General features: G+C 34.7%; 3 protein-coding genes across 3 annotated transcripts; 2 read left to right on the plus strand and 1 right to left on the minus strand.

The window, feature by feature from the left end:
* Window positions 1-5,453: 5,453 nt before the first annotated feature.
* Window positions 5,454-7,016, plus strand: LOC101889068 (uncharacterized). The gene has a single exon (XM_005183634.2). The coding sequence runs from the start codon at window positions 5,454-5,456 to the stop codon at window positions 7,014-7,016; it is 1,563 nt and encodes a 520-aa protein (XP_005183691.2).
* Window positions 7,017-9,727: 2,711 nt separating this feature from the next.
* Window positions 9,728-11,566, minus strand: LOC101889243 (neprilysin-like). The gene is made up of 2 exons (XM_005183635.2): window positions 9,801-11,566; window positions 9,728-9,737 (listed from the first exon to the last, which is right to left on the minus strand). Exons 1-2 carry the CDS (start codon window positions 11,564-11,566, stop codon window positions 9,728-9,730), a joined length of 1,776 nt encoding a protein of 591 aa, XP_005183692.2.
* Window positions 11,567-15,304: 3,738 nt separating this feature from the next.
* Window positions 15,305-25,245, plus strand: LOC101889416 (uncharacterized). Its single transcript, XM_059119002.1, has 2 exons — window positions 15,305-17,123; window positions 25,223-25,245. The coding sequence occupies exons 1-2, from the start codon at window positions 15,305-15,307 to the stop codon at window positions 25,243-25,245; spliced, it is 1,842 nt and encodes a 613-aa protein (XP_058974985.1).
* Window positions 25,246-60,600: the final 35,355 nt, after the last annotated feature.

Consider the following 60,600-nt stretch of genomic DNA (forward strand, 5'->3'; position numbering starts at 1 on the left):
AATAGCTAAAAACGCTGAAAACTCAATACTTAAGGAGTTATGGCCATTTTAATGTTTTCGATAATTCATGCTTAAATAACTGATCACAAATAATAGCTAAAAACGCCGAAAATTTAATATTTAAGGAGTTATGGCAATTTTAAGGTTTTCGATAATTCATGCGTAAATAACTGATCACAAATAATAGCTAAAAACGCCGAAAACTCAATATTTAAGGAGTTATGGCCATTTTAAAGTTTTCTATAATTTGTGCGTAAATAACTGATCACAAATAATTGCTAAAAGCGCCGAAAACTCAATATTTAAGGAGTTATGGCCATTTTAAAGTTTTCGATAATTCATGCTTAAAAAAGTGATCACAAATAATAGCTAAAAACGCCGAAAACTCAATATTTAAGGAGTTATGGCCATTTTAAGGTTTTCGATAATTCATGCGTAAATAACTGATCACAAATAATAGCTAAAAACGCCGAAAACTCAATATTTAAGGAGTTATGGCAATTTTAAAGTTTTCGATAATTCATGCGTAACTAACTGATCACAAATAATAGCTAAAAACGCCGAAAACTTAATATTTAAGGAGTTATGGGCATTTTAAAGGTTTCGATAATTCATGCTTAAAAAAGTGATCACAAATAATAGCTAAAAGCGCCGAAAACTCAATATTTAAGTAGTTATGGCCATTTTAAAGTTTTCGATAATTCATGCTTAAAAAAGTGATCACAAATAATAGCTAAAAACGCCGAAAACTCAATATTTAAGGAGTTATGGCCATTTTAAGGTTTTCGATAATTCATGCGTAAATAACTGATCACAAATAATAGCTAAAAACGCCGAAAACTCAATATTTAAGGAGTTATGGCCATTTTAAAGTTTTCTATAATTTGTGCGTAAATAACTGATCACAAATAATTGCTAAAAGCGCCGAAAACTCAATATTTAAAGAGTTATGGCCATTTTGATGTTTTCGATAATTCATGCGTAAATAACTGGTCACAAATAATAGCTAAAAGCGCCGAAAACTCAATATTTAAGGAGTTATGGCCATTTTAAAGTTTTCGATAATTCATGCTTAAAAAAGTGATCACTAATAATAGCTAAAAACGCCGAAAACTCAATATTTAAAGAGTTATGGCCATTTTAAAGTTTTCGATAATTCATGCGAAAATAACTGATCACAAATAATAGCTAAAAACGCCGAAAACTCAATATTTAAGGAGTTATGGCCATTTTAAAGTTTTCGATAACTCATGCGTAAATAACTGATCACAAATAATAGCTAAAAACCCCGAAAACTCCATATTTAAGGAGTTATGGGCATTTTAAAGGTTTCGATAATTCATGCTTAAAAAAGTGATCACAAATAATAGCTAAAAACGCCGAAAACTCAATATTTAAGGAGTTATGGCCATTTTAAAGTTTTCGATAATTCATGCTTAAAAAAGTGATCACAAATAATAGCTAAAAACGCTGAAAACTCAATATTGAAGGAGTTATGGCCATTTTAAAGTTTTCAATAATTCATGCGTAAATAACTGATCACAAATAATAGCTAAAAACGCTGAAAACTCAATATTTAAGGAGTTATGGCCATTTTAATGTTTTCGATAAATTATGCGTAAATAACTGATCACAAATAATAGCTAAAAACGCCGAAAACCCAATACTTAAGGAGTTATGGCCATTTTAAAGATTTCGATTATTCATGCTTAAAAAAGTGATCACAAATAATATCTAAAAACGCCGAAAACTCAATATTTAAGGAGTTATGGCCATTTTAAAGTTTTCGATAATTCATGCTTAAAAAAGTGATCACAAATAATAGCTAAAAACGCCGAAAACTCAATATTTAAGGAGTTATGGCCATTTTAAAGTTTTCTATAATTTGTGCGTAAATAACTGATCAAAAATAATAGCTAAAAACCCCGAAAACTCCATATTTAAAGAGTTATGGCCATTTTGATGTTTTCGATAATTCATGCGTAAATAACTGGTCACAAATAATAGCTAAAAGCGCCGAAAACTCAATATTTAAGGAGTTATGGCCATTTTAAAGTTTTCGATAATTCATGCTTAAAAAAGTGATCACTAATAATAGCTAAAAACGCCGAAAACTCAATATTTAAAGAGTTATGGCCATTTTAAAGTTTTCGATAATTCATGCGAAAATAACTGATCACAAATAATAGCTAAAAACGCCGAAAACTCAATATTTAAGGAGTTATGGCCATTTTAAGGTTTTCGATAATTCATGCGTAAATAACTGATCACAAATAATAGCTAAAAACGCCGAAAACTCAATATTTAAGGAGTTATGGCCATTTTAAAGTTTTCTATAATTTGTGCGTAAATAACTGATCAAAAATAATAGCTAAAAACCCCGAAAACTCCATATTTAAAGAGTTATGGCCATTTTGATGTTTTCGATAATTCATGCGTAAATAACTGGTCACAAATAATAGCTAAAAGCGCCGAAAACTCAATATTTAAGGAGTTATGGCCATTTTAAAGTTTTCGATAATTCATGCTTAAAAAAGTGATCACTAATAATAGCTAAAAACGCCGAAAACTCAATATTTAAAGAGTTATGGCCATTTTAAAGTTTTCGATAATTCATGCGAAAATAACTGATCACAAATAATAGCTAAAAACCCCGAAAAATCAGTATTTAAGGAGTTATGGCCATTTTAAAGTTTTCGATAATTCATGCTTAAAAAAGTGATCACAAATAATAGCTAAAAACGCCGAAAACTCAATATTTAAGGAGTTGTGGCCATTTTAAAGTTTTCGATAATTCATGCGAAAATAACTGATCACAAATAATAGCTAAAAACGCCGAAAACTCAATATTTAAGGAGTTATGGCCATTTTAAAGTTTTCTATAATTTGTGCGTAAATAACTGATCACAAATAATAGCTAAAAACGCCGAAAACTCAATATTTAAGGAGTTATGGCCATTTTAAAGTTTTCGATAATTCATGCGTAAATAACTGATCACAAATAATAGCTAAAATCGCCGAAAACTCAATATTTAAGGAGTTATGGCCATTTTAAAGTTTTCGATAATTCATGCGAAAATAACTGACCACAAATAATAGCTAAAAACCCCGAAAACTCAATATTTAAGGCTTTATGGCCATTTTAAAGTTTTCGATAATTCGTGCGTAAATAACTGATCACAAATAATAGCTAAAAACGCCGAAAACTCAATATTTAAGGAGTTATGGCCATTTTAAAGTTTTCGATGATTCATGCGTAAACTACTGATCACAAATAATAGCTAAAAACGCCGAAAACTCAATATTTAAGGAGTTATGGCCATTTTAAAGTTTTCGATAATTCATGCTTAAACACGTGATCAAAAATAATAGCTAAAAACCCTGAAAACTCAATAACTAAGGAGTTATGGCCATTTTGATCACAAATAATAGCTAAAAACGCCGAAAACTCAATGTTTAAGGAGTTATGGCCATTTTAAAGTTTTCGATAATTCATGCTTAAAAAAATGATAACAAATAATAGCTAACAACGCTGAAAACTCAATATTTAGGGAGTTATGGCCATTTTAAAGTTTTCAATAATTCATGCTTAAAAAAGTGATCACAAATAATAGCTAACAACGCTGAAAGCTCAATATTTATGGAGTTATGGCTATTTTAAAGTTTTCAGTAATTCATGCGTAAATAACTGATGACAAACAATAGCTAAGAACGCCGAAAACTCAATATTTAAGGAGTTATGGCCATTTCAAAGTTTTCGATAATTCATGCTTAAATAACTGACCACAAATAATAGCTAAAAACACCGAAAACTTAATATTTAAGGAGTTATGGCCATTTGACAGTTGACAGCTGGCATATGACAGGTGACAGCTGACATTTGACAGGTCACAGCTGACATTTGACAGGTAACAGCTGACATTTGACAGGTCACAGCTGACATTTGACAGGTGACAGCTGACATTTGACAGGTCACAGCTGATATTTGACAGGTCGAAGCTGACATTTGACAGGTGACAGTTGATATTTGACAGGTCACAGCTGATATGTGACAGATGACAGCTGACATTTGACAGGTCAAAGCTGACAGGTGACAGCTGACATTTGACAGGTCACAGCTGATATGTGACAGATGACAGCTGACATTTGATAGGTCAAAGCTGACAGGTGACAGCTGACATTTGACAGGTCACAGCTGATATTTGACAGGTGACAACTGACATTTGACAGGTCACAGCTGACATGTGACAGATGACAGCTGACAGGTCACAGCTGACATTTGACAGGTCACAGCTGACATTTGACAGGTCACAGCTGACATTTGACAGGTCACAGCTGACATTTGACAGATCACAGGTGACAGCTGACATTTGACAGGTGACGTACAGTACAGTTCAGTTCGTACACTAACATACACATTTTCCAAAACCCCTTTCATATATCAAACTACATTTCCAACCGTGATTCTCATGCCAAAACTTTAATGTTTTTAGCTTTATCCTTTTTAGAATTTGCAATCCATCAGTCACTCTCATTGCAAATTTCAGAATTCTAGTTCATTCCGTTTGCCCAATACAAAGTGTTAAGTTTCTAGAACATTTTAGTACTTTTCGTACCCTTTCAGTACGAATTTCCAAAAACCCAGTCTACTCACCAAGACGTCAGTTCAGTTCCTGATCAGTTATTTCACTGCACTTTTATTTAATTACGTTTATTATCCTGAATAAAATTTAGATACACTTGATATGAATCCTTAAAAATAACTAGTGATCATTTGAAAGTTAATTTAATGTGATAGTGAGACTGGGACACTTTCAGTACCAATCAACCAAGGAGTAATAATAAAAATTTAAAAAATCATTGCTTCATTAATTTACGTTTTTTACGATCTTACCCCACTGTGCGACGAGTCTTTTTAGCAGTTTATATTGAATAAAAAGGCATGTGAGTATGAACAACATTTTTAGTAAAAGTATTCTGAATCTAGAAAAACATTTGGTGTTTTTCAAATGTTATTTGCAAAAATATTGATAATGATGATGATTAAATAATGACCCAGAATGCATGGCCCCTAATTTGGACTATCTGCAAATTTTTTATATATTTTCGCGAATTACTTGCAAGTCTTCTCAGTCTTAGTTATTTAGTATTAGAAAGTGGAGCCAAGAATACGAAAACCAAAAAAAAAATCAAAGTGGAACAAGAAAATTAGAACAAACATGAAATTATTGCAAATTTTATTTGCTTTTGCTATGGCCATATCCAGCCACCTATGTATGGCTCATCCTACAGCAGAGGTCATCAATATGGAGCAACAGAAATTTCTTGCGAAATTCGTGAAAATGGATATTGAACCCTGTAAAGACTTCAATGAATATAGTTGTGGTAATTGGGGGTTACATCAAGAAAAAAATTACCTCCACTTTTCGGAGATGTTGGAGTACAATATCACCATGGCTGTGAGGGCAGAGTTGGAAAACCCCATTGCAATGCAAAATAAACCAAAATTCGCCAAAAAGTTTCTAGATCTATACAAGTCCTGTGTTGCTTCCCAGCCATTTGCTGCCAAAGATTACATGGATTTTTTGAACCAGATGGAGGGAATAAATTGGCTATTGCCAGCCAATAATGAAACGGAACCGACAGATTATGATTGGTTGCAAATATTTGCCATGTCCTCTAAATATAGAATGAATGATATTTTGGTGGAAGAATATATGGCAGCCAACGAAAAGGATCCACCCCACTTGGCCATACATTTGAGGAAATATTCTCGGGAGTATGGTTTTAAAAAAATAGCACCCCGGGATGTGATTCATTTAAATAAAACCATGGATTCGGCCAAATATCCCAAGAATTTCTATAATGATATTCGAAAGTTTGAAAGGAAGCTAATACGTATTGAAAATCTCGAATATCCAGCCGGTTCCAAGGAAACAATACAATTACGAAATTTACCATTCGAATGGTTGAGAAAATATCTAAAATACCTGTTGGAACCGGAACTCACACTAGATCCCCAGATGCACGTGATAGTGAGTGATGTGGAATATTTAAAAGCTTTAGATGAGCTTTTAATGACTAGCGATGGGAGATTTTTACGTCGATATATGGAAATGCGTTTCCTTAACAACTTGCGAAAAAGTGGCCGGCACCTGGGAGAAGAAATGCATTGCGTGGGGGTGGCAGGGGACCATATGCCATTAGCAATGCATTGGATCTATGAAGATATACACCCATTGGACGCTAGAACAGAAGACGAAATCCAGCAAATGTTCTCAAAGATATTGCAACAAGTCATCAGCGCCACACGTCATGTTCATCACTCGAATGTTGTGGATCCGGCAACTTTGGAAAATTTGAACAAGATCCGTTTGATGATTGGAAATCTACCCAGACCAAACACCACTGAAATTCTAGAGGAATACTATTTTGACTTTACTGTTCAGCCCGAATTCCATAAAAACCTATTAACCCTAAAACAACGTCATGCCAAACAAATGCTGCAAGCTCTCGCCATGCCCGTGCCCAACTCTCAATCTGCCGGCTTTAATGATATACTTGAAAAATTACACCCAATGGCTGTTCATGAGCCGATCTATTTTCCAAGCTATAATCTAATGCTCTTACCCAGCTATTTGCTAAGGGTGCCAGTGTATCATCCGGAATTTGAAGACATTTTTAAGTACAGCTTTCTGGGTACGACACTGGCCTCAGCAGTATATTCGTCACTTAGCTTTAGCGGTCTCGATGAAGAGCATAGGGAAATGCTCATAACTATGGGTGGCATACACACGGCCTATGCCCTATTTTTCGCTAACAATACTGAGGAGGAGCATTTGAGGTTTAAGGGCGATCTTAAGGAATTGTCGTTGAAAAAAGTGTTCTTTATCAATGCCATGCAGCTGCATTGTGGCGATGTTGCCGAATTTGACTTTAACGAAGTTTTTCTATATTTGCCAGATTTCGTAAGGGTTTTTGATTGTAAATTCCAAAAACTTATGAACATTTTTTGAGAATGATTCCGGAAGTCAAATAAATGTTGGTGCTTTTCTCTAAAAAAAAAGACGAGTGTGTGAACTTTTATCTATAACTTATTCCATTTAAATATTGTTACATGGGTAGGGATTTGTGTACCTGGAACAAAAAACAATTTCAGAGAGCTATTTCCAAGGCTCGAGACCCATTAATCTATCTGATCATTTTATATTTTGACATTTGTTTTTTATTAAATTTCAAATAAGCAAGCTCTTAGAAAAACACCCTTTGTAAAAGCGTAGTGAACGTAACTGACTGGCCGAGAATTAACGCCCAGGCGAAACGGCTGAAGATAGAATCTGGAAAATTTGCACGAGGGTCAGTGTTGGTGCTGGGTTTTTGGAAATCCGTACTAAATGGGGTATGAAAAGTACTAAAATGTACTAGAAATTAAATAATTTGTATTAGATAAACGACATGCGATACAATTCTATAATGAAAGTCACTGAAGGAGTGTAGGATAGTTCTAAAATGGTTCTTAAGTTCTAAATTTGTACCATTTGGTGTAATGTGAATGAATAGAGCTAAAAACCTTGAAATTTTGGCATCACAATCAAGGTTATAAAGGAAGTTTCAAATATGAAAGTGGTTCTCGTAAATGTCTTCTTAATGTACGACCGGTACTAAATGGTACAAAATTTGAAACAGTTCGGTTCAGGGTGAACGGAGCGAAAGCTGGAATTTTGAAATTTTGTACTGGGTTCTGTGTTGGCGGTAGATTTTCAATAAAGAGGTAGTTTTGAAAATGTGAACTACATGTGGACATAAGGAGGTGGCTTCAAAAATGTGTACTGTACGAAAAGTACTAAATGGTATTAAATTTGGTATAGGGTAAAGGAATAGAAATTAAATTCTGAAATTTGATATTTAGATTACTTATGGTATCTGTGATTTGATATTTATACGAAAAATACTAAATGGTACTATATTCGGAATTGGATGAAGGAATAGGGTTGGAATCCTGAAATTTGATACGGATGTCACTGTTGGGTCGGGAATTGAAATATGAAGGGGGATTTCGAAATTTCAACTGTAATTGAACAAACAGTACTAAATAGTACTATGTTTGTTATTGGGTAAAGGAATAGAGCTCAAATTCTGAAATTTGATATACATGTCACTGTTGGTGTCTATCGTCAAGACATGGGGGTGGTTTTGAAAATGTATGCTATTATTGTACAAAGAGTAATAAATGGTATCACATTTTATGAAGGGATAGGGCTGCAATCCTCAAGTTTGATATTGAAGTCTTTGTTGTTATCAGGGATTGAGATATAGATGTGGTTTTGAACATGTGTACTATAACTGTATGAAAAGTTCTAAATAGCAATAAATTTGGTATGGGGGAAGGAATAGAGCTGAAATTCTGATATTTGATATAAATGTCACCGTTGGTGTCTAATAGTTTTAGATCCAAGGTTTCTTTGGACCAAATCTGTTACAGGATATTTGGAGTCGATCTAGGGGTGTCCGTCCATCCGTATGTCTTGTTGGGAGCAAACGATAGCTGTCTATGGGAGTATTCGAATTGTCAAACTTAGATCAAGTTCGGAGATGGGCTGCATCGTTCCACTCCTTCTGGTACCTTCCCCACAAAAGGGCTACATTTTCACATAAAATAATTTACCATATGGAACAAGAAAGAATCATTTGATTTTGCTCAAACTTGGCAAATCCTAAAATGGACGATATTGACCCACTCCATAAGGTACCTCCCCCACAAAGGGTCAAATTTTTTAATAATTATAACTCTTACAAAATGCGAACGAAGCATTCAATTCCTTTCAAACTCAGGAGATCCCAATACTTTTTCCCCAAACAGGATAGGGCGTTAATATGGAATATATCGGACAACTTTATCTCGTACCTCCCCCACAGCGGGGTTAAAATTTTGAATAGTTATGACTGGCATAAAAAGAGGAATGAATAAGCATTCGATTCCCTTCACAATTTCCCACATCCCAAGATATCTTCCAACAAAAGATGAGGTGTGAGGATGAAATATGTCGGTAGACTCCTTCTGACCCCACAGAGGGTCAACATTTTGAATAACCATGAAGTTCATAACACGTGAAATGAGCATCTGATTTTTTTCAAACTTGTCACATCCCAATATTTTTTAGAGACAAGACAAGATCACATGTGAAGACATAATATGTAGGACCACCTCTTCTGGTACCTTCCTCAAAATGGGTCAAAATTTTGAATAGTTATAACTCGTATAAAATGCGAACGAAGCACCCGATTCCTTTGATACTCAGCAGATCCCAATACTTCTTCCAACACAAAATATGGCGTGAGTATGGAACATATCTGACCACTTCTTTTCGTACCTCCCCCACAGCGGATCAATATTTTGATTAAGTATGACTTGAAATAAGCATTCGATTCCCTTTAAATTTCACATATCCCCATATTTATTCCAACCCAAGATATGCTTTGAAGATGGAATATATCGGATCACTCCTACTGGTACCTCCCCCACAATGGGTCAAAAATTTGAATAACCGAAAGATTATAACACTTGAAATTAGCATCCGAATATTTTTAAACTAGACACATTCCAATATTTCTATCAGAACCAGAACAGATGTGAAGTCAGATTATTTCTTCTGCTACCTCCCCCACAACTGATTAAAATTTTGAATATTTATATTTCTAATAAAATGCGACATAAGCCTCAGATAAATTAATCCACACTACAATTTTATTTAATTATTGTTTTTTACTTATTCCTAAATGTTTTAATTATTTTATGGAACTTGCAATCGAAGACCTCGCCGAAATCGCGTAAATATGTAACAATAGCATTCAAGGCATACTCATTGACAAACGTGCCACAATACTTTTGCATGACATTGATGAGGAACAATTGTCGCAAGGATAGGTCTTTAGCGTCGCCCTTGACTTCCAAATGCTCGTGAGAATTGTGGGCGAAAAACACGTCATAAGAGGCCTGTATGCCCCCCACAGTTTTGACCATTTGCAATTGGTTGTAATCAAATGTCCTAAATGTAAGGGTAGAATAAACAGCTGAGGCCAGTGTTGAACCCAAGAAACTGTATTTGAAAATGTCCTCAAATTCCGGATGATATTCGGATGTCCTTGGCAAATAGCTCGGCAGGAGCATTACATTATGGGCGGGGTAGTATTTCGGCTTATTGACAGCAACATAGGGTAGATTTTCAAATTTATCATAGAATTCGGTGGCAGCTGGTGTCGGATTGAAGAGAGCCTCAAGCATTCGCTTTGCATTTTGCTGTTGTATGGTCAGAAAGTTTTTATAAAATTGCGATTTCACCGTAATTGAGGCGTAATGCTGCTCCAGAAATTCAATGGTATTTGACCGGGGTAAATTTCCAATTACCAACTGCATGGTGTTTAATTTGTGCAAGGATTCAGGATCAATGGCGCTATAACGATCCTGGTGTACAGTATTGTTAATTTCTTGCAATATCCTTGAGAACATGTGCTGGATTTCATTGTGTGCCCCAACATTTAGAGGGTGCATATCCTCATAGATCCAATGCATTGCCAGTGGCATGATCCACTGCACGGACTTCAAACATGGCCTTTTTCGGAGCTCAAGCACATTGTTATCGAAATAACTTAGAAAACGCAATTCCATGTAAATTCGTAAAAATTTCGGATCACTTTTCATTAAAAATTCATCCAGAGCCTTTAAATATTCCAAATCGCTGACCACCACCCGCATATGAGGATCCAGGCTGTGAACCGGTTCCACTAAATATTTCAAATATTTTTTCAACCACTCATAGGGTATATCTTGCACCTGCCATATTTTCTTGGATCTGGTGGGATGTTTAAACTTTTCAAGTTCCTTAAGTTTTGACTCAAAATTCTCAATGTCTTTGTAGTAACCATTCACATCCACCTCGGTGTCCATGGTATCACGCAAATTTCGAAAATCTTGGTCTGACATTCTATCGAAGCCATAGCGATTGGCATATTTTCTTAGGTGTATGGCCATCTGTGTTGGCTCGCCCTCCATGGGTGCAATGTATTCATCCAGCAGAATATCCTTCATGCCATATCGGGAGGCCACAGCAAATATCTGCAACCAATCGTAATCCAACTGTCTGGTTTCATTTTTGGCCAAGAGCATCCAATCGATGCCCTCCAATTGCTTTAGGACAATCATGTAATAGTGGGCAACAAATGTGCGCGAGTTCATACAGGAGTTGTATAAGGTCTGTACCGTCTTGGCGAATTTTGGTTTATTTTCCATGACATTGGGTTTCTCCAAATGTCCTATCAGCTCCATGGTCACATTGTATTCCAAATACTCCAAATGATCATTGTAATAGTTTTGATTCCTGTTGTGATCCCGCCACCAGTTGCCACAACTGTATCTAAGGAAATCACTGCAGGGTTCGGAATCCAGGTTCATGGATTTGACAATGGTTTTTTGTTTTTCCAAATTGACGGTCTCATGCGTATGTTCGCCCAGGCATTGATGGCTCACTAGGGTTACAGCAAATATCAACCATATTTGCCATAGCTTCATTTTTGTTGAAATTGTTTTCCTCTTTTTTTTTTTTGGCTTTAAATTTTCCCCAGCTTCACAGTTTCACTTTCTAAAACTATGTTATTTGAACTGGCAAAGTTGTTTGTCATGCCTCAACATTTATAGCAAATTTGTTGATAGCCTCTGAAACGATTGAATGCATTATTGGCAGCAGTGCGGAAGGTCATGAACTAGCCACCGCCGTCATCATTATCAGCATTTTGGTGAATATATAAATTGTTGTGGCAATTAATTTTTATTTTATATTTGGGAAGAATAGGGTATTCTAATTAAAATTGAAAAACATAATTTGCTTCTCAAATAACATAAACAATTATAAAAAATTTCTAAACCCTACTGGGAGTGGATGGTTCGGACTGAGTGCGATACCTTACGTGAGGGAATTTTGGGGATGAGATATGGCCGATTTAGTTTTATAGATTGAATTATCGGACCTATAGTTAGGATTGTTTAAGGACCTAATGACAATTTTTCCAGGGATATCGGATACATAGGCGTAATTTTAATTTCCAATGTATTCAAAGACAAACATGCAAAAAAGCGGCCGGGCCGAACTTTGAATACCCTCCACCATTTGGAATATTCAAAAAAAAAAATCCATTTTAAATTCTGTCAAAATCTTTAAAATACCTAATAACGGAAGATGCCGATATATGGGGGGATATACGATATTGTGGACCTATATAGACAAATCTATGTCTGGGGGTAAAGTACTCACAAGGAACTCCTTGTGTCGATTTTCAGATAATTCCATTGGGAAATGTGGCTAAAATCATCAAAATACCGAATATCGGAGGGTACCGTTATATGGGGGCTATACGATATCGTTAACCTATAAAGAGAACTCTATGTCCGGGGTTAAAGTGCTCACAAGAAACCCCTTGTGTGGAATTTCAGACAATTCCATTGAAAAATGTGGCTGAAATCATCAAAATACCGAATATCGGAGGGTACCGTTATATGGGGGATATACGATATCGTGGACCTATATAGACAAATACCTTTCAGGGGTTAATGTGCTCACAAAGAACTCCTTGTTTGGATTTTCAGACAATACCATTGGAAAATATAGCTAAAATTATCAAAATACCGAATATCGGGGGTAACGTTATATGGGGGATATACGATATCGTGGACCTATATGGACTATTCTCTTTCAGGGGGTAAAGTGCTCAAAAAGAACTCCTTGTGTGGAATTTCAGACAATTCCGTTGAAAAATGTGACTAAAATCATCAAAATACCGAATATCGGGGGTACCGTTGTATGGGGGCTATACGATATCGTGGACCTATATATACAATTCTCTCTCAGGGGTGAAATACTCATAAGGGACTCCTTGTGTGGAATTTCAGACAATTCCGTTGAAAATGTGACTAAAATCATCAAAATACCGAATATCGGGGGTACCGTTGTATGGGGGCTATTCGATATCGTCGACCTATATAGATAATTCTCCTCCGAGGTATAAAGTACCCACAAGGAACTCCTTGTGCGTATGTGGGTAAAATCATTAAAATACCGAATATTGGGGGGTACCGTGATATGGGGGCTATAGGATATCGTGGACCGATATAGCCCATCTTCGAACTTGACCTGCCTGCAGACAAAAGAGAGATCTGTGCAAAATTTTAGCTTCCTATCTTAATTCGTTTAGACTGTAGCGTGATTACAACAGACGGACGGACAGGGCTAAATCGTCCTAGAATTTTACGCTGTTGGGTCTAAAATGATTATTACGATGAGTTACAAACGGAATGACGAACCTAATATACCCTCCATACTGTGCTTGGTGGAGGGTATAAAAAAGGATTTTTCGACGCCTTTTTTTTTCTAATTTTAAAAGAAACAAAGTTTTGGATTATTCCGAACCGAAAGTGTGGACTGTTTAAGGCTATTTGTGTCAGGAGGAAAGGAGAAATTTTTCAAGGACAAATAACAGGTTTTTCATGACATTCACACAGGCCAACAGAGGTGCTTGTTAAGACAATTTTCAGGGACAATCGTATACTATCCTAAGGACTATCAAAACACATTGGCCTGTACTACTTACGACGATTTTCAAGAGCTAATGGAAAAGTTTTTCAGTATAATCAGAACCGCGAAAATTTTTGTGACACAAATTTAGATTACTTCAAAAATCCTTTGACTTAGCCTCTATATAAAGCTATACCCCGATTTCAAGTTTCTTTCTACATTTGAGTTCTAAGTAAGCCCTCAGTGCAAAATATTATCAATACTACTATAAAGTGACCGCTACTTTGCCGGCGAAAAGTTCACCTTAAAATTTTGGATTCGTTACAAAATTTCGTGTAACGCCTTACTATACCCTCAACCATATCGCTTCAGAGGGTATGTACGTATCACTTGATACGGCCAAAACGTGCCTCATCGAAATAACAGTTTAAGACCCTATGTCGCTTTGGATGGATTCAGTCCAGGAGTGGACATTTGGAGTGGATCTAGAGGTGTCCGTCCGTCTATCTGTTTGGCTGGTGCGTACTCTCTCGAGGGGGGATATCCGATTTGATCCAAACTTGCTTCATTCTCATATTATTGTCAAACTTAGATCGTTCGGAGATGGGCGATATCGGTCCACTCCTTCTGGTACCTCCCCCTCAGCGGGTCAACATTTTGAATAATTATAACCGTAAAAACATGCGATATAAGGATTAATTTTCCGACAAAATATATGGTATGAATATGAAATATATCGGACCACTTCTTCTGGTAGCTCCCATATAACGGGTTGAAATTTTGAATAATTACATCTCTCATAAATTGAGAAATAAACATTTGATGCGTTCTAAACTTCACAAATTCTAATATTTCTACTAACACAAGATCTGGTGTGAAGATGATAGATACCGGTCCATCCCTTTCTGGTATTTGATATTAAGATCTCCGTTTGTACTATAATCTCCGAAATGTGTACTATAAATGTACAAAAATACTAAATGGTACAACATTGGGTATTGGATGAGGGAGCGGGGCTGGAATCCTCAAATCTGATACTGACCTATCTGTTGGTATCTGAAATTGAGATATGGAGGTGTTTTGGAAATGTGTACTATAATCGTACGAAAAGTACCAAATGGTACTAAATTTGATATTGAGAGAAAGGATAAGGCTGGAATCCTCTAACTTTGATGTTGAGGTCTCTGTTGGTATCTGGAATAGAGATATGGAAGTGGTTTGGAAATGTCTTCTATAATTGTACGAAAAGTACTAAAATGTACTAAATTTGGTATTGGGTGAAGGAATAGAGCTGAAGTCCATAAATTAGATATTGAGATCCCTGTGGATTTCTAGGGCTTAGATGTTGATATGGTTTTGAAATAGTCTCCTTACCAGTTTACAATGTCCAATAGAAGAAAATAGTAAAGTAGCGTATCGCCCAAGTTCCCCCAAAATCCAAGAATCAGCATTTTTTTACTTCATTCCTTTTTAATCAATACAACCTTGACACTGACGAAATTCTATGCTGACCTTTGTACTGAATTTGTTTTCATTCAGATTTCAAAACGAAAATCTCTTCTGCCCCCGATTATCAATAATTGTGAGGAATTCCATTCAAATGCAACATAGCATCTCCCTGTCTCTTATCTACAAAACGTAGATTATATAAATTGAATGGCGATATGGTGGGTAGGCACAGTTTAGATTTTACGCCATACGCGGATAGTAAAACGGAGATTTTGAAGTTTGTTTGAAAGAAAATGAAATCTGTGCAAATATTTTTTGCGATATTTGCAATTGCTGGCGGAAATTGGTTGTGTCATGCTGAGGACTCTTTGCGGGAGAGGGTAAATCACGAATATGAAAAACAGCTTGCCGAAGCCTTAGATACAGAACGAGATCCTTGCCTGGAATTCCATTCGTATAGCTGTGCCGGTTGGTGGCCAAAACAGCCACAGGATCAATTCGATTATATGTCCGTGAGGGACAAAATCAAATATGTGGCCAATCGAGAATTTCAGGACTATTTCAGCAATGAAAAATTGCTGAAAAGTAAACCGAGATTTGTGAGGCAGGCCAATAATTTCTATAAATCCTGTCAGGCGAATCCCGAGCTGAATGTCATGCACTATATCAAATGGTTGAAAAAATATGAGCACATCAAGTGGGCATTGTTGGCTCCACAGAAACCGGTCTTCATTGCTGACTACAATTATGAGGAGGAAGGTGGGGATGGTGGAGATAATGCTGATGATGATGATGATGATGACTATGATACCGAGGAATATGATTGGCTCCATGTCCTGGCTGTGGCCAGGAAATATGGAATGAATGACATTTTCATAGAAGAATCTCTGGCCAGCACAGGCCCCAATAAGGAGTTTTTGATAATGCATTTGAGTCGCAACACCCAGAAATATGGTTTCCAACGTCTTATGAACGGCAATGTCTATCAGATAAACAAAACCATTGAAATACCCCCGGGTAAGAAGGATATGATCGATTATTATAATGAAGTAATGGACTTTGAGACCCGCCTGAAAGATATTGAAATCAAGGAGACCAATCATACCGAAGAAGTTCTGCAACTCAAAGATTTACCTTTCGAGTGGTTAAGGCGTTACGTCAAATTGATATTGGACAACGACAAACTAAACGAAGAAATGTTGGTGACACTAAGTCACAGGTCCTATTTCGAGGCCGTCGATAAGCTAATTAAAGAATATCGTCCGGCACGACTAAGTCGCCTGGTGGAAATGCGTTTCCTGGTCTATTTATATCAACAACATAACATACCCTGCATCGAGCTGACCCGAAGTCTACTTCCCATGGCCATGTCCTGGATATTTGAAGACTTACATCCCCTATCACAGGATGAACACAATGAAATCCAACAGATATTTAATCAAACTTTAAAATATCTAAATCAAACCCTTGTTGAGGTGGAGCCGAAACACACCGTTCCGGCAGAGACTCTTAGGAAACTCGGTGAAATAAAACTCAAAATAGGCAACCTACCGCGACAGGATACCGTGAAAATCCTGGAAGCCTATTACAGCAACATCAACCTAAATCCCTATCACTATTTCAGTAACCATCTACAGCTACTTAATCTCTATACCGAATTCAATCAAAAAACCACCCTGGCGTCGGAATGGAACAAAAATCCTGAAATATTTTTTGATATCTCCGAAGGTATGCCGAAATTTGATGAATTGTATACCCGCTATCTACCATCCATTAATGTCCTGCTACTGCCCAGCTATTATCTGATACCACCAATTTATCACCCATACTATGAAAATATTTACAAATACAGTTCCCTAGGCACCATACTGGCATCGGGCATTCTATCATCTCTGGAAATTCCAGGTATAAATGAAAAGGATCAAAATATGCTAGCCCATGTTGGCAGTCTGAAGGCTGCATATCATGCCCTGTTCTCGCCAGACCATGGATCACCCATTTCAGAGGATCGTACAATTATCGAAACTCAATTGCAAAATCTCACACAACAACAATTGTTCTTTGTCAATTCACTTTATCGCGATTGTAGCTGGAGCTCTGGATCGTTCTATGGTAATGGATGGCCAAAATATATGCCTGAATTTGTAACGGCTTTTAATTGTACATTTTATGGTTTTATGCAAGTTTTTCAATAAAAAAAGGAATTGAAATAGAGTAGAAAATATCTAATGTTCAGCAATATTATTTTTTTCACTGTCTGTCCTTCTGAGTAGGTACAAAAACAATATTGAAATAGATCCAAGTCCAAGACAATTGCATGCATCTAGATTCTTACATTTTTCCAACAGCGACTTTCATATCCAATTTCGGCCCTATTCCTTTATCAAATACCAAATTGTGTGCTATGTAGTACTTTTCGTATAATTTAACTACACATTTCCAAAACCACTTCCACATCTCAATTCCAGAAAGCAACAGAGACCTCAAGATCAAATTTTGGGATGTCAGTACTATCCCTTCACCCAATACCAAATTAAGTACCATTTAATACTTTTCGAACAATTATAGTACATATTTCTAAGACCACTTCCATATCTCGATTTCAGAAATCAATAGACATCTCAATATCAAATTTAAGGTTTCCAGCTCTATTGACTCAATCCCAAATTTAGTACTTTTTCGTACAAACATAGTTTGCATTTCCAAAACCATCTCCATATTTCATTTTCAGATACCAACAGGGAGATCTATATCAACATTGAAGATAAAAGCTCTATCACTTCACCCAATACCAAATTTAGTACCATTTAGAACTTTTCGTACAAAGATAGGACTAGGATAGGATTTCCAAACCACCGCCAAATCTCAATCCCAGATACCATCAGCAATGTACATATCAAATTTCCGAATTTCATCCCTATCCCTTCACCCTATATTAAATTTAGTACCATTTAGTAATTTTCGTGCCATTAAAGTACACATTTCCAAAACCACTTCTATATCTCAATTCCAGATAAAAACAGAGAACTCAATATCGAATTTCGGGATTCTAGCTCTATCTCTTCACCCTATATGAAATTTAGTACCATTCAGTACTTTTCGTACAATTATAGTACAAATATCCAAAACTACCTCCATATCTCTATTACAGATAATAACAAAGGCCCCAATACCAAATCTGCTGATTCTAGCTCTATCCTTTCATCCACATCCATATCTTAACCAGAGATGCCAACAGTCTTTTTAATATCAAATTTCAGAATTTCAGCTCCATTCCTTAAGCCAATACCAAATTTAGTACTATTGGTAATTTTCGTAGAAATGTAGGATGCATTTCGAAACCACCATCAAATCTCAAACATTGATACCATCAGTAATCTAAATATCAAAATTCAGAATGTTATCTCTTGTTCTCCAGCAAATACCAAAATAAGTACCATTTAGTACTTTTCGATTTCGATTATTTTAATCACAGATACCATTAGAAATCCGAATATCGAATTTCAGAATTGTATCTCCTCTATGCCTTTACCCAATACTAAATTTAGTCTCATTTAGTACTTTTTGTACAAATATTGAACCCATTTCTGAAACCACCTCCATATGTCCAGGCTACGCATGAATAGCGACCCTAAGATAAATTTTCAGTTTTCCAAAGCCACCATGTAAGTGGTGCATATCAAACTTACTCTATCCGTTCACATCATTCCAAATAGTAGCAATTTAAAATTTTAGAACCATTTCAAAACTTTTCACAACCTTCAAGTTCGAATTTCTAAAAACCCTTTGTTACATCTATCCTGCACCCCATCGGTGACTCTCATTCTAAACTATAGCTTAATTGTTTGTCCAATACAATTATTAAATTGTTAGTACATTTTAGTACTTTTTGTACTCTACGACGAATTTCCAAAAAACCCAGGCCTACACACCAAGACTGGTCCTCGTGCAAAGTTTCAATATTCTAGATTCAGTTGTTTCGTTATTTCACTACTCTTTCGTTTTTCTATAAAGATTGCCATCATAACCTTAAAGCATAACTCACAGTTACAGAATTATTCAGGGCTGTCACAGAAACCATGTCGGTTTTGCTTATTGTCGTTTTTGTAAACCAATGTTGGTTTAATTTGGTGTCATGAAACCAAGTTGGTTTTGTCAATTTCGAATGTAAATAAAACCAATGTTCGAAACATCTGTTGTTGCTTACACGTGTTGTTTGTTTATTTGTCATTGAAATATCAGTAAAAGTAAAGTAAATAAAAAAGGAATAAGTCGCTATAAATATATCCTTTAAAAAATCCACGTTTATAGTCCTTTAAATATCCTTTCAAAAATCTTTAAAAAATCCACGTTTATAGTCCTTTAAATATCCTTTAAAAAATCCACGTTTATAGTCCTTTAAATATCCTTTAAAAAATCCACGTTTATAGTCCTTTAAATATCCTTTAAAAAATCCACGTTTATAGTCCTTTAAATATCCTTTAAAAAATCCACTTTTATAGTCCTTTAAATATCCTTTAAAAAATCCACGTTTATAGTCCTTTAAATATCCTTTAAAAAATCCACGTGTATAGCCCTTTAAATATCCTTTAAAAAATCCACGTTTATAGTCCTTTAAATATCCTTTAAAAAATCTTTAAAAAATCCACGTTTATAGTCCTTTAAATATCCTTTTAAAAATCTTTAAAAAATCCACGTTTATAGTCCTTTAAATATCCTTAAAAAAAATATTTAAAAAATCCACGTTTATAGTCCTTTAAAAATTCTCTAAAAAAATCCACGTTTATGGTCCTTTAAATATCCTTTAAAAATTCTTTAAAAAATCCACATTTTTATTCCTTTGAATATCCTTTAAAATTGTTAAAAAAATCCACATTTTTAGTCCTTTGAATATCCTTTAAAAATTGTTTTAAAAATCCAAAGCAAATGAAAAGTGACAGCTCTAAGCAACTTGGTTTATTTCCAATAACAAAACCAATAACATTGGCTTCTATGACAACCAAAACCGATAAAATTCTAATTCCAAAATAAAACCGATAACATTGATTTTCATGACATCAAATAATTTTTTCTTGTCGTTTTTAAAACCAATAGTGACAAAATTGATTTCTATGACAGCTCTGATTATAAATGTCCTATTTATAAATGAGATACTTAATTTAAGTGCATAATATTTAAATTCCATAATTAGTTGGAAGAGACTAGTTTAATGTGCTTAAAATAAGACTTTTACTTGTCTCCCTGCATATCCTTTTGCTGATGCCATCGGAATGTATTCAACTTCGATAAACGGAAATTAAAACAGTTTAATGGAAACTTTTTTCTTTTTTTCTACAATTTAACTACAGGAGAGCTAAGCAATGGATTATACACTGAAAAAATTTATTATTATTTATTACTTATTATTATTTATTTTAGGAGTTATTTGTTAAAAAAAAGTTCTCAATTTGCTGAAAATAAAAAAGTTCTGTTTGTAGACCAATTTTGGTGATACATGTTAGGTTTACACTTTTCTTTTGTTCCGAGACCTACAAGAAAATTGTATATAGAATGTTTCTTCCTTTGGCACTTTCCCCAGAGATTCAAGTATTAACGGAGATTTTGACCTTGAATAGAAATATCTTAAATTTGCAGTAAAACAATGTAAACCAGTTAAATAAGTCCTAAAGTCGTGCTTTACTAATTTAGTAGACCTCCACATAACAATTAAAAGTTTTTATGGGAGAATTCAATCATACACGCTATGATTATAATTCTTATTTAAAGTTCAAAGGACTAAATATGCCGAAGCATTTGTATCTTTTAAATTCGGACTTGTATTGCCCATTTGGTGCACAATTAATTTGAAATTGGATAAAGATATATATGGGAGCTACATCCAAATCGGAACCGATCTTGATAAAATTTGGCAAAGGTATTTCTGAGCTGTATTTGATATATTTCCCTGAATATCGTTGTTACGGAATGCATACTACGGCTGTGGGTAAAAATACAACAAATCGGATGAGCTATAGCTATATCTGAACCGATCTCCACCAAATTTTGCATGCCAGCTTCTAGACTCAATTTGGTCGTAAGTGCCAAATCCCATCCCATTTGGGCAAATATTAGACGTTTGGTGTACAATAAAAGGTAAATCGGACAAAGTTATATATGGGAGCTATATACAAATCTGAACCGATCTCGAAAAAAATTAGCAAAGGTATTTTTGAGCTATATCTGATAAATCTCCCCAAATAATGTTGTTACAGAGTGCATATTACGGCTGCGGAGGACAAAAATAACAAATCGGATGAATAATATATATGGGAGCTATAGCTATATCTGAACCGATTTCGATCAAATTTGGCATACTTTTTTTCAAGTCCAATCTGATCGCACGTGCAAAATTCCATACTATTCGGGCTGATATTACAAGTTTGGTGCACATTAAAATGAAAATCGGACCAAGATATATATGGGAACTATATCTAAATTTTTACCGATTATCTCCAATTTCAATAGGGTTCGTCAAATGTTGTTTGGAAAATTTCATCATAATCGGATAATAAATGCGACCTGCATTTTGTTCACAAGAATAACATGGACAGACAGACGGACAGATGGACAGACGGACTGGCATGTATAAATCAACTCAGAAAGTGATTCTATGGAGATCCTTAAAAATAACTATGGGTCTATCTCGTTTCCTTTTGCCTGTTACAAACAAATGCACAAAGACTTAATACCCTGACTACCTTGTGGTGTAGGGTATCAAAATATCTGTCGGTTTTGTCGGCAGATGTATACCCTCAGCCAATGTTCGATTATTTAAATATATTTTGAATTTTGTTATGATTCTCCACCGAAATATTCCATTTTCATATTTCGTCTAATACAGAAAATTATTGGTATGAGAAAAATTACAAAATATTCGAACATTTATATCGAATTTTATGCGAAATCACAAATTCCATATTCATCTCAGGTTTCGGGTTGAGAGAAATATTTAAATATAACAAGTTGTAAAAGATCGCTGACTTGTTTGGCAAGTAATGACAAATAAAGGTATTGAAACGTATGACCTTTAGTTGGTGAGGTGCCGGAAGGGGTTCGCAAATATATATAATCTTCACAACAGATCTTGTGTTAGCAAAAATGTTGTTGGTATGTATGCAATTTGGAGAGAGTTGTGTGTTAATTTCGCTTTCTTTGAGCGTTTTGTTTTTCCAATCTTGAACTCTATGTGGGGGAGGTACCAAAAGAAATGGTCCAAATCTCTACCGTCTTCATAACAGATCTTGTGATGATAGAATGTTGAGATGTACCAAATCTAAATAGAATCGGATGTTAATTTCGCGTTTTATGAGCTTCATGGATATTTAAAGTTTTGATCCTTTGTGTCGGAGGTACCAGAAGGAGTGGTACATTTCCGGTGAATAATGTCGCTAAAATCATCAACATACCGAATATCGGGAGGTACCGTTATATGGGGGCTATATGATAACTTGGACCTACGTATTTTCGAACTTAACATGCCTACTGGCAAAATATACATGTGTGCAAAATTTTAGCCTTCTATCTCAATTTGTTCGAAATATAGCATGATTACAACAGACAGACACACAGACAGACAGACGGACATGGCTAAATCGTCTTAGAATTTTGCGCTGATAAAGAATATATATACTTTGTTGGGTCTGACATGAGTATTTCGAGGAGTTACAAACGGAATGACAAAATTAATATACCCTCCATAGTATGGTGGAGTATATAAAAATATTGGGATGTCCGAAATTTGAATTTTGAATCGGGCTCTTATTTCACATTTTATAAGAGTTATAATTATTGAAAATGTTGACCCTTTGTGGGGGAGGTACCAGATGGAGTGGACCGATATATCCCATCGTCACACAAGATTTTGTGTTCACAAAAATTAATTATTAAAATTAATTATTCAAAATGTTGACCCTATGTGAGGGAGGTGCCAGATGTAGTCGGCCGATATATCCCATCGTCACACCAAATCTTGTATTCATAAAAATATTGGTATTTGTTAAATTCAGACAATCAGACTCCAATTTAAATTCTATAAGGGTTATAATAATTCAAAGTTTTGACCCTTCGTGGGGGAGGTTCTTGATGTAACTGGTCGATATTGTCCATTTTCGCACCTGACCTTGCACTGATAAAATATTTAGGATCTACAAAGTTTGCACAAAATTGGAAAATTCTTTCTATTTTTCTAAGTCAAATTATTTTTTTTTAATTTTTGGCTTTTTTGAAGGAGTGCACCGATATTGCTTATCTCCGAACAAGATCTAAATTTAATTGAAAAAAAAACAGGACACTACATTCAAGACTTATAGTGCATACCAATCAAAGATAAGGACACCCCTAGATCGACTGCAAATGTCCTGAAACGGATTTGGTCTAAAGAGTACTAGGTTCTAAAACCGATATTTCGTTACAGCACATTTTGACCATATCAAATGATATATACCGTCTATAGCCATATGACTGAGGGTATAAAAAGTAAAATTCTTATCCAAGATGTCCGTGAAAGGCATTTTCTTAATATTTAAAATCTGTTTCTATTTAGCATCCGATCAAAGTTTGGCAGGCATGTTAAGATGCAGACAAATTCAAGTAAAACGGAAATCTCTTTTGCCTTTCGACCTTTTGTAGGGGGAGTTGACAAAAAAAATATAAGACCCATGTTTCTTATTTGAGAAAAAACTAAAAAAAAAAATAGACAGTCTCTTCTTGTACGACTCGTACTCTTCGATTACTCCTTTTCGCGAGTTTTTTTTTTCATTCGTGAGTAAAATCCAGCAAACCAGAGCTCTGTCAATATCACATCTAGAATTTATTTATAATCCCTTTTTTCTCTTTGTAGACATTGATTGTCAGATTTTGCTCCGCGTAGTCATTAAATCAGCTCTTCCAGCAACAAAGTTTTATAGTTTAGTATATACCTAAACTGACACTCTCCTCGCCATCGCCCTGCCTCACCAACACATATACGTGTGCACATATACAATTTCAGTAAAGTGCAAATCCAAACTTTATTGGCGACAGACGCAAACACAGCAACTGCGCAACCATGGCTAACAGACGATCAAACAAGCTACGAATTGATTGAAATAAAACTAGAAATAGTTAATAAACTTTAATACGGTAAACTGTAAAAATATTTACAAGCAACATTTCGAAACAAAGTTTATCTTTTTGAGGGGGGCATGAGGGAGAAGATGAGAGAATGGGGGAAAATGAGATTAAATTCAATTGTAACATGAGTAAAATGAAATTAACAGGAAAGACCAGTGAGAATTTTATCGAGGATGACTCTAAAACATGGATGGGAATAATAACAATGGGCAATACAAAAAATAATTACAGAAAAATTTTGTAGACTATGAAAGTAGAGCTAAAAATTTAAGACACATGTATCGGCGTTTTGAAAGTTAACATCGCAAAGTAACCGAAATGGGAGAAGCAAGTTATCCCCTTTTTTACAGTTTTTGAATTTTTTTGGTAGAAATGTTTAACCCTTAAGCGAGTCAGCAAAGGAATTCTTTTGGTCCTTTTTTCAAAATATGGGTAGAAACTCAAACGGTATCGTAGCAAGTCAAAATATTCCACAATTTTTTTTCATAAAATTCTACTAAAAAAATTCATTAAATTCTACCAAAAGTCTTAGTCTTACCTAAACCCCAGAAATTCATATATATCAAAAACTAATTTTAGGCTTAACACCGCACTTTATGTGAGTTTATGCCAAATTCTCATATATAACATCGTTTTAGAAAAATGATGTCAAAGACAAAAATATTTTTCATTAAATTTCACTATAAGTCACCAACGAAAAATAATCTCTATTCCAAAAAAAAAAAAAAATATTCTGTATTTTTTATCAAAATTTCCTTGCACTTTTTTCGAGTTGATGCCTGAATATAACATACAATTTCGTTTTAGGGGAAATGTGTCTATAGAAGAAATATTCTGCACTAACTTCCGCTATAAATCTCAGAATTATATATCTAGGTAGAAAAGTTTTTAAGAAAATTACATTCAAAATTTATGAACCAAAAATGTGAAAATTATGTCCTTGTCTTTTTTACTGTTAATTGAGCACGTATCCAATCCAAGTTAAAATCTCCCTTTATACCTCGTTTTTCGCGGAAAATTTATTCCAGATATATTTAATATTTTTTCTTTTTTTCTTTTAGGTAATCAATTGCTGGCGTTCTAGAAGCTATATTCGAATTTTATGACAAATAATTTTGTGGAATATTTTGCTATGATCCCATTTAAAGGGAGTTTTAACCAAATTTTCAAAAAACGACCAAAAAGTCCACTTTGTTGACTCGCTCGAAGCTTAAGACTTGTGACCAAAATATTCCTCTTATTTTTTGCCGAAGATACTATATACCTAAAAAATCACGGATTCCGAGACATCTTCATCCTAAAATTTCCAAAAAAAAGTAAAAGAGGGAGAATATGCTCCCTCTATTTTGTGCAAACAAAACAACGGACCAACAAATGTGGATTTTTTGAGTTTATTTGTCAAAGGTTTTTCAGACCAACAGACTTATTTGCAAGGCCAAATAACCAAAAATGTGGATTTTTTGAGAATATTTATTCAGGAACTATCAGATCCTCAAACGTACATTTTTTAAGAATATTTTTTTAAAGGACAATCAATTTTTCAATCAGATCCTCAAACGTAGATTTTTAAAAAATACTTTTTTAATGGACAATCAGGCCAACAATTTTGGATATTTTAAGAATACTTTTTCAAGGACTATCAGACTAACAAACTTGGATTTTTAAGAATGTGTAATCAAGGGCTATCAGGTCAACAAATGTGGATTTCAGGAATATTTATTCAAGTATTAAAAATTTTTTTTGAGAATTTTTATTCTAGGACTATCAGATAAACAGACGTGATTTTTATTAAGAATTTTCATTAAATGACAAGAAACATAAATGTAGATGATTATTCAAGATCTATTGGACCAACAAACAGGGTTTTTTTTAATATTTATTCCTGGACTATCAGACCAACAAATATGGTTTTTTACGATTATTTGTCCGAGAATTATTAGGCCAACAAATATGTTTTTCATAGGAATTCATTATTATTCCAAGTCTGTTTTAAAAATTTGTAAAAATTAATTTATTCAATTTGTAAATATTCATAATTTACGATATATTCTTACTTTAAGATATACACTCTCAAAACGTCTTCTCTTTGTAGGTCTACTTTCATAATCTATAGAGTTTTTTCAGTACTTGACTTGACTAAAATAAAACCGTGGGGCACGTCAATTATCTATAATATGCAAATGCAGTTGAGGTGCCCCTCGGTTTTATTTTGATACCCATATTGGGGGAATTGATAAAAAATTGTTATCAGCCATTTTGTAGCGATCTTGAATTTCAATTTTTATAGTATATTGTATTCTGCTTGTTGAGCCCTTTCATTTGATACCCATATTGATGGGATTGATAAAACCTATGTTATCCGCCATTTTGTAGCGGCCGCCATCTTGGATTTATAATGATAATGAATAAACATAATTGTATTGTCACCAAAATCCAAAGTGTATACAAAATTTCAGATTAATCGGTTGTCAGGAAGATGGTGAAATTTGAATTACTAAATTTGACCCAAGAATAAATAATAAAACAAACGGGGTGAGCTAAATAAACCCTTTTAAAAATAAATTCTATATTTAACCCAATACAAGTTGGTTTTCGTGGAGATTAATTCAGCAGAAATTAGTCAAACCTGAAAAAAATTAGCACAACTAAGATAGTTTTGTCTGAATGCTTATTTAATGACAATCTTGTCAAAAAATCGTGGGAGTATTTATGAACATTTTTCCAAAAGCTATTAGCTCAACAAACACTGATTTTATATGGAGATTTATTTAAGGACTATTACCCTCAAAAATTTCATAAAAATTTGGATTGGCATCTCTACTCCGCACTTCTTCCTCTTCCACTTGCAGTACAACTAAAATACACTGAATATTAACTAAAACACATTTCTGCCAAACACAAAACATAAAATGCTGGAAATGCTTCCTTCAAAATTCATCAATACAATGAATCAGGGATATGAATAGGAGAAACTAGGTGAAGAAGAAGGGAAGAAAGTTGGTCATAAACCAAGCTATCAATAAAAGCGTTAGACTGGAAAATAACCTTTTAGCAACATGGCTGTTAAATGTACATTGTTTTGTTGCCATAAAAACAATGTAAAATTTCTAACCAGCAGCAACAAATTGAACTATTTTCGGCAATAAAAATGAAATAATGTTACTGCAAGTACAATTTTGATATTAGATTTACAAATTTAATAAATTTTCATAAATTTTTATTGGGAACTTGGTGTTGAATAAATATTTCAACATAAGGGCACCCTTGTTGAACGAATAGTCCTTGTATACATTTTTTTTAAAAAATACATTTGTTGGCCTGATATTCCTGGAACATATACTTCTTTTGTTGGTGCAAAAGATCTTGGTTGGAATAGATCCACATTCTTGCTTCTGATTGTCCTTTAATAAATATTCTTAATAAAAATCACATGTGTTTATCTGATAGTCCTTGAAAAAAAATCTCAAAAACACCTCGATAATCCTTGAAAAAATATTCAAAAAATCCATATTTATTGCCCGATAGTTCTTGAATAAATATTCTTAAAATATTCACAACTGCTGGACTGATTGACCATGAAAAAATATGCCTAAAATATCTAGGTTTGTGGATCTGATATTTCTTGAATAAATATTCGCAAAAGAATCCACATTTTTGTCCATTCTTTAAAAATCAACGTTTTCCAAAGGTCAAAAAGTCTTCACAATCTTTCATTTTGAAGGTTACCGAGAAGGATATTAGCAAAACCATTAGACTATGGACCCACATCATATTTTTCTGTCCAAAACTATTTCAACGTATCCATATGTAAACTGAACTTCAGCTCTATCTTTTTCCCAACAACAAATATAGTACAATTTAGTAGTTTTCGTGCTATTATAGTACATATTTCCAGAGATCACAATATCAAATTTGAGAATTCCAGCACTATTCCTTCACCTAATAGCAAATTTAGTACCAAGTAGAACTATTCGAACAATTATAGTACACATTTCCAAAACCACCTCCATATCTTAACCAAAGACGCCAAATGTGACATTTATTTCAAGTTTCAGGATTTAAACTCTATTCCTTCACCCAATACCGAATTTAATACACATTTCCAAAACCACCTCACTGGCCTCGTAGTCCTTGAGTAACTCTAAAACCGTTTATGTCTTTAATTTCTGTAAATAACAGCAAAATTACATTTTTTGGAAGAATTTTTCACAGCATTCACTAAGTAAGTAGCAAAATCATTAAATAATCTCTTCCATCAGCCGTTTAAGGAAAACTTTGTTTTTCTTCAACAATTTTGTTATTTAAAAATCCAAACACCCAAAGATAAGTTGTTTTCTTCATAAAAATTTAAACTGTGAAACAAAAACATCAGTAACTCCAATAATCCCTACAAGATATTAAGGAGCTTGATGTGTCTATCTCTCACAAATGTTGAACATACATTCGCTCTGCCCTCTTCCCCACATGTGGCATAACACAAATGGTATGCACAAATGGTGCTGCAAATATACTTATTTTATCTTCCCTAGATGTACGAAGCCTTCCCGTTTCCCAAAGAAAGTAACTCATCAGCATCAACATTCTTATCAACACAGACATACACACATAACCGACCGACCACATCAACATTGCATGTTGTCGATGTTTAAGTGGGGGATTTGTTAAACTAGAAATTCTGAAATTCAAGAACAAGATCAAGGACTTCAAGTAGAAAAATGCATTAAGCTGCAAAACAACGAGCTTGCCGAAAAAATAACTATCAAAAATATAACGGGGGCTTAAGCTTAGAGAAGCGATGTTATATATAAGGCTAGCTAAAACCCAGTAAGGAATGGAGCGCCTAATAGATAGACATTGCGAAATCATATCAACTATGATCCTTACTGACCGAATATTACGGCTTTAATGCGGTTAAAATTTGAAACCGAATGAAAGACATATACATGTGGAAGCCACATCTTAACCTAAATAGATTTCCATCAAATTTTACATGAGTGTAGTAATTAGATTGCGAGGCCCCTCGAACCAAATACTATTGCTATAGAGTGCATATTATGAATTTGAGAAGACTTTAATATAAAATCGGATGAAAAATATATGTGAGAGCTATAGCGAAATGTAGATCGATTTGATTCCAAGGTCATAGACATTTTTCTAGTCGGAACATTGAGCAACCTAACATAACGTACAGGAGAGTTTTTCTAAATAGGAACAATATTTGTCAAAGGCATTTCTAGGCTTCTACGAAAGGGTTTTAAGAAAATGTGAACTTTAAATGTATCAAAAGTACAAAAAGCCACTAGTTTGATACCGGTTTTTTAACGGATAATAGGTAAATGAAAGTTTATGGTGTCATCAAAGTTGGGAAGTGCGCCTAATATAGGGAACAGGCCTTGGAAAGTCCACTACATTCTTTTTTTTTGATATAGAATAATTCTTCCTTTGACATGTTCCCAAAAATTAAAATAGAAAGGGAGATTTTGACTCAGATTGGATACGTGTTAAATAACAGTAAAAGAAGTAAAATAGTATCAGTCGGGTTTGACGAAAGATGTATATCCCCAGCCTTGAGTTATGTTTATTCACACTTTTGACCCTTTATGGGGCAGGTTCCGAAGTTTCGATATATTATATATTTTCATATCAGTTTCTGGTTAAGTGAAACATTTAGATATAGCAAGTTGTAAAGAATTGCCGACTTGATTCGCAAATTATGACAGATAAAAGTATTGAAAATTGTGACTAAAGGTATTGAAGATTGTGGGTGAGGTACCTGAAGGGTTTTGCAGATATATATCATCTTCACAAGAGATCCAGTGTTAGCCAAAATATTTGGATGTGTGAAATTTAAAGAGAGTTGGATGCTTATTTCGCTTTCTTAAAGCGTTTTGTTTTTCAAAATCTTGAACACTATGTGGGGGAGGTACCAGAAGGAATGGTCCGATTTCTATCATCTTTATAACAGATCTTGTGTTGATGGAAATAGTGAGTTGTGCCAAGTCTGAATGGAATCGGGTGTTAATTTCCCGTTTTATGAGCTTCACGGATACTCAACATTTTGACCCTTTGTGGGGGAGGTACCAGAAGGAGTAGTCCGATCTCTACCATCTTTATAACAGATCTTGTGTTGATGGAAATATTGAGTTGTACCAATATAATTCTTAATATAATTTAATGTTAATTTCGTGTTTTATAAGCTTCCTGAATATTCAAAATGTTGACCCTTTGTGGGAGAGGTACCAAAAGAAGTGGACCGATATATTCCATCTTCACACCAGATCTTGGGTTAATCAAAATATTGTAATTTGATGCCAATCGGACACTTACATCACATTTTATAAGAGTTATATTTATTCAAAATTTTGAGCCATTGTGGGGTAGGTACTTGATGGAGTATTCCGCCCATTTTCGCAACTGACCTAGCACTGATGAGAATATTGAGATTGGGAAAGTTTGCAAAAGATCGGATTACACTTTCTCTTTCTGTGCAGTAAAATATTTCTTTTTATTTTTATCTATTTATTTATTTATTTATTTATTATTATTATTATAATTATTCTTATTATTATTATTGTTATTATTATTATTATTATTATTTTTATTATTATTATTATTATTATTAGTATTAGTATTATTATTATTATTATTATTATTATTATTATTATTATTATTATTATTATTATTATTATTATTATTATTATTATTATTATTATTATTATTATTATTATTATTATTATTATTATTATTATTATTATTATTATTATTATTATTATTATTATTATTATTATTGTTATTATTATTGTTATTATTATTGTTATTATTATTATTATTATTATTATTATTTTATTATTATTATTATTATTATTATTATTATTATTATTATTATTATTATTATTATTATTATTATTATTATTATTATTATTATTATTATTATTATTATTATTATTATTATTATTATTATTATATTATTATTATTATTATTATTATTATTATTATTATTATTATTATTATTATTGTTATTGTTATTATTATTATTATTATTATTATTATTATTATTATTATTATTATTATTATTATTATTATTATTATTATTATTATTATTATTATTATTATTATTATTATTATTATTATTATTATTATTATTATTATTATTATTATTATTATTATTATTATTATTATTATTATTATTATTATTATTATTATTATTATTATTATTATTATTATTATTATTTATTTATTTATTTATTTTTTTTTTTTGAAATCGGTCCACTGATTTTCCCTATCTCCGAACTCGACCTAAGTTTGATAACAATATTACAATGTACCATGTTTGCATTAAATAGGTTACTCCCTTCGAGAGTTATCGTTCAGACTTGGTACATCGTAATATTATTTTCAAACCTAGATTGAGTTCGGAGATGGGCAATATAGGTTCACTCCTTCTGGTACCTCCCCCACAAAGGATCAAAATTTTCACAGAAAATAATTTCCCGTACACAACAAGAACGGATCATCCAATTTTGCTCAAACTTTGCAAATCCCAATATGTGTATCAGTGCTTTTGTCAGGTACAAAAATGGACAATATCGACTCATTCCATCATGCACCTCCCCACACAAAGGGTCAACATTTTGAATAATTTTATCTCTTATAATTTGCGAAATTTCACACATCTCAATATTTTTATCAATACATAATCAGGTGTGAAGATAGGATTGATCGATTCACTCCTTCTGGTACCTGCCCCACGAGGAGGTCAACATTTTGAGGCTCATAAACCGATTATTTTCAAATTTGGTACATCCCAATATTTTAACTAACGCAAGACTTGGTGTGAAGACAGAATATATCGGACCACTCCTTCTGGTACCTCTCCCACAAAGGGTCAAAATTTTGAATAATTATATCTCTTATAATTTGCGAAATAAGCACTCGATTCTTTTCAAATTTGCCACATCCCAATATTTTTTACTAACGAAAGATTTGGTGTGACCATGACGGATATCGGTCCACTCCTTCTGGGTTCTCCCTCAAAAAGGGGTCACAATTTTCCATATTTATATCTCATATAATTTGGGAAACAAGTCAGCGATTCTTTTAAAACTGGTAAACTGAGATCTGATGTGAATATAGAATTCATCTGCTTACTCCTTCTGGTACTTCTCCCATAAAAGGTTTAATTGTTGAATAATTATTCGCAGAATATTGGAAATTAATGTTAAATGCTCATACCAATATTTTTTCCAGTATTAAATCAAATGGAGTACTATATCTTGTACCTCTTGCACGTTTCTAATTTTCCGAAAATTATTACATTTTTCATGTAAATGTGAATGAAGTAGTCGATATAACCCAAATTTGGTACATTCATATCGGACTTAGGTCAGATACGAAATGGACAACATTGGCCCACTCCTTTGAAACCGCCCCCATAAAGAATCAACACTTTGAATAATCATAACGGAAGTCAAAATATATTTAAATAAACGAACAGTGGCTGAGGGTATACATCTGTCAACGAAACCGACAGATACTATTTAACTTGTTTTAATATGAAAAACTCATTATCTTTCAGGTTCCTGGTAATGCAAAGTGGGTGTAGTTCTCGCTTTTGAAAAAAAAAACTTGTTTCAAAAAGGAATGAGCACATTTCTCCAAGACCCAAAAGTTGCAGATTTTGACTTAGTTTCATTTAATCAATGCGGCCTTGACTTGGACCAATTTTTTTTGCTAACCTCAGCAAAGTTGTTTGTTATTTTCTTTTTTTTATTTTAAAACAAAAGTCGCAGACTTCTTTGATAATCAGAAAAAATTGTTAGAAATTAATTTCAAATGCATTGCAGCATCTCTCTTATCTTCCGAATTTAGTTTATATAAATTAAAGACCCACATGCCGACTGTGTCTTAGTTTCAATTTTACGCCATAACAGATAGTCAAACGGAAATTTTGATTTTTTTTTGGAACGAAAATGAAAATTTTCCAAATATTTCTAATATTTACAATTGCTGGCTGCAATTGGTGGCTACGAGGGTGCCTTGCCGAGGACTCATTACGGGAAAGGGTAAATCATGAACATGAACAACTTATTGTCAAGGCTATGGATGTGGAACGTGATCCCTGTGTGGAATTCTATCAGTACAGCTGTGCCAGTTGGTGGCCAAAACAGCCCCAAGATCAATTTGATTACATATGTGTGCAAGAGAAACTGAAATATGATGCGAATCGAGAATTTCAAGCCTATTTCAGCAATGAGGAGGTGTTGAAAAATAAACCGAAATTCGTAAGCCAGGCCTATGATTTCTATATGTCATGTCAAACGCAGCCGGAGCTCGATCCCATGCAATATGTCAAATGGTTGCAGGAACATGAAAACATCAAATGGGCCCTATTGGATCCCCAGAAACCGGTGTATGATGATGGTGAAATTAACTATGACGAACTTGTTGCCTTGGTCGCCCACGATAATGCCAATGATGATGATGATGACGTTGCTGATAATGCCGAGCAATACGATTGGGTTCATGTCTTGGCTGTGGCCAGAAAATATGGTATGAGTGATTTTTTCATTGAGACATCAGAGATCAACAATAACGGACATCAGATGATACATTTTAGCCGAAAGCCCCAACCAAATGGCTTGTGGGACCACAGTATCCAACATGAGTACATCAAGAAGCTCCAGAAAACCCTTGAAATACCCCAAAATAAAACGGATATAAAAATTTTTTTCAGTGAAATCACCCATTTCTGGAGTAGCCTTACATATTTAGAGGTCAAGGGAAAAAATTCTGTAACAGAAGTGGTCAAATTGAAAGATTTACCTTTTGAGTGGTTGAAAACATACGTCAATTGGATTTCGAATAACCACACACTCGATGAAGAAATGGAGGTGTCCCTTTCCAGCAGAGCCTATTTTGAGGCTCTCGATAAACTTATCAAAAAACATAGCTCTGTGATTGTAAGTCGTTTTATAGAACTTCGTTTCTTGATCTATTTATATCAACAACGAGATTTGTCCTGCATCCAAATGACGCGAAACCTCTTACCCATGGCCATGGCTTGGATATTTGAGGATATACATCCCAAAACGCCACATGACCACGAAGAAATCCAGCAAATGTTTAATGAAACTTTAAAATATCTAAATCACAGCCTTCACAAGACGGATGAGGATCTCGGCATTTCCGACGCCTCAATAAGGCAACTCAGTAATCTGACACTAAAAATAGGCTATTTACCACAACAGGATACAGTGAATATACTTGAAACCTTCTACAGCCACATCCAGCTGGATCGCCATCACTATTACAGTAACCATTTGAAATTGCTCAAATTGAAATTTGAATTTAGGCAAAACCCCAATCCTGACCACCAGTTGCACGATGTCTCCGAACTTGCTGGAAGTGTAAAGTATTTACCCTCAACTAATGTCCTGCTGCTGTCTAGCTATTATCTCGTGCCACCAATCTATCATCGCCATTTTGATGACATTTACAAATACAGTACGCTGGCTAATATACTGGCATCGGGAATTCTATCAACTCTTGAAATTCCCAAAATAAATACCATGGAACGGTATATGTTTTCATTTGTGGGTAGTTTAAAGGCCGCTTATCATGCGCTTTTTACGACGCACCACACCTCCTTCTCCTCCCCTTCAGATCATACAATAATCGAAACGAAATTGCAAAATCTCACCCAACAACAATTGTTCTTCGTCAATGCCATGTATCGTAATTGTAGATTGAGTCCTGATACAGCGGTCCCAGACAATGAATTGGCCAAATACATGCCAGAATTTGTGGCGGCTTTTGATTGTAAATTTTATGGTTTTGCTCAAATTTTTCAATAAAAAAACACAATTTTTTCAAAAAACAAATAAAATAAAATTGTTGACGTATAAAGAAACCAAGTAAGGAAAGGTCAAAACTTGGGCGGGGCCGGCTATATGATACCCTACACCACTATGCGTATTTAGTAAAGTTCCCGTAACAAAAAAATGTATATTTGGAATTTATGTGTAGTACAACATACCATGGTACATTGAAGACAAGGTAGGCTAACTTTGAAAAAATTTCAAGTATAGAAATCTACCTGTTTGGTTTGTAATGTCCGAATACTATCAAAACATTAAAAAACCCAAACAACTTGTTGCGTCGATTTTTAATAAATAATTGAAACTCGCGAAAACTAAAAGTCAAAATTGCTTTTCAAAACCATGTTCTATATATCTATTATTTCGCTACAAAAACTGTAGATTTTGTCGATGCATACTTGGCAATAAGCATTTTGAAAACATCCGAATTTGAGTATTTTCTGATCATTTTTTTATACCCTACAACGTACTATGGAGGGTTGTCATTCCGTTTGTAACTCCTCGAAATACTCATGATTTAGCGATGTCCGTCTGTCTGTCTGTAATCACGAACGAATTGAGATAGAAGTCTAAAATTTTGCACACATGTTTATTTTGCCTGTAGGCAGGTTAAGTTCGTAAATGGGAAATGTAGGTCCACGGCTTCGTATAGCCCCCATATAACGGTATCTCCTGATATTCGGTATTTTGATGGTTTTAGCGACATTATTAACCGGAAATGTTTCAAATATGGTATTTGAAATTCGTAATGGATACTACAGCCTATGACAGAAAATTGTGTGTGCAGGTCCACGTCTTCATATAGCCCCCGTATAACGGTACCTCCCAATATTCGGTATTTTGATGATTTTAGCGTCATTATTCACCGGAGCAGTTTAAAATTACGTATTTAGAGTTCATAATGGGAACTACAGACAGAAAATTGTCTAAGCAGGTCCAGGTCTTCGTATAGACCCCAATATCAGTACCTCCCTATATTCGGTATTTTGACGATTTTAGGTACAATACTCACCGAATTGTTTGAGATATCGTATTTGAGGTTCGTAATGGATGGTACTGCCTGTGACATAAAATTGTCTATGCAGGTTCAGGTCTTCGTATAGCTCCGATATAACGGTACCTCCTATATACGGTATTTTTATGATTTTAGCAACTTTATTCAACGTTTATTTCAAGTTTCGAATTTGAATATAGTAATGGCTTATAACTAACAAAGCCTGCACAATAAAATTGATATCGGATAAAGGTATATATGGGAGCTATATCCAAATCTGAACCGATCTTGACAAAAATTTTAGGCATTTTTTTCTGAGCTGTGTCAGATATCTGGAACGAAAGATCACGGTTGTGGAGTGCATATTACGCATGTGAGGGACTTTAGCACCAAATATGATGAAACATATTTACGGGAGCTATAGTTATATCTAAACCGGTTTTCACAAAAATTTTAAATACTTGCTTCTAGGCTAAATTCTGAACCGGTTTTCAAAAAAAATGTAAGTACTTGCTTCTAGGCTAAATTCCGTCGAAAGTGCCAAAATTCAGTCCATTTGGGCTGATATTAGCCATTTTGTGTGCAATAAATAGGATAAAGGTATATATGACGGAGGTATTTTTGAGCTCCATAAGTTATCTGGCACCAAATATCATTCTTGTGGAGTGCATATTACGCATGTGGGGGACTTAAAACCCCAAATCGAATGAAACATATATATCGGAGCTAAATCTATATCTGACCCGATTTCCTCCAAATTTGATGCACATGCTTCTAGACTGAATTCGGTCAAAATTCAGGTTATTTGGACTGATAATTGTCATTTGGTGCACAATAAACCCGAAAACGATTGAAGATATATTTGGGAGCTATATCTAAATCTGAACCGATTCTCAGCAATTTCAATAGGATTCGTCCTTGGGCCAAACAAATATTGTTTGGAAAGTTTCATTTCAATCGGATAATAAATGCAGCCTGTATTTTGATCATGGACAGATGAAGGGACGGACGGACAGAGAGATTGACTTGCATACATCGAATCAGAAAGTGATTCTTTGAAGATTCTCAAAAGTAACTATGGGTCTATCTCGCTTTCTTCTCCATGTTACAATGCAAAATGCACAAGGTCTTAATACCCTTACCTCTATGTGGTGTAGGGTATAAATAATTCTGTTACAAGGGTAAAACCCTCTCCAAAATCCAAATGTCGAATTTTAAATTATTCCGTGAAAAAAACTGTGGCTAAAATCGTCAAAAGACCCCCAAGACGAAACTTGGGGGCTACACAGACAATATTCTGCTTCCTATGGTAGAAGCTACTGTGAACAGGAAATGCCAAATTTTGGCTGATGCACATAAATTTTTTATCAATCTTAGAACAAGTTCGGAGATGGACAATATTCCTTCTGGTACCTCCCCCACAAACGGTCAACATTTTCACAGAAAATAATTTACCTCGTAATAAGAGAAGAGATCATCCTATTTTGTTCAAACTTTGCAAATCCTAATATTTGTATCTATGCTGTGTCAGACGCGAAAATGAAAAAGGCCAACATTTTTTATAATCTTTTATAAAATGAATCTGTAGAGCCCAATTGTCTTGAAATTTCACATATCCCAATGATTCTAACACCTGTCTGGTATAAAAATGGGATTGGCTGGGCCATTAATTCTGGTACCTTCCCCCCAAACGATCAAAGATTTAATGAACCGTGAAGCTCAGAAAACGCGAAATGTTCTTTTCAAATTCGGCACATCCCATAGTTCTATAAGCAAAAGATGAGATGTGAAGATGGAATGTGTCGAACCACTCCTTCTGGTACCTCCCCCACAAATTTCGAAAAAATCGGTTCAGATATAGCTATAGCTCCGTTATATATGATTCACAGATTTAAATTTAAGTCTTCTCAGAGTCGTATCGATGAAAAGTTTTTTTTTGCAAGTTTTTTTCTCTTTATGCACATACAAAGTTGTATAGTTCTTTATGTATCCCCAAACTTAAACCCCTCCCCATTTATCCGAAATACTTAAAATTACACTTAAGTGAAAATAAAAATTTTATCGGCGACAGCAGCAACCAGTGAATTGATTGAAATGCAACTAGAAGTAGTTAATAAAGTTTAATACGGAAAACTGTAAAATATTTATTAGCAGCATTTCCAAACAAAGTTGTTTTTTTTTTTGGGGGGGGGGGTTGCTTAGGGAGTGGGAGGAACGTAAATCCTCTTTCCTCGTAATTCAACTGTAATATGAATAATGAAATTTGTAGGAAAGTCCATCACGAATTTAATCACAGATGATTAAAGGATATTTATTCAAGGATAATAAGACCAAAAATTTTGGATTTTATTTTTTGGAATATTTATTCAAGGACTAAGTAGCCAAATAATGTGGAATTTTTATTAATATAACTAACATGGATTTAAAAAAAAAAAAACTAATTAATCTATGACTATCAGGCCAAGAGATATTGTTTTTTAGGAATATCGATTCATAGGCTATCAGACCAAGATATGTGAATTTTTTTAAAATATTTATTTAAGAATTATCAGGAATACAAAATTGGATTGATTAAGAATGGTTCTTCATTGCCTATCAGGCCAATAAATGTGGATTTTTGGATGTGGATTTTTTCAAGGACCTTCGAGGATATCAAGAAAAGTGCAGTTTTTAAGAACATTATTCAAATGACCAACAAAAATGGATTTTTTAAAATATTTTTTCAAGAACCATCAGGACCAAAAATGTGGAGTTTTTGAGAATATTTAATTCAAGGTCCACCATCACCAAAAATGTTGATGTTTTAGAATATTAATTCAAAGACTATTAGGCAAAAATGTGGAGTATTTGAGAAAATTATTCAAGGGCTATCAGGAAAAAATAATGTGGATTACACAAGAATATCTATCAGATTCAGAAATGTAGATTTCTTTGGGAATATTTTTTCAAAAAAAAAAAAAAATCAGGCCAAAAATGTGGATTTTTGAAGAATATTAAGTCAAGGACTTTCATCACCAGATATGAAATTTCTTAAGAATTTATTAAAAATTTTCGAGCTAACAATCTTGGTCTTTAAAGAAAAATTTGTTCAATAAGTATTCGATCAAGAAATATCCGAGAAATGTGGATTTTTGGAGAATATTTTTTCAAGGACTTTTAAGGATATAATTGCAGTTTTTAAGAATATTATTTTAATAAATTTCAGGCCAACAAAAATGGATTTTTAAACATATTTTTTGAGGACCATCAGGATCAAAAATGTGGAGTTTTTGAGAATATTTAATTTAAGATCCACCATCACCAAATTTGTTAATTTTTTAGAACATTTATTCAAGGACTATTAGGCCAAAAATGTGGAGTATTTGAGAAAATTATTCAAGGGCTCTCAGGAAAAAAATGTGGATTATACAAGAATATTTATTTAAGGAAATGCAGATTTTTTGGAAATATTATTTTTTTTTTTAAATCAGCCCAAAAATGTATATTTTTAAAAAATTTTAAGTCAAGGACTTTCATCACCAGATATGAAATTTCTTAAAAATTTATTAAAAATTTTCGAGTTAACAATCTTGGTCTTTAAAGAAAAATTTGTTCAATAAGTATTAGGTCAAGAAATATCCGAGAAATGTGGATTTTTGGAATATATTTTTTCAAGGACTTTTGAGGATGTAAGTGCAGTTTTTAAGAATATTATTTGAATAATTTTCAAGCCAACAAAAATGGATTTTTAAAAATATTTTTTTGAGGACCACCAGGATCAAAAATGTGGAGTTTTTGAGAATACTTAATTCAAGGTACATCATCACCAAATTTGTTAATTTTTTAGAATATTTATTCAAGGACTATTAGGCCAAAAATGTAGAGTGTTTGGAAAAATATTCAAGGTCTGTAAAATGTTGATTTTTCGAGAATATTTATTAAAGAACTATCAGATTCGGAAATGTAGATTTTTTGGGAATATTTATTCAAAAACAATCAGGCCAAAAAATGTGGATTTTTCAAGAATATTAAGTCAAGGACTTCCATCACCAAAAATGTGATTTCTTAAGAATTTATTAAAAATATTCGAGCCAACAATCTTGGTCTCTAAAGAAAAATTTATTCAATAAATTGTATATAAGGAAATATAGATCCTTTTTTTAACATCACATCTCTATACAAAATGTCCGTAACCCAACAAAAAAAGACAAAACTCTAAGAGTTACACATCTCTCAAAAAAAGAAACAAACAATGCTTTATTGAAAATCCCTCAATACCATGATTCAAGGATATTCCCAGTATGAAGTACAAAATCTCCTGGGAGAATAGGAGGAAGTTGGCCATAAACTCAACAATCAAAAAAAGCGTTAGACTGGAAAATAACTTTGGTTTATAGAAACATTTTTACATTTAAAAGCAGGGGTGTTAAACGTACATTGTGTTGTTATAATAAAATCAAAGTACATGGAGAAACCAACAAAAACAAATTGAAATATTTTCAGTCATAAAAAAGTAAATAAATACTGGTTTACTACAAATCTCAATTTGCTATCAGATTCACAAATTCAATAAATTACACATATATGTATATTGTATGGTATGGAGAATGAGATATTCATATAATTCAGCAATTGTTGTCCTGATAGCCGAGGAAAAAATGTCCTATACGAATCCACATTTGAGGAGCTAAATGACCTTGAAAATTCTAATTTCTTGGGCTGAAAGTCGTTGATTGAATTTTCCTCAAAACAATCTAAAAATCCACATTCGTTGGCCTGACAGCCCTTGAAACAATGTTCTTAAAATATCCACGTTCTTTTCCCTGATAGTACTTAAATAAGTATTTAAAAATAAGTTAACAAGGAAAAAAGCTGTAAGTCCGGCCGAGCCGAACTTTGAATACCCTCCACCATTTGGCAATTCTCAAAAACAATAAAATCCGTTAAAATCTTAGAAATACCGAATATAGCCGTTATATTAGGGTCAATACAACGACATGGACGTGCATAGATAATTTTTTTCATAAGCCATTACAATATTTAAATGCGAAACTTAGAAAAAAACAAGTAAAAAAGCAGTAAGTTCGGCCTGGCCGAACTTTGAATACCCTCCACCATTCAGAACAAGTTTGAAAATTTTCCAAAAAGATGACATTTGCCAAAAATTCTGTTAACATTTTAAAAATACCGAATATAGCCTTTATATTAGGGCCTGTACGACATGCACCTACATAGGCATTGTTTGTCACAAGCCATTACCATATCCAAATTTGAAACTTGAAATAAACGGTGAATAATGTAGCCAAAATCATCAAAACACCGTATATAGGGAGGTACCGTTATGTAGGAGCTATACGAAGACCTGGACCTGCATAGACAATTTTCTGTTACATGCTGTAGCATCCATTACGAACTTCCAATACGACACCTTAAACAATTTCGGTGAGTATTGTACCTAAAATCGTCGAAATACCGAATATAGGGAGGTACTGATATATGGGGCTTATAAGAAGACCTGGACTTGCATTAGTAGTTCCCATTACGAACTCTAAATAGGTAATTTGAAACTACTCCGGTGAATAATGACGCTAATATCATTAAAATACGGAATATTGGGAGGTACCGTTATATGGGGCTATATGAAAACGTGGACCTACATGAACTTAACCTGTCTACTGGCAAAATAAACATGTGTGTAAAATTTTAGTCTTCTATCTCAATTCGTTCGAAAGATAACGCTAAACCGACTTAGAATTTTACGCTGATCAAGAATATATATTATTTGTTGGGTCTGACATGAGTATTTCGAGGAAACGTAATGACAAAGTTAATATACCCTCCATAGAATGGTGGAGGGTATAAAAAGTATCAGTAGGTTTTGCCGGCAGATGTATAGCCTCAGCCAATGGTTGATTATTTAAACATATTTTGACTTCTGTTATGATTATTCAAAGTGTTGACCCTCTATGGAGTAGGTTCGGAAGAAATAGACCAATATTGTCCATTTCGTATTGAACCTGTATAATTATCATATAAATATTGCGACGCGCCAGATTTGGACCATATTGGTTACTTCCTACACTTTATATGAGATGTGTGATAATTGTTAGAAAATCTTAAAATGTGTGTGAGGTACAATATATAGTCGACCGAAGCATTCCATATTTCATACTTCATCTAATTCAGATGCAAATATTGGTATGAGCAAAATTACAAAATCGAACATTTATATAAAATTTTATGCGAAATCATAATTTCCATATTCATCTCAGATTTCTTCTTAAGAGAAATATTTAGATATAGCAAGTTGTAAAGAATCGCCGACAGATATATATCATCTTCACCACAGATCCTGCGTTAGCAAAAATATTTGGATGCGTGAAATTTGAAGAGAGTTGGATGCTTATTTCGCTTCCTTTGTTGATTTTGTTTTTTTTTCAAACCTTGAGCCATATGTGGAGGAGGTACCAGAAGAATTGGTCTGATTTCTGCCATCTTTATAACAGATCTTGTGTTGTTGGAAATATTGAGATGTACCATGTCTGAATGGAATCGGATGTTAATTTCCCGTTATATGAGGTTCATGCATACTCAAAATGTTGACCTTTTGTGGAGGAGGTATTTGATGGAGTGGACCGATATTGTCCATTTTCGTACCTGACCTAGCATTGAAGTAAGACAATTATCTTGCAGGGGGTAAAATACCCACAAGGAACTTCTTGTGTGGAATTTCAGACAATTCCATTGAAAAATGTGGCTAAAATCATCAAAATACAGAATATCGGGAGGTACCGTTATATGACCTGTCTGCAGACAAAAGAGGGATATGTGCAAAATTTTTGCTTCCTATCTTAATTCGTTTAGACTGTAGCGTGATTACAACAGACGGACGGACAGGGCTATCGTCTTAGAATTTTACGCTGATCAAGAATATATATACTTTGTTGGGTCTAAAATTATTATTTCGATGAGTTACAAACGGAATGACGAACTTAATATAACCTCCATACTATGTATGGTGGAGGGTATAAAAATCTATTCAATTTGGGTTCATATTACATATACGGAACCAAATCTGATCTAATTTCGATAAAATTTGACAGAGATATTTCTGGGCTGTATCTGATATCCGGTACCAAATACCACTCTTGTGGACTGCATATTACGAATGTGAGGGTCTTAAACACCAAATTGGATAAAACATATATATTGGAGCTATAGCCATGTCTGAACCGATTTTCACCATATTTGATGTACGTGTTACTAGACTGAATTCGGTCGGATGTGCCAAAATGTAGGTTATTTGGACTGTTATTGGTCATTTGCACAATTTGGGAGCTATATCTAAATTTGAACCGATTCTCAACGATTTCAATAGGGCTCATCTCAATAGGATAATAAATGCGACTGCACTTTGTTCACAAAAATACATGAACAGACGGAGCTATATCTAAATTTGAACCGATTCTCAACGATTTCAATAGGGCTCATCTCAATAGGATAATAAATGCGACTGCACTTTGTTCACAAAAATACATGAACAGACGGACGGTCGGACTGACGGACGGACTGACATGCATAAATCGACTCAAAAAGTGATTCTATGAAGATCCCGAGAAGTAGTTATGGGCCCATCTCCCTTCCTCCATGTTGCAAACAAATGCACAAAGACATATTACCCTTGCCACTATGTGGTGTAGGGTATAATTATTACTATGAAACCTAATGTTAAAAATTCGTATTCTATATAAATAAATATTCTTATATATACCTTAAGTAAATATCCCCAAAAAATGTTCTTCAGATTTCAGCTCTGATACTATCCTTTGACTTTAAAACCGTTTACGGCTTTAAATTAAATATCAGCAAAATTACATTATTTGGAAGTTAAATTTTTGAAAACATTAAGAAACTACCAAAATCATTAAATAATCTCTCCCATCATCCGATTAAGCAAAACTTTGTTTTTCTTCAACAATTTTTGTTATTTAAAAATCCAAATACACACACACACACCCAAAGATAAACTGTTTTCTTCATAAAATTTAAACCAAGAACCAACAACAGCAGTAGTAACACCAACAATCCTTACAAGATATTATGGAGCTTGATGTGTCTATCTCTCACAAATGTTGAACATACATTTTCCCTGCCCTCTCCCCAAGATGAGGCATAACACAAATGGTGGTGCTGCAAAGATACTTATTTTGTCTTCCCTTGATGCATGAAGCCTTCCTCTTTTCCCAAAGAGAGTAACTCATCACCAACAACATCCTTATCAACACCGACATACACACGGGACCGACCGACCACATCAATATTGCATGTTGTCGATGTTTAAGTGGGGGATTTGTTAAACTAAAAATTCTGAAATTCAAGATGGAACAAGAACAATGACTAGAAGTAGAAAAATGCATTAAGCTGCAGAACACCGAGAACAAGCTAACCGACGACAAACCAGTCAAGCGGCTATTAAAAATATGACAGTGGTATAAAACTGTTCTGCCAAATTGTAGATTAGTTTAATCTTAATCTTGAATCTATGAGACGCTCAATTTGATCCTTGGGTATGCTATCCCAGATTCCTGAATCCTTTGGAAAATGTTGGGTTTGCTTGCTTCCGAATCTGGCTTGATCTTCCTGTCAGGTGATTGTGCGAACCAAACAAACAAATTTGTTGACTCCCGCAACCAACCTTTGAAAAGTTTTGTTGGATGTTGGGAGTCTTTGTCATGCTGAAACACCCAAAGCATATTGTCCTCAGCACAGGGGAGCATAACGTTTTCCAACACATCTTTGTAAACAAACCGATACATAACTTCCTTTATTTCATGGATAGGATAACCCTTAGCATTACTGACACACTCGATTCTTTACTGTATCCTTCCAATACTTTGGCTTAAGTCTTTCACTTTTTTGAATTCTCGCCGTAAAATTGTTAATGACTGAGCCTTTAATGTAAAACTTGCTGAGCTGGATTCCAATTAATATGATCGGATAATGAATGTTTCCCAACCCAATAAGAGGGAGTGTTAAATGACGTGATTTAGCAATCACTAAAATCTATTAGATCAGACCATCTCCTCATTCTAGTCTATATACGCAGGTCGCCCGATTTCATAACTACTGAAAGCCGCATAAGATCTTACCACGGAAAATCTTATTGGTCTGCTTTACGAGATTTGTAAAATCGTCGCTTTAAAGAACTGTCCAACCCTTCTGATGTCGGGTAGCAGAAAGTGACTTCAGTCACTTTTAACGATGTGACGTTGACTGATCCGAAGACGTGCGCTGAATCTTTTAACCGACAATTTGTCGAGCAATCCTAGAATGACAGGGCGAAGCGAGAGTACTACGTTGTATCAGATGTCCTCCCGTCGAGAAGGCACCACCACACCTTAAAATGTATTGTGTTGCAGACGTCATTTGAAACGCTAAATCTTTCAAAGCGTTGGCTGAGTCCTAAATGGGTTCTCAATGGTAATATTAAAACAGCTGGTTACAACGCAATTTGAGTACCTGACAAAAATTCTCAACCTGTCGCTAGCCAACCACATCGTTCCCGAAACCTGGAAAAATAGGATGGGTGGTCTCCCTCAGCTCATTTTTCAAGTATGAAAGTATTCGGAAAGTTGCTCTAAATATGTATTTAACATGATTAGCGCATGTTCTCCGGCCTCAGCGACAAATATGTCGTCTGTAGGAGCAAATGGCCTATAGCCGCAAGTGGTACATCACTAGTAAAAATCTTTAAAAATGACAGGGCCAAGGAGAAATCCTTGCGGTACCCAACATCTACCGCCCTTTCTAAAGGATGTTCGAAACTACGAAACTTGTCACTAGTCTAATTATATTAAAATCATAGGCTTCCTTACAGCATTACTGATAGAAGTAGTCTCGTCGACGTAGGAGTGTCCTTTGCTATTTTGTTGTCGCATTACATCATCTAAATTCGGGTGCAAATTGATAACGATCTGTGAAACTATGCCTTGCCAAACCTATCCTATCCCACTGAACGTAGCTGAATTTTTATACCCTCCCCCATACTATGGAGGGTATATTAAGTTTGTCATTCCGTTTGTAACTCCTCGAAATACTCGTGTCAGACCCAACAAAGAATATATATTCTTGATCAGCGTAAAATTCTAAGTCGATTTAGCCATGTCCGACTGTCTGTCTGTCTGCCTGTTGTAATCATGCTTCGTTCTTTCGAAGGAATTGAGATAGTAGGCTAAAATTTTACACATATGTTTATTTTTCCAGTAGGCAGGTTAAGTTCGTAAATGGACCTGGTAGGTCCACATTTTCATATAGATCCCATATAACGGTACCTCCCGATATTCGGTGTTTTGATAATTTTAGCGATATTATTCACCGGAATTATTTCAAATTTGGTATTTAAAGTTCGAAATGGATACTACAGCCTAGGACAGAAAATTGTCTATGCAGGTCCACGTCTTCGTATAGCCCCCATATAACGGTACCTCCCAATATTTGGTATTTCGATGATCTAAGCGTCATTATTCACCAGAATAGTTTCAAATAACGTATTTAGAGTTCGTGATGGAAACTACTGTCTGTGACAGAAAATTGTCTGTGCAGGTCCACGTGTAGCCCCTATATTAGGTATTTTGATGATTTTAGCGACATTATTCACCTGAATTGTTTCAAATTTGGTATTTGAAGTTCGTAGTGGATACTACAGCCTATGACAGAAAATTGTCTGTGCAGGTCCACGACTTCGTATAGCCCCCATATAACGGTACCTCCCAATATTTGGTATTTCGATGATCTTAGCGTCATTATTCACCGGAATTGTTTCAAATTACGTATTTAGAGTTCGTGATGGGAACTACATTCTGTGACAGAAAATTGCCTATGCAGGTCCAGGTCTTCGTATAGGCCCCATATATAAGTACCTCCCTATATTCGGTATTTTGACGAGTTTAGGTACAATACCCACCGAAATTGTTTGGAATGTCGTATTTGAAGTTCGAATTGAATGCTACAGCCTGTGACAGAAAATTGTCTATGCAGGTCCAGGTCTTCGCACAGCTCCGATATAACGGTACCTCCCTGTATACGATATTATGATGATTTTAGCTACATTATTCACCGTTTAATATGGTAATGACTTTTGACAAACAATGCCTATGTAGGTCCACGTCGTATAGACCCCAATAAAATGGCTATATTCGGTATTTTAAAAAATTTAACAGGATTTTTTAGGGATTTTATTTTTTGAAAATTTCTAAATTCGTTCCAAATGGTGGAGGGTATTCAAAGTTCGGCACGGCCGAACTTACTGCTTTTTAACTTGTTAAATTTGGACTTAGAATTCGGTTAACAAAAAATCAACAGGTTTTGCCATTACAACCGCCACAGATATGAAATTGCGATTTATAAGCTTTGCCCAATCAAAAAAAAAAAAAAAAAAAAAAAAAACCTTTTTTCATTCGTTTTCATAAAACCACTGTACCGACAAAGATGAAGACTCAAACCCCTCATATCCCCCTACATGATTATGTGGTTTTGCCAAAACTGACATGTTATGATGGAAATATTGCCCAAAATGTTTTATTTCTAAGCGGGAAAGCGATGATGTTTGCCAAAATTTTAAAGTGAATCTCATGTTTGAAAATAAATTTTTGCACTTTTATGTGAAATGATTACAAGCCGTGTACACAGCTGGAGCTAATGAATGATGCCGGTCGGTATCTTCGAGAGAAAGATTAATTTCTTTAGAATTACTTCAATGTCCCATGCTGAGCCGGAGCTTGTGTGAGAGTGTGTAGGATATGAACAACTACTCTCTACTCAAAATTAATGTTCATTCTTGAGAGAGTAGTTTTTGTTTTGTTGTTATTTGTAACCCTGTTAAAATCTAATATGGGTAGGTACTTTGTCGGCAAGGAGAAAACGCATTTCTGACACAAACACCTACTCAGAGAGTGTGGGAGAGCAGTGTATCATGACGGCCTCTTCGCCACTAACCACATACTTTGATTAAGTGTTGTTCGTGGTGGCATCATTGAATGACATATTGTAGGTACCTACTTATGTAAGTTGCCATGTAAGTATTCGGTTTTGTGGTTATTTAACAATTTTACAACAACTGCCACCGTCATATCATGACAAAGAAGAACAGCATTCTGAAGAATTTGTTTGCTGAGCTAAATTTGTTGAAAATTAATTTTTAATCTGTGGCAAGTTGCCATGCCGCTAACAAAGAACATTTCCTCAAAAAGTTGAATGAACTTCAAAAGGTTTGTTTTACTTTTGCTATGTATCGAATTAATTTGGCAAACGTATGACGAATTGACAAGTAATGCGGGAAAATTTAAATTGAAACAATAAAACAATGAAAAGGAGACGAAATACATTAGTTTGTGGGGAGTTGTTAGGAAATTTTTATTCATGACAAAATCGTAGGTGGTAATCTATGGATGGCTGGGCAGTATAGAGCGAGCAGCATAAATCCCAATCACAGAGAATCAACAAGTAAACATACGGGTGAGATAAAAAAAACTGAAACGCCATATTTTTATACCCTCCACCATACTATGGAGGGTATATTAATTTTGTCATTCCGTTTGTAATTCCTCGAAATACTCATGACAGACCCAACAAGGTATATATATTCTTGATCAGCGTAAAATTCTAAGACGTTTTAGCGATGTCCGTCTGTCTGTCTGTCTGTCCGTCTGTCTGTTGTAATCACGCTATCTTACATATAGCCTACATATAATGGTACCTCCCGATATTCGATATTTTGATGGTTTTAGCGACATTATTCACCGGAATTGTTTCAAATTTGCTATTTGAAGTTCTAAATGGATACTAGAGCCTAAGACAGAAAATTATCTGTGCAGGTCCACATCTTCGTATAGCCCCCATACAACGGTATCTCCCGATTTTCGGCATTTTGATGATTTTAGCAACATTATTCACCGGAATTGTTTCAAATGTGGTATTTGAAGTTCTAAATGGATACTAAAGCCTATGACAGAAAATTTACTGTGTAGGTCTTTGTATAGCCCCCGTATAACGGTATCTCCCTATATTCGGTATTTTAATTTTTCCACCGACATAACTCACGGGAATTATTTCAAATTTGGTATTTGAAGTTCGTGATGGATACTACAGCCTATGACAGAAAATTGTCTATGCAGGTCCACGTCTTCATATAGCCCCCATACAACGGTACCTCCCGATATTCGGTATTTTGATGATTTTATCGTCATTGTTCTCCGGAATTGTTTCAAATTACGTATTTAGAATTCGTAATGGGATCTACAGTCTGTGACAGAAAATTGTCTATGCAGGTACAGGTCTTCGTATAGGCCCCATATATCAGTACCTCCCTATATTCGGTATTTTGACGAGTTTAGGTACAAAACCCACCGAAATTATTTGAGATTTCGTATTTGAAGTTCGTAATGGATGCTACAGGCTGTGACAGATAATTGTCTATGCTGGCCCAGGTCTTCGCACAGCTCCGATATAAGGGTACATCCCTATATACGATATTTTGATGATTTTAGCTACATTATTCACCGTTTATTTCAAATTTCGAATTTGAATATAGTAATGGCTTAAGACAAACAATGCCTATGTAGGTCCACGTCGTATAGACCCCAATATAACGGCTATATTCGGTATTTTAAAATTTTAAGGATTTTATTTTATGAAAATTCAAAGTTCGGCCAGGCCGAACTTACTGCTTTTTTAACTTGTTTACATTTTTTTTAATTTTATTGAATGAATGAAATGAAATTTTAAAATAAGTTTTGTTTTGTCCAAATTGGTCACATTGGCACGAATTATGTCCTTCAGACGGCCAATGAAACTGTCACACACTGCCCGAATGTTGCTCAAGTGTATTTTGGCACATTCCTAGCGAAGCGCTTGCTTGAGTTGATCGACACTTTGGTATTTTTTAGTGCCAATCTTGTTTTCCAAAATATTTCAGACACAATAGTCCAACGAATTGGTATCCGGAGATTTTGGTGGCCATTGTGCGCTGGAAATGAAGTGAGGAACCTCATTTTGTAACCATTCTGGGGTGGCGCTTGCTGAGTTCGATGGTGCTGAGTGCTGTTGGAATGTCCAAGGTATGCGGCCAAAATGTTTATTCTAATGCCGCGGTCGATTAATACGAGCCGAGAGCGACCATCGGCTGTTATGGGCGCCTACACCATCACCATGGCCGGCGCTTGAGTTCTGGTGGCCAATCGAAGGTGCACATTTTCAGCTGACCTCTTTGACAAGTAAACACTATTATTTTGTTTGTCTACAAACTGCTGGACAACGAATGTTTTCTCATCGGAGAAAACCAAATGGCTTTATCCCGAGCTCATTTTTCAATAATTGCCGAATGGAATATTGCGATATGTTCAGCTCACGAGCCATTTTTCGGTCACTGCGACGAGGGTTTCGATCAAGTCGCTTCTTTACTTTTCAAAGCATTTTTGGTGATGTTGCTGTTTTCTTCCGTCCACTTCCTTGACGTCGGGCTACGCTACCAGTTTCGCGGTAACAAGCGATGGTACGAAACACAAAAGATTTATTCACATTTAAATGCTGGAGTGCTCTACCGATAGCCACTAGTGATTTTCCAGCCAAATATAAAGAAATCACACTATCACGCTTGAATTTCATCAAGCGTAGCATCCATTACTAACTTCAAATACGCGTCTCAAACAATTTCGGTGGGTATTGGACCTAAACACGTCAAAATACCGAATGCAGGGAGGTACTGGTATGTGGAGCCTATACGAAGACCTGGACCTGCATAGACCTGCATTTTCTGTCACAGACTGTAATTCCCATTACGAACTTCAAATACGACATCTCAAACAATTTCGGTGAGTATTGTACCTAAAATCGTCAAAATACCGAATATAAGGAGGTACTAATATATGCGGCCTATACGAAGACCTGAACCTGCATAGGCAATTTTCTATCACAGACTGTAGTTCCCATTACGAACGTAATTTGAAACTACTGCGGTGAATAATGACGCTAAAATCATCAAAATACCGAATATTGAGAGGTACCGTTATATGGGGGCTATACGAAGACGTGGAACCACATGACTCATGTTCTGTCTTAGACTGTAGTATCCATTACGAACTTCAAATAGCAAATTTGAAAAGATTCCGGTAAATAATATCACTAAAATCATCAAAATACCGAATATCGAGGGGTAGAGTTATATGGGGGCTATATGTAGACGTGGATCTGCATGGCCCATTTTCTGTCTGAGGCTGTAGTATCCATTACGAACTTCAAATACCAAATTTGAAATAAGTTCGTTAATAATGTCGCTAAAATCAACAAAATACCGAATATCCCATTTTCAATACCAAAAGTCCTGCAGTCCTCGGAAGTTAGAGTGATTTCCACAGACGGAGAGACGGACGGACATTGATAAATCGACATAGAATTTTATGCTGATCAAGAATATACTTTGTGGGTTCTAAAATGTATATTTCGAGGTGTTACAAACGAAATGACAAACTTAATATACCCACCCCCCCCCCCTCCCATACTATGGTGGAAGGTATAACAACGTTTCGAGAAATACTTTATAAAAATATCAGAAAAAGTTCAAAGATGACTCTTAACTAATCTGGAGGAGGACTCATATGTTATTTATTTAGAAGATTTTCGAGAGGTCACGTTTTCTTTCCGATGAAAGTATATTTAATAGCGCAGCAGAATCAAAAACACTCGAAAGTGATTAAAACTTACAATAACTAGGTTAGGACCCTGTTTACCTAACCCTGCTCTATACTAGACTCTTAAAAGCTGACTCAAGACTTTCGTTTGACCTTCTTAACCCCACTGTAATAGTCATTGAAGTCTGCCTTCTTTGTAGGCACTTGGCCTATATATTAAAATTTCAAAGTAGAACTGAGTAAAAACAAAAATTGTGATACGGACATGCTCGGCTTCCCAATCGAATTTCAAATTCTTCCCAGAAAAAAACAACACAAAATATCCCGCAATACTCATACGAAAGATGTCAATCTTCCTACTCAATAAAACCATTCTCATAACGACTCGAATTCGTTCATTCACATTCAATTTCACTGGTTGACTGACCGAATTGTTAACCGTTTGAATGTGTCTGTCATTTTTGAGTGGCTATGGCGAATGACATTTTTCTGGTTTTTCATTTAATTGCCATTGCTCTGTGAATTGTTTTAAGGATTTAACATTTGTCAATGGCGACAGCGTCAAATATGCTGACTGACTGGCTGGCTGGCAAGCGCGTCATTGCAAACAAAATACGCCATGCGTATGGCAACAAAAACCAACCGGAAGCAGTAAATGTCATCCACAGCAGAGGGATCAAAACATGCTGTCACAAGCATACTTTCCTGGGACAAAAATGCACGACAAACATGTGTAACAGATTTTCGTGTTTTTTTTTTCAGATAGGGAAAGAGATGTTGAAAATTTAATTGGATTTTAAAAGAATTTTTCGTGTGCCACCAAATGTTGGAGTTTTAGCACTTTCCGACCAAAAATCCTGGGGCTTTTTCGAAGCATCATGGAGGATTTGAAGGAGACTATTAACCTGAATATTAAAGAGTATTTTAAAGCGAACTTTCAGAGCCATTGATTTGGTGTCAAGTTTCTCCAGAGAGGGCGCGATGTGGAAAATTAAAATTCATTTTAGAATTTTTTTAAAGATTTTCAGGGTGGAAATACATAAATGGCATATTTGGCTGGCTTAAGTCATCGGCTGGCTTCTTCGTAGATGAACAAAGGAGTTTTAGGTTGAATTAAGTTCGATTTTAGCCCTAGGCTCCTTTGTTAACTTGCGAAAAAGTCAGCCGATGACTTAAGCCGGCGAGATAAGCAAGAATACTTAATCGCACCTTCAGAGCCATATATTTGGAGTCTTACAAATATTTCCAGCAACATTAAGAAATATGGTCGGAGTAATAACAAGTAAAAAAAAACTGCAAGTTCGGCCGGGCCGAAGTTTGAATACCCTCCACCATTCGGTACAAATTTGGCAAATTTTCAAAAAAAAAAAATAAAATCCGTTAAAAATTCTGTTAAAATCTTAAAAATACCGAATGTAGCCGTATATTAGGGTCTGTACGACGACGTGGACCTGCATAGGCAACTTTTGTCACAAGCTATTACAATATTCAAATGCGAAACTTGAAAAAATCTGTTTATAATGTAGCTAAAATCATCAAAATTCCGAATATAGGGAGGAACCATGGGAGTTGTAAAACGTGGATCTGCACAGACAATTTTCTGTCATAGGCTGTAGTATCCATTACGAACTTCAAATACCAAATTTGAATAATGACGCTAAAATCATCAAAATACCGAATATCGGGGGATGCCGTTATATGGGGGCTATACGAAGAAGTGAACCTACATGGCCCATTTTCTGTTTTATGCTGTAGTGTCTATTACGAACTTTAAATACCAAATTTGAAACAATTCCGGTAAATAATGTCGCTAAAATCATCAGAATACCGAATATCGGGGGTACCGTTATATGGGGGCTATACGAAGACGTGGACCTACATGGCACATATTGAATACCAAAAGTCCTGCAGACATTTGAGTAAAATGTTATCAACCTACTTCATTTCGTTCGGAGACTAGAGCGATTTCCACAGACGGTTAGACGAACTGACATTGATAAATCGACATAGAATTTTATGCTGATCAAGAATATTGGTTCGGAAGAGTGATAGAGTGATTTCCACAGACGGACGGACAGTGCTAAATCGTCTAAGAATTTTTCGCTGATCAAGAATATATATACTTTGTGGGGTCTAAAATGTATATTTCGAGGCGTTACAAACGGAATGACAAAGTTAATATACCCTCCATACTATGATGGAGGGTATAAAAAAGGCTTTAAAAAGGCAAAATTCGGCAAAATTTCAAAACAACAAACGAGGACATTTCTAAAGGTGTTTAATCACAGATTTTAGATTTACAAATGCATTTTTTGAAATTTAGTGACCCATCAGATAATTTTGTGCAAGAGTCTCATTTGGAACGACAACCCTGGCTTGCTACATATTTTTTGTTGTGTTCTGTTACTTTTACACATTTTTCAGTAATGGAATATGCCATTCATTTGGGTAGTACATATATATGTCATTGGCCATTTTTTATTCAATGCACACATACACTCATACACCCGCAGACGTTTCTCTGATAAGAGCATCTGTTGTAATTCGACACTTAAAACGTTGATATTTTTATGACACCAACAGACAGACAGACAGACAGAGTTATTGATAGTTTTATTTGTAGCGAATATGGCTTAAAGGATGCTGGGCATAAGCAGTTGGCTTAAAGGTATAATGGGTGTGTACGAGAACTTTTCCAGCAAAAATTATTCAGTAAGTTAAACTAAGAGAATTTTATCTCTCGCATACATATAAATATGCTACACTTTTAAACTGTTAAGAAAATCAATTCACAAATAAAACAAATAAAGTAAAAAAGCTGTAAGTTCGGCCGGGCCGAACTTTGAATACCCTCCACCATTTGGAACGAATTTGAAAATTTTCAAAAAATAAAATCCTTAAAAAATTCTCTAAAAATTTTAAAAATACCGAATATAGCTGTTATATTGGGGTCTATACGACGTGAACCTACATAGGCATGGTTTGTCATAAGCCATTACCATATTCAAATTCGAAACTTGAAATAAACGGTGAATAATGTAGCTAAAATCATCAAAATCTCGTATATAGAGAGGTACGGTTATATCGGAGCTGTGCGAAGACCTGGACCAGCATAGATAATTTTCTGTCACAGGCTGTAACCTCCATTAAGAACTTCAAATACGACATCTCAAACAATTTCGGAGGTACTGATATATGGGACCTATAATTTTTTTAATTTAATTTTCCATGATCATGTGATACCCTACAACACTACAATATGTTGGAAGCCCCCTTATGTCCAGATTTCGTTTTTGAAATGATGTCATAGAGCCCTGCCCAGATGTTGCCCTTAGGTTTTTGAACAGGCATTTTGCAACATTATTTACTGGAATCGTTTTAAATTTCGTATTTTAAGTTCGTAATTGGTACTACAGCATATGACAAACATTTTTGTATGCAGGACCACGTCTTCGTATAGCCCCCATATAAATCATTAAATTGTTGGCAGTATCCTTTTCAGTTATTTTTCCTACCAACGACAACTGTAACCGTTAGGAGTAAACAATATAATATGCTTTTTTATACCCTCCACCTTGGAAAGGAGGGTATGTTAACTTTGTCATTCCGTTTGTAAAATCCTTAAATATTCGTCGTAGACCGCATAAAGTATATATATTCATAATCAGCATAAAATTCTAAGTCGATTTACCGATGTCCGTCTGTCTGTCTGTTGAAATCACGATACAGCCCACAATATTTGACGTAGAGCGCCAAAATTTAGCAGAGCAATTTGTATTGTGTCTAGGATGGTTGGTATTGAAAAAGAGATATATCGGTCCACGTTCTGATATAATAACGGTACCTCCCGATATTCGGTATTTTGATGATTTATGCCACATTTTTTCACGGATTTGTTTGAAAATTGGTATTTGTAGGTCATAACGGGTCCCTGTACGTGTGGCAAAACATTGCATGTATAGGTCCACGTTTTGGTATAGCCCCCATATAAAGGTACCTCTCGATATTCGATATTTTGATTATTTTTGCCACATTTTTTCACGGATTTGTCTAAAAATTGGTATTTGTTGGTCATAATGGGTTCCAGCTCCGGTAGCGAAACATTGCATGTATGGGTCCACGATGTGGTATAGTCCACATATAACGGTACTTCCCGATATTCTGTATTTTGATGGTTTTTGTCACATTTTTGCACTGATTTGTCTAAAAATTGGTATTTGTGGGTCGTAATGGGTCCTAGTTCGTGTGGCGAAACATTGATGATTTTTGACACATTTTTTCACGAATTTCTCTGAAAATTGGTAGTTGTCTGAAAATTGGTAATGGGTCCCAGTTCGTGTGGCGAGTCATTGTAATTATAGGTCCACGTTTTGGTATAGCCCCCATATAACGTTACCTCCCTATATTCGGTATTTTGATAATTTTTGCCACATATTTTCGCGGATTAGTCTAAAAATTGGTATTTGTAGGTCATAATGGGTTCTAGCTCCGTTGGCGAAACATTGCATTTGTAGGTCCACGATTTGGTATAGCCCCCATATAACGATACCTCCCAATATTCGACATTTTAATGGTTGTTGTCAAATTTCTTCTAATGTTTCCTTTACCCTAAGGTGGAGGATATTAAAAGTTTGGCCCGGCGGAACTTAATGTTTTTACTTGTTTTTCTTAAAAGCATTATTTCAATTGCGCGCAACAACCTAGCAATTTTGCCACACGGACACTGCCGCTTACGAACGGTCCAAAGTTATGGGAGATTTTGCCATACGGAAGCTGCAGCTTACGTACCGCCCAAAATTAGGGGAGAAATCCAAGCCTCTTTATAGATATCCTGGAGACGGAAATATCTCTCTCTCTCTGAGGCTCTGAAGTGATTTAGTATTAACACATGACCAACTACCATAAATACCCCAAAGGAGAATTATCTATCAGTTCAATAAAAGCCAATACATTTAAGTCAAGTACTGTATTAAACTGCCAAACGACGATTGACTTCTGCTCTCAACAAGGATCAGTAAGCATCATATGAGTACAGGGCCATAAAGGGATTCAAGATGACAAATGAGTAAACTCAGTGGCGAAAATTACAGAAGTTTTAGGTCATACATCTACAATAGACCATTAGAAGTTGTAGGACAAGAAGGTTTGGACGAAAAACGCCCACACATGGAATAGCAAGAACATAGGAAAATATAAGAAAATCCTATGGGGGAACCACATGAGGATAAGACAAATGGCCTAATATCATTAGGTAAATCTGAAATTACCAGACTAACGGGTGTTATCATGCGGAATTTCAAAGATATATTTTAAGCCTGAATCAGGAAAATCCTTTTTTCCGCACAATTCTACCAATAGAGTTCACAACAGGCCGCGTTTCAAGTCCTTAAGAAATTGTGGCGATACAGACTCGCATCTCTTTTCAACTTAACCTAGTGGTAAGTTTTAATAAATCATTAACAAATGTAGAACTTTTTCAATTGACATATCTATGAAATCAAAACATGAGTTAAGAAAGGTCGAAACAACTCCGCAAATATGACTCAAGCGATTGACCACATAATGAAACTATAGATTTTTTTTTTGGAATTAGATAGGGGTGAAAAGAGTGAGTTGATGCAGCCATTTTCAAGTCCCATCGAAGATGTAAATCGAGACAATCTATATCTATAAAAGAGGAAAATGTTTGTATGTTTGTTTGTTTGTTTGTTTGTTTGTAATTTATGGACTCGAAAACCGCTGAATAGATTTTCCTAAAAATTTCCATATATACTGCAACATCGCCTGAAAGTAACATAGGCTATATACATTTTTGAATTTCCACTTGGAACTGGAGATATAGCATCAGAATCGGAGGTACCTCCCAAAAATTTAGATTTTATATGCACATATCTACTGATTGGTTGAAGATACAGTCTCCAAATTTGGAATAAGTAACGGAATTTGGAACAAAAATAAGTTTGCCAAATTATATTGTAATCGGTTCAGATTTGGATATAGCTCCAATATATATTTTCCGCCGATTTCACATATTTGATGCACAAAACACGATACGTATTTCCGATTCCAATGAAATTCGGCATGAGTGGCTAAATTTGGTACAAAAATAAATTTGACTAATTATATTCAAATACGCTCAGATTTGATTATAGCTCCCATATATATATATACTCAGCCGATTTCACATATTTGATGCACCCAAAGCGAGATAGACAAAATTTGGCACCAGAAAAAATTGCCAAATTATATTGATCAGTTGAGGTTTGAATATAGTTAGCATATATATTTCGGCCGATTTAATACATGTTATGCACCAAACATGATATATATGACCGATACCAATGAAATTCAGAATGTGTGGCGGAATTTGGTTACAATAATAAATGTGACAAATTAATTGGAAATTAGTTAAGATTTGGATATAGCTCCCATATATATATTATCGGCCGATTTCACATATTGGACGCACCAATTTCAATGAAATATGAAAGGTGTGGCGGAGTTTGGTGTAAAAGTATTTTTTTTTTTAAATTATATTTAAATCGGATCAGATTGGGACATGATTGGGACAATTGATTTGAAATACGCTTATTACGGCGAAGTATGTTGCTATCTCGAATTCACTAATTGCAATAGAAATGACACTCAAATTCAAAAGATTGCAGTTTACTGCACGCTTGGTATTTGCTATGAAATAAATAAATCCGAAGGACAAACCCTTTTTTGGTTATTTACGCATTAAAATCGTGCAATATTTTTTTTAATTTTTAATTTGTTTTTTTTTTTAACCAACATATATTCGTAAATAAAATTTTGAATGCATATAAAATCAAAAGGGGTAGCGAAGCGCACCGGGTTCAGCTAGTACTGTATATTAAAGCAGTTTTTATACCCTAAAACACTATGTGTTGGGGGTATTATGAGTTTGATTGTGATTGTGAGGAAAGTATATATGGATCTTCCTATCTCGCCGAACTGAGTCGATCTAGCTATGTATGTCCGTCTGTCCGTCTGTCCATGTTAATTTGTAATTACTCTACAGGTCGCAATTATGGCCCGATCTTCACGAAATTTAAAATGGAGGTGGGGTTAAGGTCAGAATAGAACCCTATTTCTTTTGGAGATGATAATATTTAGGGGTCGAAATAGACCAAAAACTGAAAAAAGACTGATTTTACAGTTGCTCTACAGGTCGCAATTATGGATCAATCGACGCGGAAATTAGCATGGGACTAGAGCTTAAGGCTGGGAAGAAGCCTTCTAATTTTGATGGTCATCGGGTAATATTTAGTTAGTGAAATAGGCTATAACATTTGTGTTAAATAAAATTAAAATTGTCCATTAAACCGTGAATATTTTGAATCCGGCGAAATCACAAATAGACGAACAGGTCAATTCTGACCGATACCTAGATGCCGATAGTAAGTATATCGGATATACATAGCGAAATATATACCATGTGTATAAACAAAGGAAGGGGATGTTAGCTAAAATGCTTATATCTCAACAATGGCTGGACCGATTTTGACAAATTTTGTCAATTCTGAATGCCCTCCTGGCATAAAAGAATAATATAATAAAAAGAGGTCAATAATGATGTTAATATAGATTTTGTAGTATTTTGTGACATTTTTTTATTTTTTCATATTTTTTTTATCGCTGGCGATTTTTTCAATTAGACTTATAATCTCCAAATGTACATTTTGTAATATTTTTTCAGCTTACAACACAGGTTGGGGCTATTATATACAGATTGCATATCCAATGTACACAAAATCTGAACTTCTGGTTTTTTTATTTCGTTGACGAATATAGCCAAATATCGTAGACAAGCAAATCATATAGATTAGTGTAAATTTGCAATACAGAGAGGACTCTTACTTTTGGTGATGATCGCAAAATATTTAGGGGTTCAAATGAACCAAAAATAGAAAAAAATTCCTGATCAAACAATTGAAGCCAATAAACACGCCTGAGAAGAGAGTTAAGGTCAGGGAAGAAGTCTAGCATTTTGGATAACCATTGGATTATATTTAGCTGTAAAATGGAGCACAACAACTAACAGCACGATGAAGTGCGTAAATATTAAGCAAATATTCCTGGTGCTCCGTGACATAATTTCAAATGCGAAATCTTCCAAATAATAATATATTGTAGTGTTGTAGGGTATCACATGGTCGGCCCCGCACGGCTATAGCCTTTGTTTACTTGTTCATTTTATCAATGATACCATAACTAGAGACGATTTATGGTTCTTGGACTAGAGACGATTTTTAGTCATCCAAGGACAGTAGACCTTTGGACAGGCCTTCGATGGATAAAAAACTTGCATGTCAAGATATATGCAAGACTTTTACGGTACCTCCATCTGACAAATTTTTAAATATCTCTACGTTTCACAAATTTTATCTTCTACTACAATACCATAACATTTTAAAATTTGCAATTATATAATTTGCTAAATTAATTGAAATTTTTAATGTACTTCACCATTATGCTGCACTTTTCCGTAGCTTCCTTAATGGAAGCCATTATTGTCATCCGTAACCCGAACTTCATTATTGATTGACTCAACACTTCCACGGGCTGATCCATTATTGCAAATAAATTGACTTAACACCCAACCATTTCGATTAATGTGATTTTAATATCCATTAACCTAAAATATTCTTCCTTTAGGGGGGCCATAGTCGATTAATTTAAAACAAAAGCAAAGATACATTGCATCCTTCGAACAGAGGATATTAAGAATATTCCTTCCTGCATTTCTGGTAGCACTGATTGACTGACTGGCTGACTGCCTGCCTGAGTGACACATTAAAGCTGAATGTCAATCGCAATCATAACGTCATTGCGAGCTGTAATGTGAAGTTGATGCGTAGCAATCAGTAATTGCAACATCGTTC

Source organism: Musca domestica, unplaced genomic scaffold, assembly GCF_030504385.1.
Source record: "Musca domestica strain aabys unplaced genomic scaffold, Musca_domestica.polishedcontigs.V.1.1 14, whole genome shotgun sequence".
Taxonomy (NCBI): Eukaryota; Metazoa; Arthropoda; class Insecta; order Diptera; family Muscidae; genus Musca; species Musca domestica.

Coding starts and splice junctions, on each gene's coding strand:
- LOC101889068 (XM_005183634.2), top strand. CDS start 5,454: ATGGCTGTGAGGGCAGAGTTGGAAAACCCCATTGCAATGCAAAATAAA.
- LOC101889243 (XM_005183635.2), bottom strand. CDS start 11,566: ATGAAGCTATGGCAAATATGGTTGATATTTGCTGTAACCCTAGTGAGC.
- LOC101889416 (XM_059119002.1), top strand. CDS start 15,305: ATGAAATCTGTGCAAATATTTTTTGCGATATTTGCAATTGCTGGCGGA. Junction 17,124..25,222: donor GAGCTCTGGATCGTTCTATG/GTAATGGATGGC, acceptor TTTTTCTTTTAG/GTAATCAATTGCTGGCGTTC.